This window comes from Bubalus kerabau, chromosome 5 (genome assembly GCF_029407905.1).
Source record: "Bubalus kerabau isolate K-KA32 ecotype Philippines breed swamp buffalo chromosome 5, PCC_UOA_SB_1v2, whole genome shotgun sequence".
NCBI lineage: Eukaryota > Metazoa > Chordata > Mammalia > Artiodactyla > Bovidae > Bubalus > Bubalus kerabau.
Window position 1 is genome coordinate 61,338,704 of NC_073628.1, and position 72,089 is coordinate 61,410,792.

The 72,089-nt window shown below is 39.2% G+C and overlaps 1 pseudogene; it reads right to left on the minus strand.

Moving 5' to 3' along the window:
- Nucleotides 1-44,357: 44,357 nt before the first annotated feature.
- On the minus strand, nucleotides 44,358-45,068 carry LOC129653903 (securin-like; annotated as a pseudogene).
- Nucleotides 45,069-72,089: the final 27,021 nt, after the last annotated feature.

Genomic DNA, 72,089 nt, shown 5'->3' on the forward strand with positions numbered 1-72,089 from the left:
CTCATCCTTTGTCATCCCCTTCTCCTCCTGCATTCAATCTTTCACAACATCAGGGTCTTTTCAAATGAGTAGGCGCTTTGCATTGGATGGCCAAAATATTGGAGTTTCAAATTCAACATCTGTTCTTCTAATGAACACCCAGGACTGATTTCCTTTAGGATGGACTGGTTGGAATTCCTTTCAGTCCAAGGGACTCTCAAGAGTCTTCTCCAACACCACAGTTCAAAAGCATCCATTCTTCTGCACTCAGCTTTTTAGAGTCCAAATCTCATATGCATAGATGACTAATGGGAAAATCATAGCCTTGATTAGATGGACCTTTGTTGACAAAGTAATGTCTCTGCTTTTTAATATGCTGTCTAGGATGGTCATAACTTTCCTTTCAAGGAGTAAGTGTCTTTTAATTTCATGGCTGTGATCACCATCTGCAGTGATTTTGGAGTCCCCCAAAATAAAGTCAGCCACTGTTTCCATTGTTTCCCCATCTATTTGCCATGAAGAATTAAAAGACGCTTACTCCTTGCAAGGAAAGTTATGACCAACCTAGATAGGATAGTCAAAAGCAGAGACATTACTTTGCCAACAAAGGTCTGTCTAGTCACGGCTATGGTTTTTCCAGTGGTCATGTATGGATGTGAGATTTGAACTGTGAAGAAAGCTGAGCGCCGAATAATGGATGCTTTTGAACTGTGGTGTTGGAGAAGACTCTTGAGAGTCCCTTGGACTGCAAGGAGATCCAACCAGTCCATTCTGAAGGAGATCAGTCCTGGGTGTTCTTTTGAAGGAATGATGCTAAAGCTGAAACTCCAGTACTTTGGCCACTTCATGTGAAGAGTTGACTCATTGGAAAAGACTCTGATGCTGGGATGGATTGGGGGCAGGAGGAAAAGTGAACGACAGAGGATGAGATGGCTGGATGGCATCATGGACTCGATGGACGTGAATTTGAGTAAAGTCTGGGAGTTGGTGATGGACAGGGAGGCCTGGCGTGCTGTGATTCATGGGGTTGCAAACAGTCGGACACTACTGAGCATCTGAAGTGAAGTGAACTGAACTGATGGGACTGTATTCCATGATCTTAGTTTTCTGAAGGCTGAGCTTTAAGCCTATGTTTTCACTCTCTTTCACTTTCATCATGAGGCTCTTTAGTTCTTCAATTTCTGCCATAAGTGTGGTGTTATTTGCATATCTGAGGTTATTGATAATTTTCCTGGCAATCTTGATTCCTGCTTGTGATTCATCCAGCCCAACACTTGTCATGATGTACTCTGCATATAATTTAAATAAGCAGGGTGACAATATACAGCCTTGACGTACTCCTTTCCTTAATTGGAACCAGTCTGTTGTCCCATGTCCAGTTCTACCTGTTGCTTCCTCACCTGCATACAGGTTTCTCAAGAACCATGTCAGGTGGTCTGGGATTCCCATTTCTTTCAGAAGTTTCCACAGTTTACTGTGATTTACACAGTCAAAGGCCTTGGCATAGTCAATAAAGCAGAAACAGATGTTTTTCTGAAACACTCTTGCTTTCTCAATGATCCAGAAAATGTTGGCTATTTAATCTCTGGTTCCTCTGCCTTTGCCAAAACCAGCTTGAACATCTGGAAGTTCATGGTTCACGTATTGCTGAAGCCTGGCTTGGAGAATTTTGAGCATTATTTTGGTAGTGTGTGAGACGAGTACAATTGTGCGGTAGTTTGAGCATTCTTTGGCATTGCCTTTCTTTGGGCTTGGAATGAAAACTGACCTTTTCCAGTCCTGTGACCACTGCTGAGTTTTCCTAATTTGCTGACACATTGAGTGCAACATTTTCACAGCATCATCTTTTAGAATTTGAAATAGCTCAACTGGAATTTCATCACCTCCACTAGCTTTGTTCATAGTGATGCTTCCTAAGGCCCACTTGACTTCACATTCCAGGATGTCTGGCTCTAGGTGAGTGATCACACCTTTGTGTTTATCTGTAGTAAATTATAAATCCTCTTTTTGAATGTACAAGTGTTAGGTCACACCAGAAACAAACTATAACTTACTACATTATTTGAGGACTTAGAAAGCTTTGGAAAGGAATAAATATCTCTGGAGAAATGTCCTGACAAAGCAGTAATGAAAAAGTCACACCACTTTTCATGTAGCATTTGTCTTGTTTAATGAGTTTTGTCCAAAAATTTGTTTTAACTGCTGATAATTAGAAGCTTTATAGTTAAAGAGGGAATCAAGGCTATCTTAATACTAGGTTAAGCACATTGGTATAAATTTTTTTTATCAAAATGGCAGCCCTTTGATAGTGGCATTCAGATTTATTCTCAAAACTTATTAAATGTTCTTAAGATCAAGGGCAGAGTATTTTTCAACTTCTGTTTTTATTATAATTTGAGATCAGTTTTCAACAATTATTAGTTTAAGAATCATGGCTTAGCTCTGAAGGTTGAAATAAGAATAGATCATAAGCATACCAAAGCATAAATTTAAATGGATATATGGAGAATATAAGAAGCACAGAACTTACCATAAAATCAGTGGCATATTAAAATACTTTATCATGTTTCTTTCAAGAATAAAATATTTAAATTTTAAGTAGTATAAAAGAGAAAAAGAGAAGAGAAAATCTTTCATGTGCTTTTCATTGAATTTTCTTGCAAAAGTTCATTTAAATACCATCACATGCAGCTGAAAGACTGCTGATGTGGCAAGGACATTCTTATTCCTGCTGAGAACTTACTTTGAGTAATATTCCCATCAGTTTAAAACAACTTTAAGGTATAAATTTGATACAGCAGCAAACTCAGAAAAGAAAAGTGTTAGTCACTCAGTTGTGTCTGACTCTTTGCAACACATGGACCATAGTCCACCAGGCTCCTCTGTCCATGGGATTATCCAGGCAATAATATAGGAGTGGGTTGCCATTCTTTTCTTTAGGGGATCTTCCTGACTCAGGGATCGAAACCAGGTCTCCTGCATTAAAGGCAGATTCTTTACCTTTTCAGCTCAGTTCAGTTCAGTGGCTCAGTCGTGACCGACTCTTTGCGACCCCATGAATCACAGCACTCTAGGCCTCCCTGTCCATCACCAACTCCCGGAGTTCACTCAAATTCACGTCCATCAAGTCGGTGATGCCATTCAGCTATCTCATCCTCTGTCGTCCCCTTTTCCTCCTGCCCCAATCCCTCCCAGCATCACAGTCTTTTCCAATGAGTCAACTCATGGCATGAGGTGGCCAAAGTACTGGTTTTTCAGCTGTAGCATCATTCCTTCAAAAGAACACCCAGGACTGATTTCCTTCAGAATGGACTGGTTGAATCTCCTTGCAGTCCAAGGGACTCTCAAGAGTCTTCTCCAAAACCACAGTTCAAAAGCATCAATTCTTCAGTGCTCAGCCTTCCTCACAGTCCAACTCTCACATCCATACATGAATACTGGAAAAAACATAGCCTTGTCTAGATGGACCTTTTTTGGCAAAGTAATGTCTCTGCTTTTGAATATCCTGTCTAGGTTGGTCATAACTTTCCTTCCAAGGAGTAAGCGTCTTTTAATTTCATGGCTGCAATCACCATCTGCAGTGATTTTGGAGCCCAGAAAAATAAAGTCTGACACTGTTTCCACTGTTTCTCCATCTATTTCCCATGAAGTGATGGGACCAGATGCCATGATCTTCATTTTCTGAATGTTGAGCTTTAAGCCAACGTTTTCACTCTCCTTCTTCACTTTCATCAAGAGGCTTTTGAGTTCCTCTTCACTTTCTGCCAAAAGGGTGGTGTCATCTGCATATCTGAGGTTATTGATATTTCTCTCAGCAATCTTGATTCTAGCTTGTGCTTCTTCCAGCCCAGCGTTTCTCATGATGTACTCTGCATATAAGTTAGATAAGCAGGGTGACAATATATAGCCTTGATGTACTCCTTTTCCTATTTAGAACCAGTCTGTTGTTCCATGTCCAGTTCTAACTGTTGCTTCCTGACCTGAATATAGGCTTCCCAAGAGGCAGGTCAGGTTTCCGGTATTCCCATCTCTTTCAGAATTTTCCACAGTTTATTGTGATCCACACAGTCAAAGGCTTTGGCATAGTCAATAAAGCAGAAATAGATGTTTTTCTGGAACTTTCTTGCTGTTTCGATGATCCAGTGGATGTTGGCAATTTGATCTTTGGTTCCTCTGCATTTTCTAAAACCTAAGCCAATTCAAATATACAGCTGGATAAAAATCTCAGTGGTGCAACAGAAGCATAGGATCTCGCTGTAATATTCAGGTTCACAGTCTTCAACTGGGGCTGTAGAATTTAACTTGTTATCCAGTAAGAGTAAAATGGACTAACCACATACCCTGAGACCAATTTAAGACCTAGTTTACAATTTCCCATAAAAATCCACATGTTACAATTGGGGAGATTCAGAAATGCAAACAATATTTAGCCATATCAGAGTACAAACAATATGATTTCATATCATGAAGTTCTTTTGGCTTTTGTGGAAGCATTTTGATGTTATGAAGTGTGAAGTGGAAACATGTTTGTAAAACATCTCTTAACAGAACTTGGAAAGATGTGCCTGATAACAATGTAAGGTAATTTCTATATAATATATATAGTATCATACATTCGATATCATGCATATATGATGTGTGTGTGTTGTGCTCAGTCATGTCTGACTCTTTGCAGCCCCATGGACTGCATTGCTCCAGTTTCCTCTGTCTGTGGGATTCTCCAGGCAGGAATACCAGAATGGGTTGTCATCTCCTTCTCCAGGGTATCTTCCCAACCCATGGATCGAACCCACATCTCTTGCATCTCCTGCAATGACAGGTGGATTCTTTACCAGTGAGCCACATGGGAAGCCCAGTATGTGATAGTGTATTTCTAAGAACTGAATTTTTAAAAATCTGAGCATCATTTCCCAGTATTTTCCTTCCAATAATATTGGTCTCAATGTTCCTTTTCAAACAACAAAAAAGAGTAGTTAGTTTTCATATGAGTAGCGTAATGAGTAAATGGTTCATCTAACTGTATGCTGCTGCTGATGCTAAGTCGCTTCAGTCATGTCCAAATCTGTGTGACCCCATAGACAGCAGCTCACCAGGCTTCCCATCCATGGGATTCTCCAGGCAAGAAGACTGGAGTGGGTTGCCATTTCCTTCTCCAATGCATGAAAGTGAAAAGTGAAAGCGAAGTCACACAGTCCTGTCCGACTCTTCATGACCCCATGGACTGCAGCCTACCAGGCTCCTCCATCCATGGGATTTTCCAGGAAAGAGTACTGGAGTGGGGTGCCATTGCCTTCTCCACACCTCACTGCACAACTCTCATCAAAGTCAACATATCTTTTCTTGGCTAAAAATATCTCAGTTTCAGTGCCAAGCTGGTCCCTCAGAGCACAAAAAGCTATTCATAGAATAGGGAAAAAAAAAAAAAAAAAGCAATACTGAGTTACATAATGTATGCCTCAGTTCAGTTCAGTCACTCAGTCATGTCCGACTCCTTGTGACCCCATGAATCACAGCATGCCAGGCCCCACTGTCCATCAACAACTCCCAGAGTTCACTCAGATTCAGGTCTATCGAGTCAGTGATGCCATCCAGCCATCTCATCCTCTGTCTTCCCCTTCTCCTCCTGCCCCCAATCCCTCCCAGCATCAGAGTCTTTTCCAATGAGTCAACTCTTCGCATAAGGTGGCCAAAGTACTAGAGTTTCAGCTTTAGCATCATTCCCTCCAAAGAAATCCCAGGGCTGATCTCCTTCAGAATGGACTGGTTGGATCTCCTTGCAGTCCAAGGGACTCTCAAGAGTCTTCTCCAACACCACAGTTCAAAAGCATCAATTCTTCAGTGCTCAGCCTAGGTTGGTCATAACTTTCCTTCCAAGGAGTAAGCGTGTTTTAATTTCATGGCTGCAGTCACCATCTGCAGTGATTTTGGAGTCCCCCAAAAATAAAGTCTGACACGGTTTCCACTGTTTCCCCATCTATTTCCCATGAAGTGATGGGACTGGATGCCATGATCTTCGTTTTCTGAATGTTGAGCTTTAAGCCAACGTTTTAACTCTCCTCTTTCACTTTCATCAAGAGGCTTTTTAGTCCTTCTTCACCTTCTGCCATAAGGGTGGTGTCATCTGCATACTTGAGGTTATTTATATTTCTCCCAGCAATCTTGATTGCAGCATGTGCTTCTTCCATTCCAGCATTTCTCATGATGTACTCTGCATATAAGTTAAATAAGCAGGGTGATAATATACAGCCTTAACGTACTCCTTTTCCTATTTGGAACCAGTCTGTTGTTCTATGTCCAGTTCTAACTGTTGCTTCCTGACCTGCATACAGATTTCTCAAGAGGCAGGTCAGGTGATCTTGTATTCCCATCTCTTGAAGAATTTTCCACAGTTTACTGTGATCCACACAGTCAAAGGCTTTGGCATAGTCAATAAAGCAGAAATAGATGTTTTTCTGGAACTATCTTGCTTTTTCCATGATCCAGCAGATGTTGGCAATTTGATCTCTGGTTCCTCTGCCTTTTCTAAAACCAGCTTGAACATTTGGAAGTTCACGGTTCACATATTGCCGAAGCCTGGTTGGAGAATCTTGAGCATTACTTTACTAACATGTGAGATGAGTGCAATTGTGGGGTAGTTTGAGCATTCTTTGGCATTGTCTTTCTTTGGGATTGAAATGAAAACTGACCTTTTCTAGTCCAGTTGCCACTGCTGAGTTTTCCACATTTTCTGGCTTATTGAGTGCAGCACTTTCACAGCATCATCTTTCAGGATTTGGAATAGGTCAACTGGAATTCCATCACCTCCACTAGCTTTGTTCATAGTGATGCTTTTTAAGGCCAACTTGACTTCACATTCCAGAATGTCTGACTCTAGATGAGTGATCACACCATCATGATTATCGGGGTCTTGAAGATCTTTTTTGTTCAGTTCTTTGGTGTATTCTTGCCACCTCTTCTTAATATCTTCTGCTTCTGTTAGGTCCATACCATTTCTGTCCTTTATCGAGCCCATCTTTGCATGAAATGTTCCCTTGGTATCTCTAATTTTCTTGAAGTGATCGTTAGTCTTTCCCATTCTGTTGGTTTCCTCTATTTCTTTGCATTGATCGCTGAAGAAGGCTTTCTTATCTCTTCTTGCTATTCTTTGGAACTATGCATTCAGATGCTTATATCTTTCCTTTTCTCTTTTGCTTTTCGCCTCTCTTCTTTTCACAGCTATTTGTAAGGCCTCCCCAGACAGCCATTTTTCTTTTTTGCATTTCTTTTCCATGGAGATGGTCTTGATCCCTGTCTCCTGTACAATGTCACGAACCTCAGGCCATAGTTCATCAGGCACTCTCTCAGATCTAGTCCCTTAAATCTATTTCTCACTTCCTCTGTATAATCATAAGGGATTTGATTAAGGTCATACCTGAAGGGTCTAGTGGTTTCTCCTACTTTCTTCAATTTAAGACTGAATTTGGCAATAAGGAGTTCATGATCTGAGCCACAGTCAGCTTCTGCTCTTCTTTTTGTTGACTGTATAGTGCTTCTCCATCTTTGGCTGCAAAGAATATAATCAATCTGATTTCGGTGTTGACCATCTGGTGATGTCCATGTGTAGAGTCTTCTCTTGTGTTGTTGGAAGAGGGTGTTTGCTATGACCAGTGCATTTTCTTGGCAAAACTCTATTAGTCTTTTCCCTGCTTCATTCTGTATTCCAAGGCCAATTTTGCCTGTTACTCCAGGTGTTTCTTGACTTGCTACTTTTGCATTCCAGTTCCCTATAATGAAAAGGACATCTTTTTTGGGTGTTCGTTCTAAAAGGTCTTGTAGGTCTTCATAGAACCGTTCAATTTCAGCTTCTTCAGCATTACTGGTTGGGGCATAGACTTGGATTACTGTGATATTGAATGGTTTGCCTTGGAAACTAACAGAGATCATTCTGTTGTTTTTGAGATTGCATCCAAGCACTGCATTTCGGACTCTTTTGTTGACCATGATGGCTACTCCATTTCTTCTGAGGGATTCCTGCCTGCAGTAGTAGATATAATAGTCATCTAAGTTATATTCACCCATTCCAGTCTATTTTAGTTCACTGATTCCTAGAATGTCGACAATCACTTTTGCCATCTCTTGTTTGACCACTTCCAATTTGCCTTGATTCATGGACCTGACATTCCAGGTTCCTATGCAATATTGCTCTTTACAGCATCGGACCTTGCTTCTATCACCAGTCACATCCACAGCTGGGTATTCTTTTTGCTTTAGTTCCATCCCTTCATTCTTTCTGGAGTATTTCTCCACTGATCTCTGGTAGCATATTGAGCACCTGCTGACCTGGGGAGTTCCTCTTTCAGTATCCTATCATTTTTGCCTTTTCACACTGTTCATGGGGTTCTCAAAGCCAGAATACTGAAGTGGTTTGCCATTCCCTTCTCCAGTGGACCACATTCTCTCTGATCTCTCCACCATGACCCGCCCATCTTGGGTTGCTCCACGGGCATGGCTTAGTTTCATTGAGTTAGACAAGGCTGTGGTCGTAGTGTAATTTGAGTAGTTTTCTGTGAGTTTGGTTTCAGTGTGTCTGCCCTCTGATGTCCTCTTGCAACACCTACCATCTTACTTGGGTTTCTCTTACCTTGGGCGTGGGGTATCTCTTCATGGCTGCTCCAGCAAAGCACAGCCATTGCTCCTTACCTTGGATGAGGGGTATCTCCTCACCACTGCCCTTCCTGATCTTCAACGTGGGATAGCTCCTCTAGGCCCTCCTGCGCCCGCGCAGCCACCGCTCCTTTTACCTGGGGTTGGTCCTCCCGGCCGCCACCTCTGGCCTACGGCATGGGGGTGTGGGTTAGCTCCTCCCGGCCACCACCCCTGGCCTAGGGCGTCGGGGCATGGGTTATCTCCTCTCAGCCGCCGCCCCTGACCTCGGACATGGGGTAGCTCCTCTCGGCTGCGCTTAGTGCACCAGTCGCAGCTGCCACCACCGCTTAATTAGAGGGAAAATATGGATTGATATTTTAAAACTTCAAGCTATTTTATGTGTTATTTTTAGTTAAGGGGAAAGTATTTCTTTCTTTCTTTTATTTTTTTAGTGAGAATAAACATTCCTTGTCCTTACAAGATTTCACCAAGTTCTTAGAAGTTCTAATTAGAATCTGAGCATAGAAGTGGTGTATGGTTCTTTGTGTTTTCATAGTGTTTTATATAATGTATAAATTCTTAATCCAAAGCCTTCAGGATTGATAAATGTAGATGGAAGGAGATGTCTATTAGACCTATATGTTATTAATTTAATTTAATTATTTGTTATTAATGTTATTGTTATTAATTTGTTATTATATGTTATTAATAACATACTGCTATATGTTATTAACTTAATTAAAAAAATTAGATGTTTTATAAATAAGGGGAGAGGTAATAAATTATTCTGTATCCATATGAGTTATGTTGTGGTCACTACCTTTGCAAGAGCAGCTTGATATCTATGCCAGTATAGAGGATTTTTATGGTAATCAAACATCTGATTTGATTTGCATAAAACTTTGACCCTTGGCTACTAACCCATCTCTGGGTAACTCCGAGTACTTAGTTAATCATAATATTTTTTTTATTTAATAATAAATTAAGTGTATTTTTGTGACAATCAGGCTATATCTTTCACTAAGTTTCCAAATATCAGTTCCTTGGGGGGGAAAAAAAAATTTTGGCTGGACTAGAATAATAAGCTTTGCACATTCAGGAAATTATTACCCTTCTAGTTTTCTTGTGGTGTATTTTATATTGTTCTGGCTTGTTTTGTTGTTGTAAGCACTTTTTGGCTGTCATAGCCCACCCCACCCCACCCTTACCAATCTATTGTTCTGTTGGAATGTAGAATGTGGTTTCTCTTCATCCCAGACAGAGATGGAGATGCTGCATCATACAGATGAGAAGAGATCAGATTTGGTGGAAACAGAGATCTGTCTGTCAGTACTAATGTGCTTGTGGCTTTGCCTCTATTCTGCCACTAGTAGCTAAAATAAAGATATTGTTCCATCATTGCTTCTTTACTCAGTTTTGTTAGTTTCCAGTTGCTACCAGGAATTCTATAAAATACCCCAGTTTTAGGTCCTAAAAGGCAGAGGAGCCATAGGTCAAATTGCCAACATCTGCTGGATCATGGAAAAAGGAAGAGAGTTCCAGAAAAACATCTATTTCTGTTTTATTGACTATGACAAAGCCTTTGACTGTGTGGATCACAATAAACAGTGGAAAATTCTTCAAGAGATGGGAATACCAGACCACCTGACCTGCTTCTTGAGAAACCTGTATGCAGGCCAGGAAGCAACAGTTAGAACTGATCATGGAACAACAGACTGGTTCCAAATAGGAAAAGGAGTACATCAAGGCTGTATAATGTCACCCTGCTTATCTAACTTATATGCAGAGTACATCATGAGAAACACTGGGCTGGAAGAAGTACAAGCTGGAATCAAGATTGCCAGGAGAAAAATCAATAACCTCAGATATGCAGATGACACCACCCTTATGGCAGAAAGTGAAGAGGAACTAAAAAGCCTCTTGATGAAAATGAAAGAGGAGAGTGAAAATGTTGGCTTAAAGCTCAACATTCAGAAAACTCAGATCATGCCATCTGGTCCCATCACTTCATGGGAAATAGATGGGGAAACAGTATCAGATTTTATTTGGGGGGGGGGGGGCTCCAAAATCACTGCAGATGGTGACTGCAGCCATGAAATTAAAAGATGCTTACTCCTTGGAAGGAAAGTTATGACCAACCTAGATAGCGTATTCAAAAGCAGAGACATTATTTTGCCAACAAAGGTCCATCTAGGCAAGGCTACGGTTTTTCCAGTGGTCATGTATGAATGTGAGAGTTGGACTGTGAAGAAAGCTGAGTGCTGAAGAATTGATGCTTTTGAACTGTGGTGTTGGAGAAGACTCTTGAGAGTCCCTTGGACTTCAGGGAGATCCAACCAGTCCACTCTAAAGGAGATAAGTCCTGGGTGTTCTTTGGAAGGACTGATGCTGAAGCTGAAACTCCAATACTTTGGCCACCTCACGAGAAGAATTGACTCATTGGAAAAGACTCTGATGCTGGGAGGGATTAGGGGCAGGAGGAGAAGGGGATGACAGAGGATGAGATGGCTGGATGGCATCACTGACTAGATGGACATGAGTTTGCATGAACTCCAGGAGTTGGTGATGGACAGGGAGGCCTGGTGTGCTGCAATTCATGGGGTCGCAAAGAATCAGATACTACTGAGCGACTGAACTGAACTGAACTTAAAATGACCCTGTTAATCACTGCTCTGCTCATAATTCCATTTTTACTAAACTATTAGCACAGTTATAACTTTAAATATGTTTCTACAACAATCAAGAATAACAACGTAATACTGTCTTTCACTTCAGGTTTTCTTTGTCAGTCATAAAGACTCCTGGAGGGATTGTCAGTAGAGTTTCGGGCTCCATTTATCATCCTGATCCAGCAAAGACCAACTGGGTCTTGACTGTGTCAGTCAGCTTTTGTTGCTTATCGATTAATCTATTTATAAATGTAATATCATCAGTTTTTCAAATGGCAAGTTTGGGGATTTCCACAATTACTTAATTCCTTTCTGCTGACCTTTGTCTTTGGCATGGTGAACATTTTCCTGAAATAGGTTCTTTCTTAGCTGAGCAACAGCAGATACAGTGGGGCTGCTCTTTGGAAGTGAGTATGTCTTCTGACAGTTTTTGATTGAATCAAACTGAACTTACTCTTATTTTATTCCTTGTAACTTAGTGTCTCCCCAAACTATTTGATGTATGTGTGTGTGCACGTGTGATGCATTGTTTTTTCTTCTATGGTACCTAGGACTTTAAATATTTTTTTTTAATTTTATTTTATTTTTAAACTTTACATAATTGTATTAGTTTTGCCAAATATTAAAATGAATCTGCCACAGGTATACATGTGTTCCCCATCCTGAACCCTCCTCCCTCCTCCTTCCCCATTCCATCCCTCTGGGTCGTCCCAGTGCACCAGCCCCAAGCATCCAGTATCGTGCATCGAACCTGGACTGGCAACTCGTTTCATACATGATATTTTACATGTTTCAATGCCATTCTCCCAAATCTTCCCACCCTCTCCCTCTCTCACAGAGTCCATAAGACTGTTCTATACATCAGTGTCTCTTTTCCTGTCTCGTACACAGGGTTATTGTTACCATCTTTCTAAATTCCATATATATGCGTTAGTATACTGTATTGGTGTTTTTCTTTCTGGCTTACTTCACTCTGTATAATAGGCTCCAGTTTCATCCACCTCATTAGAACTGATTCAAATGTATGACTTTAGAAATTTTTCTTTCCTTGGCCACTGAGTTAAATTGTCAGATTCATCTATATTATCCATTTGTCTAATCAATGTTTTTCAGGGACTGAGCTTTCAACCTTTAAAAAGATAAAGCTCTTCTGGTTATTTATTCATCACAAATGTTAAAGTATAAGTGGTGTTGTGACTCAATTAAGGAACAATAATCTAAGATGCAGATAATGTTATTAAGCAAAGGTGGGCCTTACTTATTAGATATATAATTTTAAATGTGGAAATAAATTTAAATGTGAACTTCTGTTGGACAAAATTTCCTTAAAAACAAACAAACAAACAAAAAAACAACAACAAACTCTGATAATATTGCCACTATGGTTGACGTTTTATCACAAATATTCCCTATTTTTAAATAAATAAAAACAAAGATGGCATGAAGCTAGTTTCCAGAGTATGAAATTATTTAAAGCAGCAGTAGACCAAGTTCTCAGATAAAGGCATCAAAATACGTGTGTCTGCAAGGCTGGGAATTTATGTGGCTGGACTCCATTGGTCAACAGCTGTTTATTATGTACACCTAATTTACCAGAGTGGTAAATACTGCAAGTGAAGAAATCAGTTCACCAAAGGTCCATGGTTCAATCGGTTTAGCACTTCATGCTGAAAATAAAATGTGGCATAAGTTAGGGAAAAACCTTTTCCACACTGCCTCAATAAGATAAGAACTCCCATGATGAAAAAAGGCACTTAATGAAGTGCCTTTGATATAATTATGTGGATGGTAATAAACTTGGCCTAGATTTGCTTTATGAAGTTATTGTAATGATAGTAATGATGTTTAACCATGTAACAATCCTTGGGCAAATGGCAAATCTATTTTTGATATCAAATCACTCATCTTTAAAAGAAAATAAATTAAGATTTAAATTACATGAATTGAAATTCAGAGTATGTAAACAAAAAATAGTTTGTAAAGGAAACACAGAATTTTGGATTAAGCTTTATGGTCCATCATTCAGGTTAACCCAAGAAATATAGCTAGTATTTGAGAATATAAGAATACAGAGTCAGTAATTTAAGAATTAGCTCCTTTCACTGTGTTAGTCATTAAGGAAAATGATTATAAAACTGCAGTCTACCCTTTAATCTTAAAAGGGTAATTAAAATATTACATATAAAACAGTATATATGTATCTCTTCTCTATCTTTTTATATAGTCATCAAAATCTAAATAAGAACAACATTACTGAGGATAACCACCAATAAATCTCAACCAGGATTAAGTAAATACTTGGATAAATTATTCTTTTTTCATGCCTGATGGCACATGACATTAATTTTATATTTCAAATCAGCTTTACTGAACTAAATTTTACATTCCATAAACTTCACTGCTTTTTTAAGGGGCATTTTCAATGGGCTCTGACAAGTGTATTCAGTTGTGGGGCTGCTACCAAAATCAACATATAGAATATGCTTATCACCAGAGAGACTTACACTGTCTATTCTATTACACATCATCCCCATCCCCCAAACTCATCACTTGGCAATGGCCGTTCCGCTCATTGTACCCATAGATTGTTTTCCCTAGACATTCTATAAATGCATTTGTGCAATATACATCCTCTCTGTTCAGCTTCTTTCACTTACCATCTAGTGTTTGAGATTAATATATTTTATGGCATGTATCAAAAGTTTGGGCTTCACTGGTGGCTCAGATGGTAAAGAATCTGCCTGCAGTGCAGGAGACCCAGGTTGGATCCCTGAGTCAGGAAGGTCCCCTGGAGAAGGGAATGGCTATCCACTCCAGGATTCTTGCCTAGAGGATTCCGTAGTCAGAGGAGATTGGTGGGCTACAGTCCATGGAGTCGCAAAGAGTCAGACATGACTGAGCGGTTAACATTTTCACTTTTCTCTTTCACCAGAAGTTTGATTCTTTTTAATTACTGTGAGAAACTATATAATTCTTTAAGGTTCACTCTAATTTGTGGATCATGATATGACTTTAGACTTGCAATTGTTCAGCTCTTTTAAAATCTTACCTATGGTCTTATGAGTGTGCTTGGTTTTCAAGGTAACAGCTTTGTAAAGCTGTTAAAGTGACTAACAGCTTTGTAAGCTGCCTTTGACAGAATACATAAAACCTTTTCCTTAATCTTACTTGCTTATTTTGTTTAGACTAGAATTTAAAACGATCCCATAAAATTTTCAAAAATTGAATACTCAATTTTTGAGCATTTTCTCAAACTAAGGAATACGTAGTATTTTATTTATAATGTTGAGAGCTTAATGGCCGCATCTCTTTCAAAGCATTTCAGAAACTGCCCTGTTTTCACCTAACACCTAACTGGTGATCTACTCTCCAGGTGAAAATATCTTTTATTATTTAATATATTTCACATTCACATATGCTTATTTTAATATTCTAATGTAGCATATTTAATTTCAAAGTTTCTAAGGTAAAATCTTATTATGACAACGACTATTTAAAGAAAAAGAAAGCAGTGATTGAAAAGAAAATATTCTTAATATAAATCTAGTGTTTTTTGTTCTTTGCTGGACATCCTAGAGCTTCTTAAGTAAGCTGAGCTATAGCTATTTGGGCAGCCATCAACCAATGCAATTGCTGGTAATTTTCTAAATGTCTCACAATAAAGTTTTTTTTTTTTTGTGTGTGTGTGTGTTTGTGTTTTTTGTTTGTTTAAATGCGTTTTTTTTTTGTTTGTAGGTATAATCACTTACAAACATGGAGATATAACTGTAACTGTTTTACTCAATTAAAGAGTGTTATTAATACTTTTTGTGCCTAGATAGACATTTTTCTTCCTTAGCTCACATTGCCTGAAAACGTTTCAGCTGTTTATAAATCTTACTTTTTTCTTCCTTCTTTTCTCCCTCTTTAACCCTCTCCCTCCTTCTCCTCACCCCATTTCCCTTTCTCTCAATCATTCTCTTTTTGAGGTCACCAACCTTTGATTTCCTCTTGTGTTTTTGGACTCTTCTCTATACATTTTCCTGGCTCCATTCTTATTACTTTGAATGTCCATGAAACCCTGAGATTTCAACTTCCTTCCACTCTTCTATTATGTTTAGATCTCCCCTAATCAATTCACCCTAAAAGATGTCCTTTTCATTATAGGGGACTGGAATGTGAAAGTAGGAAGTCAAGAAACACCTGGAGTAAGAGGCAAATATTTGGTCTTGGAGTACAAAATGAAGCAGGTCAAAGACTAGCAGAGTTTTGCCAAGAGAACACACTGGGCATAGCAAGCAACCTTCTCCAACAACACAAGAGAAGACTCTACACATAGATATCACAAGATGGTCAATACCAAAATCAAATTGATTGTATTCTTTGCACTCAAAGGTGGAGAATCTCTATACAGTCAGCAAAAACAAGACTGGGAACTGACCGTGGCTCAGATCATGAACTCCTTATCGCAAAATTAAGACTTAAATTGAAGAAAGTAGGGAAAACCACTAGACCATTCAGGTATGACCTAAATCAAATCCCTTAATGATTATATAGTGGAAGTGACAAATAGATTCAAGGTATTAGATCTGATAGAATGCATGAAGAACTATGGATGAAGATTCATGACATTGTAAAGGAGGCAGTGATCAAGAACATCCCCTAAAAAAAGAATTTCAAAAAGGCAAAGTGGTTGTCTGAGGAGGCCTTACAAATAGCTGAGGGGGGAAAAATAAAATAAAAAAAACCCTAAAGGCAAGGGAGAAAAGGAAAGAAACAAACGTATGAATGCAGAGTTCCAAAAAATAGCAACGAGAGATAAGAAAATCTTCCTCAGTGATCAGTGCAAAGATATAAAGGAAAACAACAGAATAGGAACAACTAGAGATCTCTGGAAGAAAATTACAAATACCAAGGGAACATTTCATGCAAAGATGGGCTCAATAAAGGACAGAAATGGTATGGACCTAAGAGAAGCAGAAGATATTAAGAAGAGGTGGCAAGAATACACAGAACAACTATACAAAAAAGATCTCCATGACCCAGATAAACACGACACTGTGAGCAGTCACCTAGAGCCAAACATCCTGGAATGCAAAGTCAAGTGGGACTTAGGAAGCATCTCTATGAACAAAGCTAGTGGAGGTGATGGAATTCCAGTTTAGCTATTCTAAATCCTAAAAGATGATGCTGTGAAAGTGCTGCATTCAATATGCCAGCAAATTTGGAAAACTCAGCAGTGGCCACAGGACTGGAAAAGGTCAATTTGCATTCCAAACCCAAAGAAAGGCTGTGCAAAAGAATGTTCAAACTACCACACATTTGCACTCTTCTCACACACTAGCAAAGTAATGCTCAAAATTCTCCAAGCCAAGCTTCAACAGAACTTGAAGTGTAACATTCCAGATGTTCAAGCTGGATTTAGAAAAGCCAGAGGAACCAGAGATCAAAGTGCCAACATCCGTTGTATTATCAAAAAAGCAAGAGATTTCCAGAAAAACATTTACTTCTGCTTAATTGATTAAGCCAAAATCTTGACTGTGTGGATCACAATAAACTGTGGAAAATTCTGAAAGATATGGGAATACCAGACCACCTAACCTGCCTCTTGAAAAGCCTATATGCAGGTCAGGAAGCAACAGTTAGAACTGGACATGGAACAACAGACTGGTTCCAAATAGGAAAAGGAATACATCAAGGCTGTATATTGTCACCCTGCTTATTTAACTTATAGGCATAGTACATCATATGAAACCAGGCTGGATGAAGCACAAGCTGGAATCAAGATTGCTGGGAGACATATCTATAACCTCAGATACACAGATGACACCACCCTTATGGCAGAAAGTGAAGAAGAACTAAAGAGCCTCTTGATGAAACTGAAAGAGGAGAGTTGAAAAAGTTGGCTTTAAACTCAACATTCAGAATACTAAGATCATGTCATCCAATCCCATCACTTCATGGCAAATAGATGGAGAAACAATTGAAACAGTGAGAGACTTTATTTTGGGGGGCTCCAAAATCACTGCAGATGGTGACTGCAGCCATGAAATTAAGATGCTTGCTCCTTGGAAGAAAAGCTATGAGCAACCTAGATAGCTTATTAAAAAGCAAAGACATTACTTTACCAACAAAGGCCCATCTAGTCAAGGCTATGGTTTTTCCAGTAGTCATGTATGGATGTGGGAGTTGGACTATAATGAAAGCTGAGAGCCGAAAAATTGATGCTTTTGAACTGTGATGTTGAAGAAGACTCTTGAGAGTCCCTTGGAGTGTAAGGAGATCCAACCTGTCAATCCTCAAGGAATCAGTCCTGAATATTGGAATGACTGATGCTGAAACTCAAACTCCAATACTTAGGCCAGCTTTTGTGAAGAATCCACTCATTGGAAAATACTATGATTCTGGGAAAGATTGAAGTTGGGAGGAGAAGGGGACAACACAGAATGAGATGGTTGAAAGGCATAAGCAACACCATGGACATGATTTTCAGTAGCATCTGGGAGTTGGTGATGGACAGGGAAACCTGGCGTGCTGAAGTGCATGGGTTCACAAAGAGTCATACATAGCTGAGCAACTGAACTGAACTGAGGGAATTTCTCACAAGAGAAAAATGGATGAAGCATGTCAGAAAGATAAGAAAGTCAGTGTGGAAATCTTCCAGCTGTGAATGCTGAAATATTTTGAACAACAAAATAAAGAATTATAATATTGAGTTATATAGCAAAGAAAGAAATAGTTCCACTTTTGTAATTGTCTAAAACATTGCCTCTATATATATGTAGAGTATCAGACAGTGTTAAATGTTTTTTCTTTATCCATAGAAATTAATTTGATAAGACTCAGAAAGAGAAAGGATATCTACTGTGTTAAACACATTTTAAAAATTTTTGACCCATCAGTTATTTATACAGTTTTTAAAATAAATTTATTTATTTTAATTGGAGGCTAATTACTTTACAATATTGTATTGGTTTTGCCATACATCGACATGAATCTGCTACGGTATACACGTGTTTGAATCCACATAAGTACTATTAAACAATGTTTGTTTTTCTGAGATGTTTCTTTTAGTATAATACCCTTAAGTTTTATCCAAATTGTCACATATGGCAGGATTTCCTTCTTCTTCATGACTGTATAATGTTCTATAGTACATATAACATCCATGTCATCCATTCATCTGTTGACAGACATTTGAGTGTTTCCATCATTTGACCATTATAAATAATGCTGCCATGAATATGGGGGTAAATAATGCCTCAATGAACATGGAGGTGCAGATATCTGATTTTGATTCCTTTGGATATATACCCAGAAATGGGACTTAGTTTTATTTTTAAATTCTTTGAGGAACCTGGATATTGTTTTCCATAGTGGTTGTACTGATTTACATTTCTATCAATAGTGCCCAAGGGTTTACTTTCTCCGCATCTTCATCATCACTATATCTCATATCTTTTCTGATGACAGCCATTCTAACAAATATGAGTTGATATTTCATTGTATTTTTGATGATTAGTGGCATAGAAAACTGTTTCATGTAACTGTTGACCATTTGTATGTCTTCATTGGAAAACTCAGTGTCTTGGGTTTCATTGTGTTGCTAACACTTCCTAAGTGGATTCTTGGGGTCTTCCTCAGAGCTGTTTTTGCTCATGTACAGCTGTCCAATCACTGATCTTCATGGGAGAAGGAGAAATGAGGATGCTGTGTTCTCCAATTTTCCCACCTTTCCTCTGTTATTTATTCCTGAGTTCACTCTGTTGTGTTTAGAGAACACACTTGTTTCATTTAATTCCTTTTCAATGCATTAAAACTTTTTAATGATCTGTTTTGAAATATGTTTCATATGACTTCCCCGGTGGCTCAGATGGTAAAGCATCTGCCTACAGTGTGGAAGACCTGGGTTTGATTCCTAGGTCAGGAAGATCCCCTGGAGAAGGAAATAGCAATCCACTCTAGTACTCTTGCCTGGAAAATCCCATGGACAGAGGAGCCTGGTAGACTGCAGTCCATGGGGTCGCAAAGAGTCAGGTATGACTGAGCAACTTCACTTTTCTTTCTATTTTTTCATATGTGCATGAGAAGTATGTGAATTCTGCTATGGTTGTACCAAATGTTCTGTAGATAAAGATTAAGTCTAGTTGGTTTATAGTGTTTCCAAGTTTCCTGTATCTTGTTGATCTTACACCCGATTGTGCTATTCATTGTGAAAGATGGGGTACAGAAATCTCTAAATAATTGTTGAATTATTTATTTCTCTTATCAATTCTATCAGTTTTGCTTCATGTATTTTGAGTCATTGAATATAGATGTATAGTTATAACACCCTGCTTAATTTACACTTTTATTATTATAAAATGTCTACAGTCAAGCAACTTTATGTCTTGTTTTATTTTTAGTAATTTTCTTTTTCTATTTTTAGCTACGCTGGGTCTGCATTGCCATGTTCGGGCTTTCTCTAGTGGCAGTGAGTGGGGGCTACTCTTCCTTAAGATGTGTGGGCTTCTCACTGCAGTGGCTTCTCTTATTGCACAGCACAGGCTCTATGAGCATGGATTTCAATAGTTGTGGTGTGTTGGCTCAGTAGTTGTGACTCAGGGGCTCTAGAGTACTATCTCAGTAGTTGTGGCACATGGGCTTATTTGTCTCATGGCATAGAGGATCTTCCCAAACCAGGGATTGAACCTGTGTCCCATGCATTGGCAGGCGGTTTCTTAAACACTTCACCACTAGGGAAGTCTGACTTTATATCTATTTTAGTATCAGTACAACCATCTCATTTCTTATGGTTTCTGTGTGCATGGCTCATTCCTTTTACATTCAGTCTATTTGTAATTTTGGATCTGAAATGTGTCTCTAGTAAACTATGATAACCTGGAATAGTTTCTGCAACATAGAGTTGACTGTGATAAAAGAGGCAGGTTCCTTCTTCTCTACTGGAGTGTATATGCAGCTTTAGATGGGGAGCCTGGGGGCAAGAAAGCCCGGGGTTCTTAGCTCTGTCCTCCTGGAATAGAGCTCTGCCATGCTAACCTGGGTGTGAAGGGTAAGCAGGGAGAATGTCATGGCTCTTACTACTGTAACTGAAATTTAATCAATTTTTCTAAATGTATGTTCCTTTCTTTTCTGTATGCTCTTAGGGTAATTTGCAGAGACTCCAATCATATGTATGTATGTATACATATGTGTGTGTGTGTGTGTGTGTGTGTGTGTGTGTGTGTGTGATTTTCATCCATTAAACATCCATTTCACTAGGGAGAGGATCTGTCAAGCACCCCACACTGCCGTTCTAGTAATATTTCTAATTTTCACTGTAACACTGATCTGTGGCAATGTGTCCCATTCTACCCGAAAACGGAAACTTTGCTTATCTTTTAGACCTTCACTATCACATTTTGCTTTGTTTATTAGACTCTTTACAAGCAAAAGTTGGAAAAAATGATGGAAAGCTTAACATACAACATCAGACTCACCTTTCAGAGGCTCCATTTTCTCTAGTATCTTGACCCCTGAAGTCCAAGGCACCTTCAGATCTCTGCTCTCCAGAGTTCCTCCAGCTACACGAGACACTCTCATTCTGATCCTCTTTTTCCTGACCTCTAAGCTGCATACAAATTAAGAACCAGCAAATGTCTCAAGGGAAATAGCAGCAGAAAATATCAGGATCACTTCACTACATTTTCTTTGTGCTATGCTGACCCTTAAATCTCAGTTGCCTTGGATGCTTTCTAGGGCTTTCAAATGTCAGCATGTGTGTATGCCACCTGACTTTTACAGTTGTTCTCATTGTGATGTCTCTGTGCTACTCAGTCATAACCAGCATGCTCTTAACTGTCTAAAGAGTGCACCTTGGAGCAGGCCTAGAAAGAAGCATCTGAAATAGGTCATGACATCTCTCTTAATGTACCTATTATGTTTAGAACAGAGATTACCTCCCCCCCGCCCCCAAAACATGTAATTTTATAATCAATATGTGATGCTTGTGGAGATTTGTTTCAATGATCACTTTCTGTTTCTGTTAATTTTTTTAGATGTGTTTCTATGGTGCTATGATTATCTCAGATGTTGGGAGAATATTGGAATTTGGGAAACAAATGGAGGAGGAAACAAAATTTTGTGTGTACTTTAGTTTTATTTTGTATTTGGAAATCATGTGTCCCTTGTGTGAATTTGACCTTAAGTCTTAGCATCATTCTCACTTCAGTTAAATGATGTGAGCTGTTGTCAATCAATGTGTTAAATTGAATTGACATCTAGGTGTTCAAAGAAAGTGGACATTCAGCATTATCATGAAAAGATATTGCATTAAGCCTCAGGAAAACAAAGTGAAAAAGCATAACGCTATAACTGAAGCTAACATATGGATGGATATGCTTAAAAAAATAACTTGAATTCCCTACATTATTTTAAAAAACAAGAGCTTTATGTTGATGAAGAAAGAAGTACAGTCACAGGTGCATAAAGATGGGTTATGTTTTATTACTAAGTTACATGCAGAAAGATGGCCCATCACATGTTAAACAATGCAAAAGAATATGAATTTAAAAAGCAATGGAATGAGTGAAAAAATTCATAACAATGAAAGATAAGAGAAATTTCTTAGTTGTGCAGGGTTCATTTTAAAGTATTGTATCACACTTTAATTGCAGGATTTTTCTTTCTTAAGTTGTATAAAAAGCAATGGTACATCTTAATAACTGATGATATTATCTAATACATAAAATGTGGTGTTAATCAATATTTTATTCTGTGTGCTTAGTACACAGTGCCTTGTATATAGCATATACAAAATGAATGTGCATATTTAAATTGTAGGTTTTCCTGCTTATACACTCAAATTCTGACTTAGTTGATATAATTTATAATTGTGTAGTAACTTGAAAAGTTTAAATGGTTAAATTTTACATGTGAAATTTTATGTGAAATTTATATTTCCATCTTATATTCTGAAATCCATTAAGGGTTTAGGATAAATTCAAAAATATATCACATTTGAGGTTTTCTGAAAAAAAAAAAAAAAAAAAAGTTTTCATTATTTATTTACAAAAAGGCTCTACTTTTGACAGTTTTCCCAGCAGAGATATACCACTAGAATTTTAATCCCAACTGATAAAATGTTGAAATGGAAACTATCAATTAGCTAGAATCTGTTGGCTTTGGAATCTACATTTTACAAAACAATGAATTTTCTCTTCCTATTGATTTTAAATATAATCTTTTTCCTGATGTTTTTTCATATCTTATTTGGAAAACCTCAGAAAATATAATGTAGTTTTTCTCAGGTTATCATTTGGAACACATGACTCTGTGAAGAAATCATACCACATAGTCATATAGTTATGAAACTGCTCCAAAAATAAAGAGTCAGTTTTTACCATTACACTATCCAATCATCAGTGAGGTATTTTGCATAAAAGCAGCCTCTTTGGGACTTTTGTGCGCTCATCTTAAAACTAAGTGTTCTCAATAAATCAGGTATATGCATTGCTCTTCAGTTATAATCTGACTGCAAATATTAGGCTTCTTCTTATTTTACACATTAACAAAAACATTGACTTTTTCCAGTAATTATAATGTTTTGGGGAAATGTGTCCCAAATGAAGGCAGTGGCACCCCAGTCCAGCACTCTTGCCTGGAAAATTCCATGGACGGAGGAGCCTGGTGGGCCACAGGCCATGGTGTTGCTAAGAGTCGGACAGGACTGAGCGACTCCAATTTCACTTTGACTTTCACGCATTGGAGAAGGAAATGGCAACCCATTCCAGTGTTCTTGCCTGGAGAATCCCAGGGACCGGGGAGCCTGGTGGGCTGCAGTGTATGGGGTCGCACAGAGTTGGACATGACTGAAGCAACTTAGCAGCAGCAGCAGCAGCCCCAAATGAAAAGAAGTTGTTTTTAGTAATCTACTTGGACAACTATCTGTGATTTGTGAATGTGATGACAGAAATTAATTTTTAAAACAAAAATAAGTTCATTGTAAAATTAGGTGATATTTCTACTTTTAAAAATGTGAGAATATTTAAAAATCAAAGGATATTTCATCAGCAATGAACTATACAGACAGATGCTTATATTGACTCTCAGTATAAACACAGGTAGTGTTTGATCAAAATTTGTAATAAAATCCATTTTAATATTTCTTATTCCCTTTGACTATCTTAAACTTTTATCAAATTAGCAAACTGATTAAAAACAGTCTTCAGTCTACCTTAAGATATACTTCACAATTATCAGCATCTGCTCTTAATGTGACATATAGAACAATAATAATAATGAATTATATTGAAATGATGCATATGAATCATTTGGGTCATTATTGACCTAAATGGATTATTCTGCAAAGTTGAGACTATCTTTCCTGAAATCTGTTATGCAGAGTTTTCCTCAGTTCAGTTCAGTTGCACAGTCATATCCCACTCTTTGTGACCCCATGGACTGCAGCACGCCAGTCCTCCCTGTCTATTACCAAGTCCTGGATCTTGCTCAAACTCATGTCCATTGAGTCGGTGATGCCATCCAACCATCTCATCCTCTGTCATCCCCTTCTCCCCCTGCCTTCAATCTTGCCCAGGATCGGGATCTTTTCCAATGAGTCAGTTCTTCACATCAAGTGGCCAAAGTCTTGGACCTTCAGCTTTAGCATCAGTCCTTCCAATGAATATTCAGGATTGATTTACTTTAGGATTGGCTAGTTTGATCTCCTTGCAGTCTGAGGGACTCTCAAGAGTCTTCTCCAACACCACAGTTCAAAACCATCAATTCTTCGGTACTCAGCTTTCTTTGTAGTTCAACTCTCACATCTATACATGACTACTCAGTAGAGTTTACCTACTGACAATAGATTAACCAAATCATTTCAAGAATTGTTTGCCTACAAATTATTAAATGCCTTGCATATCATACCCTTATTTCATTTCATCTCTGTAGGATGCAAATAAAGCCTACCATCCCCATTCTCTCTGTCTTTGTCTGTGACTAATATACTTTGGATCCAGAAGACCTAATTCAAATAATTTGCCCCTCTCTCAGTCTAACCCAAATTACTACTGTATAAAATAAGAACATAACTCTTTAATCAATACTGCATGTAGTTGAACATGCAACAATGATTCTCAAACACCTGATTATGTTACAGTGCATTGATCCAGCTGATTGAAATAAAATACACACATATCAGAATGCTTTGGAAATTAGACGTGTGCTACTCTATTTTTTCTTTGTTTGAGTAATGTGGTGCGTTTATTAGCTTAGTGAAACACATTTGTAATCTGCCATACATACATATTTCCATGCCAGGATTGCCTAATGGGGTATCCAACAGATCTTCCTAAGCTGCATAGTTTAAAGTTAGAAATTGGGATCAATCATGATCAGGTGTCTTTCCCTCTCAGGAAGGAAAGTGGCAGGATTTAAGTTTCCACAAACTTTATGCTTAGTTATTGGTTCTCCTAACAATAAGGACTGATATTTTAAAAGCCTGTCTGTCCTCCAAATATTAACTTTAGAGTGTAAAATTTCACTCACATCATGAGAAGTCAGTACAATAACATTTCACCCACTAATAAGTTTAAGAACTTCAGGCACTAGTAAAGCAATTTCAGAATTACTCTTAGACAGTGTGGCCATCCACAAGCCACTATGTCTAATTCTCTGCTCAGGTATCCTATAGGCTGCTGGTGAGACCCTGGGATTGTGTCAAAATTCCCAAGGCCATTCCTTTTCTTTCAGTGACAAAAAAACTCTGACCCTGTGGGCAAGCTCAAAGTGATTGCTTGCAGGAGAGCAGTTTGAAGAGCATTAAAATCCTTTTGAGTGTCTAGAGACCAAACCAGTTTGTCAGTTTGGGCTTGTTGAGTTTCAGTTACAAGTTTATATAAAGCCCAGGCTAGTTCCCCATAACCCAGAATCCAAATGTGGCAGTAGCTTGTGATATGCCCAAATCCTCTTAATTGTCTCAAAGTCATAGGTAGGGGATGATTTAGTATAGATTTAATTCTCTTGGGGCCTATGGCCCTAGTCCTTTCTGATATGATCAGGCCCAGATACTTAACAGATTGTTGAGAAAGCTGAGTCTTTTCTTTTGGTGCTTTATAACTGCCAACAGCCAAAAAGTTTAGGAAGTTTTCTGAGGCTTGTGAGCAAGATTCCTCTGTCTCAGAACAGAGCAGAATATCATCTACATATTGTAGCACCACTGCCTCAGAGCTATTGAAGTTTTGTAGATACTGTGACAAACTTTGCCTGAATACCTGGGGGCTCTCACAAAATCCCTGGGGCAAAACTGTCCAGGTTAACTGAGAAGCTGGCTGGGTAGGGTCTTCAAAGGCAAATAAAAATTGGCTTTCTTACACCAATGGTGTAGAATAAAAGACAGCTTTTAAATCAATTATTGAAAAACATTTGGCTCACTCAGGAATTTCAGACAAGAGTATAAGGATTAGGTACCATGTGATGTAAAGGAACTACAGACTCATTTATTATTTGTAAATCTTGAACTAGTCTCCATTTATCATTTGACTTCTTTACAACTAAAGTAGAAGTGTTGCAAGGACTGTTACAGGGAATTAATAGCCCCTGCTCCTTTAAATTCTCAGTGATGGGTTTTAACCCTTCCTTAACCTCGGGTTTCAGTGGATGCTGCATTTGATGTGGAAATAGGTATGTATCTTTGAGTTTGACAGTGACAGGAATAGCAATTTGTGCTCGACCCACAAATTTTCCATAAGCCTACACTCTAGGATTTACATTTTGTTCCATTAATGGGAGAGAAAGGGAGGGCTTTATATTCATGAAAACAGAGGCATGGACCTTGCCTAGTATATTCCTCCCCAAAAGGGGTGAGGGAGACTCTGGCACAATCAGAAACACGTGTGCAAATAGCACAGAGTCCCAGTTACAGCATAGAGGACAACTGAAATCGTAACTTTTGCTTGTCCAGACAGTCCCATTATGGAAACGGATCAGGAAGAAAGTGGGCCAGGGGCTTCAGTAAGCATAATGTTGAACCTTTGTTCAAAAGAAAATCAGCGGATTCCCCCCTCCCCCCCCTCCCCCACACACAGTTATTAATACCTGGGGTTCCTCAGGTGTAATTAGGATGGGAGCATTTTGGGGGACCCCTGGGCACCTTCAGGCCTGATTGTCTTGAGTGTCTGACCCCTGGGAGCTATGCCTCTGGGCAGTCTCTTTTCTGGTGTGGTTCTTTGCAGACTGAACATGGAGCCAGGGGCGCCTTAGTTGCCTGAGGACAATCCTGCTTAAGATGCCCCTCCTTCCCACAGTAATAGCAAGTGCATCCTGTTTCACCTGGGTCCCACTGGGCATTTTTCCTGGCTGTTTAAGAATAGTTCTGAGAGCCATTACAAGTGCTTTTGCCTGTTTCTTGGTCTTTCTCTGCCTTTCTTTCTTCTCCTTATATTCCCTGCTGTAATAGACTGTCTAGGTTTCCCACATCTGCAAGTTTAGAAAAACTGACCTTGCCACACTTTTGCCAGCAGCTATCTCTGCTCTGTAATTTAATCTCATTTTCAATTATCCTATTCTTTTTTTCCTACAAAGAATATAATCAATCAGATTTTAGTATTGTCCATCTGGTGATGTCCATGTATAGAGTCATCTCTTGTGTTGTTGGAAGAGGGTGTTTGCTATGACCAGTGCGTTCTCTTGGCAAAACTCTGTTAGCCTCTTCCCTGCTTCATTTTATACTCTAGGCCCAAACTAGCCTGTAACTCCAGGTATACCTTGACTTCTTACTTTCACATTCAGTTCAGTTCAGTTCAGTTCAGTCGCTCAGTCATGTCCAACTCTCTGTGACCCCATGAATGCCAGGCCTCCCTGTCCATCACCAACTCCTGGAGTTCACTCAGAATCACGTCCATTGAGTCAGTGATGCCATCCAGCCATCTCATCCTCTGTCGTCCCCTTCTCCTCCTGCCCCCAATCCCTCCCAGCATCAGAGTCTTTTCCAGTGAGTCAACTCTTTGCGTGAGGTGGCCAAAGTACTGGAGCTTCAGCTTAACATCATTCCCTCCAAAGAAATCCCAGGGCTGATCTCCTTTAGAATGGACTGGTTGGATCTCCTTGCAGTCCAAGGGACTCTCAAGAGTCTTCTCCAACACCACAGTTCAAAAGCATCAATTCTTCAGTGCTCAGCTTTCTTCATAGTCCAACTCTCACATCCATACATGACCACTGGAAAAACCATGGCCTTGACTAGACGGACCTTTGTTGGCAAAGTAATGTCTCTGCTTTTGAATATGCTATCTAGGTTGGTCATAACTTTTCTTCCAAGGAGTAAGCACCTTTTAATTTCATGGCTGCAGTCACCATCTTCAGTGATTTTGGAGCCAAAAAAATAAAGTCTGACACTGTTTCCACTGTTTCCCCATCTATTTCCCATGAAGTGATGGGACCAGATGCCATGGTCTTCATTTTCTTAATGTTGAGTTTCAAGCCAACTTTTTTACTCTCCTCTTTCACCTTCATCAAGAGGCTTTTTAGTTACTCTTCACTTTCTGCCATAAGGGTTACAATCCCCTGTGATGAAAAAAAAAAAAAACATATTTTCTTTTTATGATAGTTCTAGAAGCTCTTGTAGGTCTTCCTAGAACCATTCAATGTCAGCTTCTTCAGCATTTGTGGTTGGGACATAGACTTAAATTACTGTGATATTGACTAGTTGCATTGGAAACCAACCAAGGTCATCCTGTCGTTTATGAGATTGCACCCAAGTACTACATTTCAGACTCTCTTGTTGGCTATGAGGGCTATTCCATTGCTTCTAAGGGATTCCTGCCCGCAACAGTAGATATAATGAACATCATAATTAAATTCACACATTCCCATCCATTTTAGTTCACTGATTCCTAAAACATCGATATTCATTCTTAACATCTCCTGTTTGACCACGTCCAATTGGATAACATCACTGACTCGATGGACAAGGGTTTGGGTGAACTCCAGGAGTTGGTGATGAACAGGGAGGTCTGGAGTGCTGCAATTAATGGGGTCGCAAAGAGTTGGACACAACTGAGCAACTGAACTGAACTGAACTGAATTTACCTTGATTTATAGACCTAACATCCAGGTTCCTATGCAATATTGTTCTTTACAGCACTGGACTTTACTACTTTCACCACCAGACACATCCACAGCTGAGCAATGTTTCCACTTTGACCCAGCCTCTTCATTCTTTCTAGAGTTGTTTCTTCACTCTCCCCAGTAGCATTTTGGAGTCAGACATGATTTAGTGATTGAACAACAACAGCAACCATCTTGCTGTAACTTTTATATTTCCTTTTCACTGTTTGTAGTACCACAGATATGAAAACTTCAAAATTCCACTGGGATCAAAATCCATTGATAATTGCAGTTTAAAAAAGACATTCATTCTGCATATCCTCGCCACATCCCTGCCTAGCTTAGGTTGCATCTTCAACGTGATATTTACTCCCTTGAAGACACCATCAACTTTGGTGCATTATACCTCAGATTCTAAAAAATAAAAATAATGAATTAACTTAAAATAGGTGTGTTACTGATACTGTACACAATGCCAATTGTCTTGTTATTTACACTGTCCACACTGTGCAAGGTGTGGTTACCCTTGCACCAGCGAAGGCAAGGTGCAAGCTAAGAGTCTGGAAGAATATTCAAGGAGCTATAGAAACTGCAGAGACATTTATTCTCTCCTAGCTGACACAACAGCCATACCACAATTCTCTCCTCTCATGGCTGACCCAATGGACACAAGCATGACACAGCAGTGATTACCATTGTTTTCAAGGTGAGGCTCACATATCCCTACAGCACAAAGAAGCTCATGACCAAGCAAGTACCACGTGATGCACATATGCAGTGCTATAAATGATCTCAGCTGTTATATTGTCATTATTTGACATGGGACAAGAGAGCTTGAACACAACTTCTTGGCTAATTTGCTGTCTCCCTACAATAGGTAATAAAGTTAAATACATGATTTAAAACACTAAAATTTTTATATTTAAAATATTATAGAAAATCTTAATAAGTTTCATCTTGGCAAGTGTTTCTTTTTTTTTTTTTTTTATTTTATTTTTTTTTTAATTTTATTTTATTTTTAAACTTTACATAACTGTATTAGATTTGCCAAATATCAAAATGAATCCGCCACAGGTTTACATGTGTTCCCCATCCTGAACCCTCCTCCCTCCTCCCTCCCCATTCCATCCCTCTGGGTCGTCCCAGTGCACCAGCCCCAAGCATCCAGTATCGTGCATCGAACCTGGACTGGCAACTCATTTCATACATGATATTTTACATGTTTCAATGCCATTCTCCCAAATCTTCCCACCCTCTCCCTCTCCCACAGAGTCCATAAGACTGTTCTATACATCAGTGTCTCTTTTGCTGTCTCGTACACAGGGTTATTGTTACCATCTTTCTAAATTCCATATATATGCGTTAGTATACTGTATTGGTGTTTTTCTTTCTGGCTTACTTCACTCTGTATAATAGGCTCCAGTTTCATCCACCTCATTAGAACGGATTCAAATGTATTCTTTTTAATGGCTGAATAATACTCCATTGTGTATATGTACCACAGCTTTCTTATCCATTCATCTGCTGATGGACATCTAGGTTGCTTCCATGTCCTGGCTATTATAAACAGTGCTGCGATGAACATTGGGGTACTCGTGTCTCTTTCCCTTCTGGTTTTCTCAGTGTGTATGCCCAGCAGTGGGATTGCTGGATCATAAGGCATGTCTATTTCCAGTTTTTTAAGGAATCTCCACACTGTTCTCCATAGTGGCTGTACTAGTTTGCATTCCCACCAACAGTGTAAGAGGGTTCCCTTTTCTCCACACCCTCTCCAGCATTTATTACTTGTAGACTTTTGGATTGCAGCCATTCTGACTGGTGTGAAATGGTACCTCATAGTGGTTTTGATTTGCATTTCTCTGATAATGAGCGATGTTGAGCATCTTTTCATGTGTTTGTTAGCCATCTGTGTGTCTTCTTTGGAGAAATGTCTATTTAGTTCTTTGGCCCAACATCCATTTATGATCAAAACTCTCCAGAAAGCAGGAATAGAAGGAACATACCTCAACATAATCAAAGCTATATATGACAAACCCACAGCAAACATTATCCTCAACGGTGAAAAATTGAAAGCATTTCCTCTAAAGTCAGGAACAAGACAAGGGTGCCCACTTTCACCATTACTATTCAACATAGTTTTGGAAGTTTTGGCCACAGCAATCAGAACAGAAAAAGAAATAAAAGGAATACAAATTGGAAAAGAAGAAGTAAAGCTCTCACTGTTTGCAGATGACATGATCCTCTACATAGAAAACCCTAAAGACTCCACCAGAAAATTACTAGAACTAATCAATGACTATAGTAAAGTTGCAGGATATAAAATCAACACACAGAAATCCCTTGCATTCCTATACACTAATAATGAGAAAACAGAAAGAGAAATTAAGGAAACAATTCCATTCACCATTGCAACGGAAAGAATAAAATACTTAGGAATATATCTACCTAAAGAATCTAAAGACCTATATATAGAAAACTATAAAACACTGGTGAAAGAAATCAAAGAGGACACTAACAGACGGAGAAATATACCATGTCCATGGATTGGAAGAATCAATGTAGTAAAAATGAGTATATTACCCAAAGCAATCTATAGATTCAAGGCAAGTGTTTCTTAATACACCACACAAAGAGTGAAGTATATAATAAAATCAACAAATTGTATTAATCAAAATTTTGAAAAGACATTTGCTTTTAATAAACTCTGTCAAAAAAAAACCAGAATAAATCATAGATTGGGAAGACATATTTATAAACATATTTGAAATATGCTTCTGTTTCTAAGTCATATCTGACTCTTTGTAACCCCATGGAGTGCAGCATGCAAGGCTCTTCTAGCCTCTACTATTTCCCTGTGCATACATATTCCATGCTCATTTCTGTCTGACTCATTATGATCCTATGGACTATAACCCACCAGACTCCTCTGTCCATGGGATTTTCCAGGCAATAATACTGGACTGCTGAGTCATCAGGGCAAACTATCTCCTGGAATTTGTTGAAATTCATGTCCATTGAGTCAGTGATGCTATCTAACCATCTCATCCTCGGCTGCCCTCCTCTCCTTTTGCCTTCAATCTTTCCCACCATTAGGGTCTTTTCTAATGAGTTGATTCTTCACATCAGGTGGCTGAAGTATTGATGCTTCAGCTTCAGCAATAGTACTACTAAAATAATAATACAACTTGTGACTTCTTGATGCTACTGTTATTCCAATATATACTCACAAAAATAACATAATCAGTTCACTTACACCCTTAATTTCATGGTGGACAAATTAAGGAGCCATTACAATAAAAGAGATCTACAGTCCAGAAGGGGAGAAAATTAACATTTTCATCCCTGCCTCCAGGCAAACACATTGAATTCATATAATTTTAAAATTTCAAAGCCCAGCACTTGCCAGAATTCATTTGGGGAATTAGTAGGCAAGAAGAAAATCATCAGCAACAAACAGTTTTAAATGAAGGCAAGTATATCAGTGGCAGCAATAGCATACCTAAATCATAGTAGCAGAAATATAATATACAGTAGCTCAAAATTTATTGACTCTAGTAACCCACATTTTTGTCATAGAATACATTATCTTTAAAGGGAGAACATGTGGCTAGAATTTTCAGATTCCTTGAGTAAACCAGAATCTTCATAATTTGAAGGAAAAGAATAAACCTTCACTGTTCCAAGGAATTATCACAGTATGTTTATGTTACAGGTTATATATATATGAAAAATAAAGCCAATATTGTTCCCTTTCTGTTTAGATGCTAGCATCAGAAATCTATTTATTATTAAGTTTTATCTCATAATCTTTAGGGATTAAAGTTCAGGGGTGCTGAGAACAATCACCATAGAGATGTGTATCATCTCTTATTGCCTGACTGAGCACAGAAGACTTAGAAATAATCCTCAGGGTGAATCCACTCACTGTGTACTTAAAACATCATTTATGCTTCCTGGGTTCAGTACTCAAGCAGGCCATGCTGACAGAGCAATGTATTAACCTTTCCTATAAATTAAATGTGCTCATGTTCAATGTAGCACTTGCTTACAATAATTTACCATCATTTGCAGAATGTGGTAGAAAAATAATTTTCTACCAGTGGTTAGGTGGTTTGAAGGTCAATTACAAATTTAAGTTTTTTAGCAAGCTACCTGTTTTCAAGGGAAAGAGAATAGCAATGTGTGTGTATATGTCTGTGTGAGTGTAACCATTTACTCCATTACGTTTCAAAAAGCACACATTCTTCTCAAGAAAATGAAACTGAAAAATACATCTTTTAGAATATATTCATGTTTCTAATGATAGTTAAATTAATGTCATTTTCAAAGTAATTTGTCTCTATTAAGTCTGTACATATTTACTGAGCACTTCTTTTTATTACATTATTATAGTAAGGACACAACATGAGATCTACCCTCTAAGCACATTTTTAAGTGTATAATAAAGTATTGGTAGCTACAAGCACAGTGGTGTTCAACTGAGCTGTAGAATGTATTCATCTTGCCCAGTTGAAACTTGATGTTATTTGATGTGCATCCCCCCTCCCTCCATCCCCTGGTAACCACCACTCTGCTCTCTGCTCCAATGGATTTGATTATTTTAGCTACCCTCACTGAAGTGAAATTATGCAGTGCGACTGGCTTATTTTGCTTAGTGTATATTTCAAGTTTCACTCATGGAATAACATATTGCAGAATTTCCCTCATTTTAAAAGCTGAATAATATTCTGTTGTGTATATTTGCCATATTTTCTTATTCCATTTAAATTGTTTCAACATCTTAGCTATTGTGAGTAGTGCTGCAATGAACACAAGAGTACTAATATATCTTTGAGATCCTGATCTCAATACTTCTCAATAAATACCCAAAAGTGGAATTACTGAATTACTGGTGAGTATATTTTAAAATTTTTAAGGAACATCTGCACTGCTTTCTATTGCTTCTGAGGCATGTTACATCCCCACCAATAGTGGGCAAGAGTTATAATTTCTTCACAGTCTCACCAATACTTATCTTTTGCTTCCTTGAGAACAACTGTGCTAACAGTGAGGTGATATCTCATTGTAGTTTTATTTACATTCCTCTGATGAGTGCTCAACAATGAAATCAGTTTGATTATATTATTTGCAGTTGAAGATGGAGAGGATCTATACACTCAGCAAAAACAAGACCAGGAGCTGACTGTGGTACAGATAATAAACTCCTTAATCACAAATTAAGATTTACACTGAAGAAACCACTAGACCATTCAAGTATGACCTAAATCAAAGTCTTTACGATTATACAGTGGAAGTGACAAATAGAGACAAAGGATAAGATCTGATAGACATAGTGCCAGAAGAACTATGGACAGAGGTTTGTGACATTGTCCAGGAGGGAGTGATAAAGACCACTCCTAAAAAAAAGAAATTCAAAAAGGCAAAATGGTTGTCTGACGAGGCCTTACAAAGGGCTGAGAAAAGAAGAGAAGCTAAAGGCAAAGGAGACAAGGAGAGATATATCTATCTAAATGCAGAGTTCCAAACAGTAGCAAGGAGAAGAAAAAAAAAAGCCTTACTCGGTGGTCAATGCAAGGAAATAGTGGAAAACAATAGAACTGGAAAGACTAGAGATCACTTGAAGAAGATCAGAAATAACAAAGGAACATTTCATGCAAAGATGGGCACAATAAAGGACAGAAATGGTATGGACCTAACAGAAGCAGAGACATTAACAAGTAGTGACAAGAATACAGAGGAGAACTATACAAAAAAGATCTTAATGACCCAGATAGCCACAATGGTGTGATCAATCACCTAGAGCCAGACATCCTGGAATGCAAAGTCAAGTGGGCCTTAGGAAACATCACCATGAACAAAGCTAGTGGAGGTGATGGAACTCCAGGCGAACTATTTCAGGTCCTAAAAGATGATGCTGTGAAAGTGCTGCACTCAATATGCCAGCAAATTTGGAAAACTCAGCAGTGGCCACGGGACTGGAAAAACTCAGCTTTCAGTCCAATCCCAAAGAAAATCAATGCCAAAGAATATTCAAACTACTGCACATCTGCACTCACTTCACAAGCTAGCAATATTGCTCAAAATTCTCCACACAAGGCTTCAACAGTACATGAACTGCAAACTTCCAGAAGTTCAAGCTGGATTTAGAAAAGGCAGAGCAATCAGAAATCAAATTGCCAACATCTGTTGGATCATTGAAAAAGCAAGAGAGTTCCAGAAAAAAAACATCTATTTTGGCTTTACTGACTGCACAAAAGCCTTTGACTGCATAGATCACAACAAACTGGAAAATTCATCAAGAGATGGAAATACTGACCACCTTACCTGCCTACAGAGAAATCTGTATGCAGGTCAAGAAGCAACAGTTAGAACTGGACATAGAACAACAGACTGGTTCCAAATTGGGAAAGGAGTATGTCAAGGCTGTATATTGTCATCCTGCTTATTTAATTTATAGGCATGGTACATCATGTGAAATTCTGGGCTGGATCAAGCACCAGCTAGAATCAAGATTGCTGGGAGAAATATCTATAACCTAAGTTATGCAGATGACACCAGCCTTATGGCAGAAAGTGAAGAAGAACTAAAGATCCCCTTCATGAAAGTGAAAGAGGAGAATGAAAAAACTGGCTTAAAACTCAACATTCAAAAAACTAAGATCATGGCATCCAGTTCCATTACTTCGTGGCAAATATATGGGGAAACAATGCAAATAGTGAGAGGCTTTATTTTCTTTCACTCCAAAATCACTGCAGATGGTGACTGAAACCATGAAATTAAAAGATGCTTGCTCCTTGAAAGAAAAGCTATGACCAACCTAGACAGCATATATAAAAAAAAAAACAAAAAACAAAAAACAACAACAACAACAAAAAACAAAGATATTACTTTGCCAACAAACTCCATTTATACAAAGCTATGGTTTTTCCAGTAGTCATGTGTGGCTATGAGAGCTGGATTATAATGAAAGCTGAGCCCCCCCCAAATTAATGGTTTTGAACTGTGGTGTTGGATATGACAATTGAGAGTTCCTTTAACTATAGGCTTCCCTGGTGGTTCAGACGGTAAAGTGTCTGCCTACAATGCGGGAGACCCGGGTTTGACCCCTGGGTCAGGAAGATCCTCTGGAGAAGGAAATGGCAACCCACTCCAGTACTCTTGCCTGGAAAATCCCATGGATGGAGAAGCCTGGTAGGCTACAGTCTATGAGGTCACAAAGAGTTGGACATGACTGAATAACTTCACTTGGACTATAAGGAGATTAAACAAGTTAATCCTAAAGAAAAGCAGTCCTGAATATGTGTTGGAAGGACTGATGCTGATACTGAAACTACGATACTTGGGCCACCTGATGGGAAGAACTGACTCATTTAAAAAGACTCTGATGCTGAGAAAGATTGAAGGCAGGAGGACAAGAAGACGGCAGAGGATGAAATGGATGGAGGGTATCACCAGCTCAATGGCCATGAGTTTGAGCAATCTTTGGGAGTTGGTCATGGATAGGGAAACCTGGTGTGCTGCAGTCCATGGGGTCACATAGAGTCGGACATGACTGATCGACTGAACTGAACTGATGATTAGTGGCAATCTCTTATTTTACAGAACAGAACAATAATATGATTCTGAAAGAAAGAGAGACTTTGAAAGTGAAAATGGTTCTCTTCAAGAAGTTGAATTATGTATAGAACAGTTTTTTGGACTCTGTGGGAGAGGGCGAGGGTGGGATGATTTGGGAGAATGGCATTGAAACATGTATATTATCATATATGAAACGAATCACCAGTCCAGGTTTGATGCATGATACAGGATGCTTGGGGCTGGTGCACTGGGATGACCCAGAGGGATGGTATGGGGAGGGAGGTGGAAGGGGGGTTCAGGATGGGGAACACGTGTACACCCATGGCAGATTCATGTTGATGTATGGCAAAACCAATACAATATTGTAAAGTAATTAGTATCCAATTAAAATAAATAAATCTATAAAAAATAAATAAATAAAAAAGAATTTGAATTGTTTGTGGAAAACCAGGGCAAGGGATTTTATTATTATGCAGCATTTTGACTTTTATTTATAAAATTTAAGTTGTTTGCTCTGGCTTGTATTTCAATAATCTAACACTGTACTATTTTTATGTATGCATTTTATAATTTGTTAATTTTTATTTATTTATTTTTTTTGTTACATTTGCTTTTTATACTCTCCTCCCTAGAACATACCCTCCATCCACTATGGATTTATTTCAACACTGTTGTATTAATATTATAACTGCTCTGTCAGATAATGCATTATAATATGATTACTATTCCTTTGTTAGCTTTTTTTTTTCCTATAAGCTTTACAGTTTTTCTTTTGCTTGTGTGCATCTCTCATTTTGGGGGGCTAGTTTTGAACATATAGGCATTCCTCAGAGATATTTATGGTTTGATTTTAGACAACCACGATAAAACAAATATTGCAATAATGCTAGTCACACAAATTTTGGGATTTCTTAATGTATATAAAAGTTACGTTTATACTATCTTGTAGTATATTAAATCTGGAGTAGCATTAGGTCTTCAAAAACAATGTAAATATCTTATTTAAAATAACATTATTTTAAAACTACACTTTATTAGTAAAAAATGCTGAACACCATCTGAATCTTCAAAGAGTCACAACCTTTCTGCTGGTGGAGGTTTTGCCTGAATGTCTGGCTCACTAGTCAGGGTATTCGTTGTTGAAAGTTGAGAGAGCTGTGGCAATTTTCTTAAAATAGGACAGTAAACTTGGCCACATAAATTGATTCTTCCTTTCATGAACCATTTCTCTGTAGCCTGCAGTGCCTTTTGATAGTATTTTACCCACAGTAGAATTTTTCAAAAATTGGAGTCAATCCTCTCAAACCCTCCTGCTGTTTTATCAAATAAATATATGTGATATTTTATATTTTTTTACTGCCATTTCAACAGCCTTCGTAGCATCTTCACCAGGAGTAGATTCTGTCTCAAAAATCTAATTTCTTTGCTCATTTATAAGAAACACCTCCCCAACCTTTAAGATTTTATAATTGAGAATGCAGCAATTCAATTTCATCTTCAGGATATAATTCTATTAATAGTTCTGCTGCTAATTACAACACATATGCAGCTACTTCCTCCAAGGAAAATTTTAACCCCTCAAAGTAATTCGGGAGTGTTGGAATCAGCTTCTTTCAAACTCCTGTTAATGTTGACATTTTGAACTCTTCCCCTGAATCATGAATGTTCTTGATGACATCTACAGTGGTGAATCCTTTCTAGAAGGTTTTCAACTTACTTTGCCCAGATTCATAAGAGGAATCACTATGTATGGCAGCAGTATCCTTAGGAAATAGATTTCTTACTATATTCAGTTATGGAAACCAGTGTGTGGAAATGATTCTGCTACATCTTTAGAGTTCAAATTTTTAAAATAAAATAGTTCAAAATGAAATATTCTGGTTTCCTTTAAAGTGCTTAGTGATATCCATATGATCCCCAATAAAGGGTTCCTTGTTGATTTTCTTGTTGTAAATTTTGAATTTACACAGATATTTTTTTTGACTCGAGTTATTTTATATTGGTGAATAGTTTCATTAAAATATAAATACTCAGACAGTAAGAAATGAAGTGAAAAGTGAAAATGTTAGTCACTCAGCCATGTCTGACTCTTTGTGACTACATGTACTATTAGGCCCCTCTGTCCATGGTATTCTCCAGGCAAGAATACTGAAGGTTTCCATTCCCTTCTCTAAGGATCTTCCCGACCTAGTGATTGAATCCACATCCCCTGTGTATCCTGCATTGCAGATGGATTCCTTACCCACTGAGCTGCATCTGGGAAGCCCAAGACTTAGAAATCACAATTACTACAATCAATCATATTCATGTGAGGACCACATATTTGAAACAAAACAATGAAAGAAATAACTCTCTAAACACTATATGAAACTGTAGAGCAAGAAATATTTTTGAGAGTTTATTCAGTATTGTGATGACTACTACATTTGCTACTACTGTTAACTACTAGCTGGCTCAGATACATTGAATCTCTAATACAAACCACACATATAGATAGCATTTGAAAGGTTGCAGCTATGAGCTGTGAGCCACGCTGGGTTTCTTGGCTTCCCGAGGAGAGGAATTTAATCCAGGGCCAATGAGGAGGCTTGATTGCTCAGAGCTTTTGGGTAATAAAGTTTTATTAAAGTATAAAAGAGATAGAGATAGCTTCTGACATAGACATCAGAAAGGGGCAGAAAGAGTGCCCCGTTGCTAGTTTATAGCAAGAAGTTTTAGATCTATTTAGCAAGTTGCTAATTAGAAAAAGGAAATGCCTCTCAACTGAGAGAGTTGCAGCAGGACCTTCAAGCACAGCATGCATTTTGAGATAGCACTGGCACATGTGAGTCATCCAGGGCCATAAAACAATGGACATGAATCTCGAAGAAAGGCAGGTTTTCAAGCAAATACATAGTTTCATTAACATAGCTTAAGAGAACATTTCCACAAGTAAAACATACTGGTTTGTTGAGCCAGTATCCATTCTGATATAAGGCTATAGTTTTTTCCAGTAGTCATGTATGGATGTGAGAGTTGGACTGTGAAGAAAGCTGAGCGCTGGAGAATTGATGCTTTTGAACTGTGGTGTTGGAGAAGACTCTTGAGAGTCCCTTGGACTGCAGGAAGATCCAACCAGTCCATTCTGAAAGAGATCAGTCCTGGGTGTTCTTTGGAAGGAATGATGCTAAAGCTGAAACTCCAGTACTTTGGCTATCTCATGTGAAGAGTTGACTCATTGGAAAAGACTCTGATGCTGGGAGGGATTGGGGGCAGGAGGAAAAGGGGATGACAGAGGATGAGATGGCTGGATGACATCAATGACTCAGTGGACGTGAATTTGAGTGAACTCCGGGAGTTGGTGACGGACAGGGAGGCCTGGCATGCTGCAATTCATGGGGTCGAAAAGCGTCAGACACAACTGAGCGACTGAACTGCACTGAACTATCCATTCTGAATCTTAGGCTGAACCAACATGAAGAAAGGCAGAATCTAAGGTAAATACATAGTTCATTAATATAGCTTAAGAAAAACATTTCCATTAAAAAAAAATGCATTGCTTAGCTCAAGATTTGAGAAAAGTTTCAGTTTTTCCATGGACATGAGTTTGATCAAGCTCCAGGAGTTGGTGATGGACAGGGAAGCCTAACATTCTGCAGTCCATGTGGTTGCAAAGAGTCGGACACAAATGAGCAACTGAACTGAACTGAACTGAGGTTCAGGTGGAACCAGGTGTCATCCTGGCAACACAGAATTTTAGAAAAAGCCTCTTATATTTGTATAGAGAAGGAGGGGAAAAAAAGAAGTCTGATACTTATAGTTTGTTTCCTCTTGCTACTTAAGAGAGAGAGAGAGAGAAAGAAAAAATAAAAAAAAACACGCCTGACACTTGCAGTCTATTTCCTCTACTTGGGGACCCCCCAGCCTTCCTGTCTCTTGCCCTCTCACATTGATACAGTATATCAGGTAATACTCAGAATATTTATGAAAGCAGATGACATGGTTAATTCAATTTTATGTATAAAATAATCATGCATAAAAACAGTAAATAGTTTATGCAGTGTCACATTGTGTAACACACTAGGAAAATTTCAGTCTTCATTCCAATTCCAAAGAAGGGCTATGCCAAAATCTGTTTATTCTATAGTACCATACTGTAAAACCTCTCATTTCACATGCTAGTAAGGTTTTATTCAAAATCCTTCAAGCTGGGCCTCAGCAGTACATGAACCAAGAACTTCCAGATATACTAACTGTGTTTGGAAAAGGCAGAAGAACCAGATATCAAATTTTCAACACTCCTTGGATCATAGAGAAAGCAAGGGAACTCAGGAAAAAACAAAACAAAACAAAACAAAAAGCACATCTACTTCTGTTTCATTGACCATGCTAAAACCTTTAACTGTATGGATCACAACAAACTGTGGAAAATTCTTAAAGAGATGGAAAGAGCAGACCATCTTACCTGTCTCCTAAGAAACCTGTATGCAGATCAAGTAGCAAGTTAGAACCTTACATGGAACAATAAATTGGCTCAAAATTGAGAAAGGAGTACATCAAGGCTGTATGTTGTCATTCTGTTTATTTAACTGTTATGCAAAGCACATCATATGAAATGTTGGACTGGAAGAGTCACAAGTTGAAATCAAGAATGCCAGGAGAAATATCAACAGTTTCAGATATTCAGATGATACCACCCTAATGGCAGAAACTGAAGATGAACTAAAGAGCCTCTTGATAAGGGTGAAGAGGAGAGTGGGAAAGCTGGCTTAAAACTCAACATTCAAAAATCAAATATCATGGCATCTGGTCCCATCACTTCATGGCATATAATAGATCAGGGAAAAGTGGAAACAGTGGCAGGTTTTATTTTCTTGGGCTTCAAGATGACTGGGGATGGTGACTGCAGTCATGAAATTAAAAGACACTTGACCTTTCAAAGGAGAAAGCTATGACAAAGCCAGACAGCATATTAAAAAATAGAGATACCACTTTGCTGACAAAGGTCCCTATAGTCAAAGCTATTGGCTTTTCTAGTAGTCCTACGAATGTAAGAGTTGGATCATAAAGAAGGCTGAGCACCAAAGAATTGATGCTTTCTAATTGTGGTGCTGGAGAAGACACTTGAGAGCTCCTTAAGACTGCAAGGGGATTAAGCCAGTCAATTGTAAAGGAAATTAACATTGAATACTCATTGGAAGGACTAAAGCTGAAGTTCCAAAATGTTATCCACCTGATGTGAAGATCAGACTCTTTGGAAAAGACCCTGATGCTGGGAAAGATTGAAGGCAAAAGCAGAAGACGGCAGCAAAGGATGAGGTGATTAGATAGCATCACCGACTCAGTGAACATGAATATGAGCAAACTCTGGGAGATAGTGAATGACAGGGAAGCCTGGCATGATGCAGTCCATGATGTCACAAAGAATCAGACACGACTTAGAGACTAAACAACAACAGTGTCATACCACAACTAATTTGTTTTAGATTTAAAACTAAGACCAAGACATATTTGATTACACTGTCACAGCCAGGAAAGTGTATTATATAGGAAATATGTTCAATGAGAAATAAGTGAAGCCAGGTACTCACTAATGGATTTAATTATAATCCTAATACCATAATCAGTGAAGGACTAGCAAGCCTGGCATGCTGAAGTCCATGGACTCACAGAGAGTCAGACCTGACTTATTTACTGAACAAGAACAACAAACTATATTTTAATAAGCTTTCTTCAACTTTACCCTGACTAATATGCTTACAGGTAGGAATAAGTACATATCTGTATGTGTACAGGGGTCTGGTTGTCCCACTGGGATCCCAAGCTAATAGAGGAAGTCTAACATGACTCAATATTATATCTAGCTCCTCACACTGTTACCATCACAAGAATAGTCATTATAATATATACTCTAATTATCATATAACAAAGCATCCAGAAGCTATGATTTGTTGTCATTATTGTACTTGCTCCTCATTAAAATGTAAAATTGTAAAGCATTAATAAATGTACTAATAATATGTATTAATACATTAATAAAAAGATATTATGGCAAATGATGAAGGATTATTTTTGCTACTTCATTAATTCAAAGGTTCCTCATGAATAAACCACAAAGTAAAATTATCAGCAGTCTATCTCTTATCAACTCAATAGATTTTCTTTTGTTTATTTTACCCTTTCTCTCAAGTATTTATAAGTAAGAACAAAGAATTTACCAAAAGGGCCTTAACAGTACTCTCAGCTTGACTAAACTTCAGATGTTTTTTTAAAACTAATTTGTATTGGAGTATAGTTGCTTATAATGTTATGTTAGTTTCTACTGCATAGCAAAGTGAATCAGTTATATATATATATATATATACATACGCACACACACAGTCTTTTTTAGACTCTTTTCCAATATAGTTCATTATAGAGTATTGAATAGAGGTTCCTGTGCTAAACAGTAGATCCTTATTATTTGTCTACTTTATATATAATAGTGTGTATATATCAATCCCAATCCCCCAATTTATCCCAGACATTTTTTTCTTGATCTTCTATTTATTTGAGCATCTACTTTCAAAAATGCATAAGTTCCTCCTCTACCATTATGATATGTGAATGTTTTACACCCAAGACTGTCTTTCTTGAGAACCTGGTTGCCCTCCTTCCTAAAAGGAATAATTAAGAAAAACGGGATCCCTTTATTCAAGTCTGTGTGGCAAGGTAGGAAACTCACTTCCATAAGTGCTGATAACAAAGCACAGATGGCAGACTTTGATGCTGAGGACCTGTAGTACATTCTAATTAGCTTACTCAGTGTTTACAAATCACCCCAATCACTTGTTTCAGGGGAGTTAGTTTCAGTCTCTCTCCTTGCCATAATCTTGATCTTTATCACAATGTCTTGAATAAAGTTTTCCTTGCTTATTTCTGTCCAGTGCAATGTTTTTTTTTTTTTTTGGGTGATCTGTGGCACCTTTCTATAACTAAATATCAAAAGAAAAAATCTTACTCTCAAAATCTATAATGATAGTTGCTTCAGTCAGTTTGGGGTACAGTAGCAAAAAACCATGGATGAGGTGGCTTAAACAATTATTATTTGTTTCTCATAGTTCTAAAGGTTGAGCATTCAAGGTCAGGATGCATCTAAATCAGGTTCTGGTGAATGCCTTTTTACTTACATATTGCCACCTTCTCATTTATCTTCCTGTGGCAGAAAGAGAGAAAGGACTAGCTCTATTCCTCTTTTTATAAAGAGGGTAATATCATGGGGACTCCACCCTCATGATCCAATTACCTCCCAAAGGCCCCACCCCCTGGGACCATCCCAATGAATGTTAGGGTTTCAATGTATGAATTTATACATTGTGGGGACACAAGATGCGGTCCATAGCAATAATAGCTCATGCTATGTGAGAAATTTGTATGCAGGTCAGGAAGCAACAGTTAGAACAGGACACAGAACAACAGACTGGTTCCAAATAGGAAAAGGAGTACGTTGAGGCTGTATATTGTCACCCTGCTTATTTAACTTATATGCAGAGTACATCATGAGAAATGCTGGATGGAAGAAGCACAAGCTGGAATCAAGATTTCTGGGAGAAATATCAATAACCTCAGATATGCAGATGACACCACCCTTATGGCAGAAAGTGAAGAAGAACTAAAAAGCCTCTTGATGAAGGTGAAAGAGGAGAGTGAAAAAGTTGGCTTAAAACTCAACATTCAGAAAATGAAGATCATGGCATCCAGTCCCATCACTTCATGGGAAATAGATGGGGAAACAGTGGAAACAGTGTAAGACTTTATTTTTTGGGGCTCCAAAATCACTGCAGATGGTGACTGCAGCCATGAAATTAAAAGACACTTACTCCTTGGAAGAAAAGTTATGACCAACCTAGATAGCATATTAAAAAGCAGAGACATTACTTTGCCAAAAAAGGTCCATCTAGTCAAGGCTATGGTTTTTCCAGTGGTCATGTATGGATGTGAGAGTTGGACTGTGAAGAAAGCTTAGTGCCAAAGAATTGATGTTTTTGAACTGTGGTGTTGGAGAAGACTCTTGAGAGTCCCTTGGACTGCAAGGAGATCCAACCAGTCCATTCTGAAGGAGATCAGCCCTGGGTGTTCTTTGGAAGGAGTGATGCTAAAGGTGAAACTCCAATACTTTGGGCACCTCATGCGAAGAGTTGACTCATTGGAAAAGACTCTGATGCTGGGAGGGATTGGGGGCAGAAGGAGAAGGGGAGGACAGAGGATGAGATGGCTGGATGGCATCACTGACTCGATGGACATGAGTCTGAGTGAACTCCGGGTGTTGGTGATGGACAGGGAGGCCTGGGGTGCTGCGATTCATGGGGTCACAAAGAGTTGGCCAGGACTGAGCGACTGAACTGAACTGAACTGATTAATGATTTCAATGGTGAAGAATTAACTGAGTTTTAATATAGCTCCAATTTGCCAAGTAGATTAACATTTCTTTTTTTTTTACACAAATAATTGCTTTATTAATACAAACCGTTAATACATACCCAAACTATAAAGTGCTAAGAAATTTAAATATCTAAGTCACAGCAAACAGGTGGCAATTCAACATCCAGAGTTGACAGAATGCTTGAAGGAGACTGCAACAGATTGGACTCCTACAGGGAGGAGGCATCTTCAGAGGTGAAGGGGGGGCCTACCTGTAATAGCTGCTCAAGCTCTCTCTCCTCATCAAGAATTATAAGAAGCACTCCAATCAAGGGGAGGTGGGTGATCTGGTGCTCCTCAGGCAGGTCAAAACTCTTAAAATCTAATGGATTGAAGGGAAATAATTTTTCTATTTCTGGATAGGTATCATCTGAGGCAGGAACCGAACTTTCTGCTTTAAGTCTTCTCAGTAATCTTTTTCATAGAGAAAGTTGTCTGTTTCTGTTTGAGTGGTCCATTCATTTTAACTGATTTTTCTGTAGCTCTGTTGACAGTTACCAAAGCCTTTCTGGCAGTTTTTGGTAAAGCTGGTGGAGCATCAAATATTTTGCCAACACGCGGTGTTGAAACATGAGATCTCCCATCTAAAGCTTTGAAAGGCACAGACCCCAGCTTCAGCCCATCCTTAGGAGCCACATGGATTCCTGGTTCTCTATTTTCCTTATCAACATAGATCAGAGTAACCATTCTGGATCAAGTTTGGAGTAACAGCCAAACTCTAGCAAGACTCTTCTAGATTAACATTTCTTTGACCGATCAACATATTGGATTTTTTTAAAAAAATTCTTATAGTTGATTTAACAACTATCTACAAAAGCTGGTGAATATTTGTAATAATTAAACAGAATAAGAGGGAGAGGGTGGGATGATTTGGGAGAATGGCATTGAAATATGTATAATATCATATATGAAATGAGTCGCCAGTCCAGGTTCGATGTACGATACTGGATGCTTGGGGCTGGTGCACTGGGACGACCCAGAGGGATGGTATGGGGAGGGAGGAGGGAGGAGGGCTCAGGATGGGGAACACATGTATACCTGTGGCAGATTCATTTTGATATATGGCAAAACCAATACAATATTGTAAATTTAAATAAAATAAAATTAAGAGAAAAAAAAGAATAAATTATGTAAGAACAATGAAACAGGACCACCTTAGAGAATGTATAGTACTTTGAACATCCTAAGTAAATTCTGTTAACTATAAATAGCATGAGCTATTATTGTTATGGACTGAATCTCTGTGTCCCCACATAAATTTACACATTGAAACCCTCACCTCCAGTGGGATGGTTGCAAGAGGTGGAGCCTTTGGGAGGTAATTAGGCTATGAGGGTGGAGTCCCCATGACATTACCATGTTTATAAAAAGAGGAATAGAGCTCGTCCTTTCTCTATTTCTGTCACTTGAAGATAAATGAGAAGGTGGTAAAATGCAGTCACTAAAACCTGATCTTGCTGCATCCTGACCTTGAACTCTCAATCTTTAGAACTACGAGAAACAAATAAGTATTGTATAAGCACCCTCATCCAAGGTATTCTGTTACTGTACCCGAAACTGACTGAAGCAACTGTCATTGTGTATTTTGAGTGCAAGATTTTTCTTTAGTTAGTTAGTTAATAGAAAAGAGCCACAGATCTTCCCCAAAACATTACACTGGATAGACTTAAATAGGCAAGGAAAACTTTATTCAAGACATTGTGATAAAGGTCAAGACTATTGCAAGGAGAAAGACTGAAACCAACTCCCCTGAAACAACTGACTGGGGGGGCAGGATTTGTAAACACTGAATGAGCTAATGAGAAGATAACACAGGTCCTCAGCCTCAAGGTTCCCATCTGTGCTGAGTCATTGGCACTTGTTGAAATTTTCCACACAGACTGGGATAAAGGGACACATTTTTTTGATTATTACTTTTAGTAAGGCAGGCTCACAAGTTCTTGAGAAAGACACTCCTGGGTTATAAAACGTTCACATATCATCATGGTAGAGAAGGAATTGACACACTTGCTAAAGTAGATGCTCAAAGAATAAGCAGATTGAGAAAAAAATGTCTGGTATAAATTCAGAGATTGGGATTGAGGTTTACACACTATCATATACAAAGTAGATAACTAATACGGATCTACTATAAAACACAGGGAACTCTAGTCAATACTCTATGTACGGTGCTTAGTCACTCAGTCATGTCCAACTCTTTGCAACTCCATTGACTGTAGTACATCAGCCTCCTCTATCAGTACTCTATAATGACCTATACTGGAAAAGAGTCACTAAGTCATTTCTGACTCTTTGTGACTCCATGGACCACAGCATGCCAGGTTTCCTAGTCCTTCATTGATTCTGGTATTAGGATCATGATTAAATCTATTAGTGAGCACCTGGCAGGACTTATTTCTCACTGAAAATATTTCCTATATAATACAATTTGCTGGATATTAGAGAGCAATTGGAAAAGTCTTGGTCTTATTTTTAAATCTAAAACAGTGTTAGTTAGTGTATGACACTGTTGTTTTTCAGTCTCTGTCATGTCCAGCTCTTTGGAACCCCGTGAACTGAAGCACACCCAGCTTCCCTGTCCTTCACTATCTCCCAGAGTTTGCTCAACTTAATGTCCATTTAGTCAGTGATGCTATCTAACTACCTCATCCTTTGATTCCCTCTTGTCCTTTTGCCTTCAATCTTTCCCAGCATCAGGGACTTTTCCAATGAATCTGATCTTCACAACAGGAGGCTAAAATATTGCAACTCCATCTTCAGTCATTTCAATGAATATTCAGTGCAGATTTCCTTTAGGATTTACTGGCTTGATCCACTTCCAGTCAAACAGACTCTCAAGAGTATTCTCCAGCCCCACAATTCAAAAGTATCAATTTTTTGGCATTCAGCCTTCTTTATGGTCCAACTCTTACATTTGTACAACTACTGGAAAAACCATAGCTTTGACTAGATGGACCTTTGTCAAGTGATGTCTTTTTAAAGTGCTGTCTGGGTTTGTCATAGCTTTCCTTCTAGGCAGCAAGCATCTTTTATTTTCATGACTGCTGTCACCATCCTCAGTCATTTTGGAGTCCAAGAGAGTAAATCAGCCATAGAAATGTGAAGCTTAACCTTAATAAAGGAGGCATTTATTAAAGTGTATATATTGAAGAAAACTGCATATAACCAAGTGATCAATATCTGATCAAACTTTATTAATAAATGATGGTCTCTCTAACAGCTATTCAATGAAAAAGAGATAAGATCAGCAGAACATGTACCTGAGCTTTAGATATTACAGTTGCATAAAAAAATAATAAAATGCCTAGGAGTAAATTTAGTAAAGAAAAGTGAGAGCTTTTGACACTGCAAACTCTAAGACATTGACAAATTAAATTGAGAAAGGCAAAAGAAGCAAATCGGTATTCTATGCTCATGGATTAAAAGAATCATTATTGCTAAAATCACCATATTGCCCAAAGCAATCCACAGATTCAATGAAACCTCTAACAGAATTATCAGTGGCCTTATTCACAGTAGTGAAACAATCCTGCTATGTGTACAGAAACATAAAAGGTCCAAATAGCAAAAATAACCTTCAGAAAACCAAACAAAGCTGGATGTCTCATGCTCTTTGATTTAAAATTACATTACAAAGCTATAGTAGTAAAAACAATATGGCATTGATATAAAAATAGACATAAATCAGTGGAACAGAGAACCCAGTAATAAAACCACACATCAGCGATCAATTAATTTAGAATACAATGTGAATAGAATAGTTACTTCAATGAATATATTGGGGGAAATGGACAGTCACATCCAAAAATGAAACCCAATCTTTATCTTACATCATAAACAAAACTCAACTCAAAATGGACCAAAAATATCCCAGTTGCCATTTTTGATGGTCTTTCCTTGGAAACATTTTGATGATCTAGTCTGTTTCATTCTTATGTGCTAAGTCACTTCAGTCTTGTCTGACTCTTTATGACCCCATGGACTATAGCCTCCAGGCTCCTCTGTCCATGGGATTTAATTCATAGTTATCCATATGATTTCATTCATAGTTGTGTGAGGAAACCACTGCCTACTTTGGGTGCTTCAGGCAAATATCTATCTATCTATCTATCTATCTATCTATCTATATATATAGATATAGATGACTGGTACTTACAAAAGTATCACATCACTTAGCTGATAAAGGCCCATCTTGTCAAAGCTATGCTTTTTTCAGAAGTCATGTATGGATGTGAGAGTTGGACCATAAAGAAGGCTGTATGACAAAGAATTGATGCTTTCAAATTGTAGTGCAGGAGAAGACTCTTGAGTGTCCCTTGGACTGCAAGGAGCTCAAACAAGTCTATCCAACAGGAAATCAACCCTGAATATACACTGGAAGGATTGATGCTGAAGCTCTAATACTTTGGCCACTTGACGTGAAGAGCTGATTTATTGGAAAAGACCCTGATGCTGGGAAAGATTCAGGGCAGGAGCAAAGGAGGGCAACAGAGGATGAGATGGTTGAGTGGCATCATCAACTCAATGGACATGAAATTGAATAAGCTGCAGGAAATAGTGAAGGACAGAGGAGCCTGGACTGGTGCAGTGCATGCGTTAGCAAAGAGTTGGATATGACTGAGTGACTGAACAACAACAGCAAGCATGGATGAGTGAAAGCCATTAGATTCTTGAGTGGTATTTTATTAGTGGTGCTCTAAATAATCAGAAATTTTCTGTTATGAGACAGGTCATAAACTGATTGGAAACCCCCACCAATTATTGAGACTTTCCTAACTATTATTACAGTTAAGAAAGAATAACGTGCAGCCCCTGTAATGTGTGATTATAGGAATCAACAGAAAGGGAGAAACAATTCCACTGAAATAAAGAGAAGAAACGAAAGTAAAAAACCTCCACAGAGACTCGGAGGTGTCCATCTCAGGGTTATGATGTAAAGTAACATGGAAAATATGATAAAGGTTCTTGTATTTTGATTTCAGTTCAGTTCAGTTTAGTCGCTCAGTCACGTCTGACTCCTTGTGACCCTATGAATCGCAGCACGCCAGGCCTCCCTGTTCATCACCAACTCCCAGAGTTCACTCAGACTCACGTCCATCGAGTCAGTGATGCCATCCAGCCATCTCATCCTCTGTCGTCCCCTTCTCCCCATGCCCCCAAACCCTCCCAGCATCAGAGTCTTTTCCAATGACTCAACCCTTCGCATCAGGTGGCCAAAGTACTGGAGTTTCAGCTTTAGCATCATTCCCTGCAAAGGAATCCCAGGGCTGATCTCCTTCAGAATGGACTGGTTGGATCTCCTTGCAGTCCAAGGGACTCTCAAGAGTCTTCTCCAACACCACAGTTCAAAAGCATCGATTCTTCAGTGCTCAGCTTTCTTCACAGTCCGACTCTCACATCCACACATGACCACTGGAAAAACCATAGCCTTGACTAGACGGACCTCTGCTGGCAAAGTAATGTCTCTGCTTTTCAATGTGCTATCTAGGTTGGTCATAACTTTTCTTCCAAGGAGTAAGCGTGTTTTAATTTCATGGCTGCAGTCACCATCTGCAGTGATTTTGGAGCCCCCCAAAATAAAGTCTGACACTGTTTCCACTGTTTCCCCATCTATTTCCCATGAAGTGATGGGACCAGATGACATGATCTTCATTTTCTGTATGTTGAGCTTTGTAAATATTTTCCCAATGATCAAAGGTAATAGATACAACAGTGAACTCTGGGAATGGTACAGCCAACAAGCAACAATCTCTTTCTCTCACTATATTTTAGAGTCTGAGTACGTGCTCAGTCACTCAGTTGTATCCGACTCTTTGCAACCCCACAGACTTTAGCCCACTAGTCTAGGGAGAAATTGGTAGTAGGCAGAGTTACAAACTAATGTCTTATGTGTTTTGTTAGTGAATATGTGGGAGAGCAGTATTAGTTAGCAAGTTTAATTTTAAATTGAGTTTTAAAACCCAGTACATGGGTGTGGAGAAAAGGGAACCCTCTTACACTGTTGGTGGGAATGCAAACTAGTACAGCCACTATGGAGAACAGTGTGGAGATTCCTTAAAAACCTGGAAATAGAACTGCCTTATGACCCAGCAATCCCACTACTGGGCATACACACTGAGGAAACCAGAAAGGAAAGAGACACGTGTACCCCAATGTTCATCGCAGCACTGTTTATAATAGCCAGGACATGGAAGCAACCTAGATGTCCATCAGCAGATGAATGGATAAGAAAGCTGTGGTACATATACACAATGCAGTATTGCTCAGCCATTAAAAAGAATACATTTGAATCAGTTCTAATGAGGTGGATGAAACTGGAGCCTATTATACAGAGTGAAGTAAGCCAGAAAGAAAAACACCAATACAGTATACTAACGCATATATATGGAATTTAGAAAGACGGTAACAATAACCCTGTGTACGAGACAGCAAAAGAGACACTGATGTATAGAACAGTCTTATGGACTCTGTAGGAGAGGGAGAGGGTGGGAAGATTTGGGAGAATGGCATTGAAACATGTAAAATATCATGTATGAAACGAGTTACCAGTCCAGGTTCGATGCACGATACTGGATGCTTGGGGCTGGTGCACTGGGACGACCCAGAGGGATGGAATGGGGAGGGAGGAGGGAGGAGGGAGGAGGGCTCAGGATGGGGAACACATGTATACCTGTGGCGGATTCATTTTGATATTTGGCAAAACTAATACAATTCTGTAAAGTTTAAAAATAAAATTGAAGAACAAAAAAAAAAAGAAAAAAAAAAAACAGACATTCTGAAGGCTGACTGGCTTCAGGAAAAGCTGGGCTAACAGACTAATCACTGTTGTCAGCACTCTCTCACTTGCTCTCCATCTTTTCATTCAATTTCCTATTATTGGTTCTTTTTATAAGATTTTTCTTTATCACATTGTAAGTATGTCACAAGCTATTTTTGACTGCCTGTTCATAGACCTTGCACCTTTTCTTGGAACAATCACTGACTTCAGGGGTATAAGGAGCTCTTTAAATTTAGCCTGGCAAATATGCTTACCCTGGCAGAGATTGTTGTTTAGTGGCTAAGTCGTGTACAACTCTTTGCAAACCCATGGACTGCTGCACTCCAGGCTTCCCTGTCCTTCACTATCCCCTGGAGTTCGCTCAAATTCATATCCACTGAGTTGGGGATCCCATCCAACCATTTCATCCTCTGCTGTCCCCTTCTCCTTTTGGTGGAGAGAAATCACTTTATTAAAACTCTACCAGCATCAAGAGGGTAAGGGAGAAACATTTCACCAATGGGAAGCAGGTATTTAGGCACAAGGAGGGAATGGGAAAAGGAATTGGGCAGACAAAATCTAAATGTGTCAGTTGGAATTATTTCAGTGTTAAGGATGACTTTACAAAGAATTAAAATGCTCAGATGTTTGAGGTTTGAAGAGATGCTAGTAGTTAATCTTTGAAATATAAGGGGCAAGACAGATGGATAAAGTAGTTCAGACAGAGGGAACTCTAGAAGTTGTGGTGCAAAGTTAAAAGACAAAATTTTGTGAAAATCATGGGTGTGCCTTATGAAGGGAGGAGGGATGAATATTTAAATGTGCTTCAAGTGGGTGATAATGGGGCATTAGTCTGGAGGAATATCGATGGAATTGAGAGAGATTTATTGGAAGATGATTTCTTCTCTAAGCAACCTAGATACTAACCACAATCACTCCATCCTCCCCTCACCATGACCCGTGCATTTAGACTCTTTTACATTTATGCATACTACATCATCCATAAAAGTGTTATTTATGGGGCTAACATAACTGCCTTATCTAATGTAGTAATTCCAATCACATTCCCCCCCCCCTTTCTGTGGTTTATTATTTTTTCATAGTCCTTGTGAAGAATTCAGTCACTTTACAACACATGTTCATTTACTTATCTGTTTGTCAGTATTTCCTGCAATTCTTTTGAAAGCAAGATTTGACTGCTTTGTTCACTGCTAGATCCCTGCTATAACAGTGCTGCTAAACATGGCTTAAATAAAAGTATCTCAAGTGGTGCAATTTCAGGCTGCTTCTCAAAAGATGGGTATTAAAGATTCATTGAGGGATGATAACTCATCACCACCAGTGGCTGGTGAGATGAAGCTGCACTGCCTACAAGGCTTCACTCCATCTCCTGCCTGGAAGACCTCTTCAAGGTCATCAGTGCTGGTGGAAGCTGACTCTGACTTTCTGATCACTTGTGTTGTGCCCTTACCTCTTGCCACAATGGTATCATTTTGGTTCACTGGAAACTCTGGTAACAAAAGCACATGAAACCCATTCACTGAAATTGCTTTTAGTCCCAATATTCTGTAGGTAGAGCATGCATCTGGAAGGAACCTGGGGATGGCTTGTGAGCAGGTCCTCTCTGCTCAGAGCACCAGTTCTTCCCTGGGAAGGAGGCAGATGCAGGGACACCCAGCAGCCCTTCACCACAGCCCAGAGACTGCAATCATGCTACTTTAAAATGTTCATATTCCTAACTGAAGAAACAGTTCCAGTTTACTTAGAAATTCATACAAAAACTTCATTTTTTTTCTGCATACAGTTGTTAATCATAGAAATGCATCATGTTATTGTAGATAGATCTATGATAACTAATGTGTGTGTGTGTGTGTGTGTGTGTTAGTCACTTAGTTATGTCCAACTCTTTGTGACCCCATGGACAGTAGCCTGCCAGACTCCTCTATCCATGGAATTCTCCAGGCAAGAATACTGGAATGGGTTGCCATTCCCTTCTCCAGGGGATCATCCAGACCCAGGGATATATTCCAGGTCTCCTGAATTGCAAGTGGATTCTTTGCCATCTGAGTCACTAGGGAAGCCCCAAAAATATATTCATTTATTCAAACATCAAGCCTCTGAAAAGACCATAAAGACAATAATCAAATAGAAGTAAATTATGTTTGTTTTTTTTTTTAGTAAATTATGTTTTAAAAATTAATTTGTGGAATAGGATCTCTTAAGTATCAATAAACTAATGTGTGAAAGTGCTGCACTCAATATGCCAGCAAATTTGGAAAACTCAGCAGTGGCCACAGGACTGGAAAACGTCAGCTTTCATTCCAGTCGCAAAGAAAGGCAATGCCAAAGAATGCTCAAACTACCACACAATTGCACTCATCTCACATGCTAGTAAAGTAATGCTCAAAATTCTCCAAGCCAGGCTTCAGCAATACGTGAACCATGAACTTCCAGATGCTCAAGCTGGTTTTAGAAAAGGCAGAGGAACCTAGAGACCAAATTGCCAACATCCGCTGGATCATGGAAAAAGCAAGAAAATTCTAGAAAAACATCTATTTCTGCTTTATTGACTATGCCAAAACCTTTGATGGTGTGGATCACAATAAACTGTGGAAAATTCTTCAAGAGATGAGAATACCAGACCACCTGTCCTGCCTCTTGAGAAATTTGTATGCAGGTCAGGAAGCAACAGTTAGAACTGGGCATGGAACAACGGACTGCTTCCAAATAGGAAAAGGAGTACGTCAAGGCTGTATATTGTCACCCTGCTTATTTAACTTATATGCAGAGTACATCATGAGAAACGCTGGGCTGGAAGAAGCACAAACTGGAATCAGGATTGCTGGGAGAAATATCAGTAACCTCAGATATGCAGATGACACCACCCCTATGGCAGAAAGTGAAGAGGAACTAAAAAGCCTCTTGATGAAAGTGAAAGAGGAGAGTGAAAAAGTTGGCTTGAAGCTCAACATTCAGAAAACAAAGATCATGGCATCTGGTCCCATCACTTCATGGGAAATAGATGGGGAAACAGTGGATACAGTGTCAGACTTTATTTGGGGGGGCTCCAAAATCACTACAGACGGTGACTGCAGCCATGAAATTAAAAGACACTTGCTCCTTGGAAGAAAAGTTATGACCAACCTAGATAGCATATTCAAAAGCAGAGACATTACTTTGCCAACAAAGGTCTGTCTAGTCAAGGCTATGGTTTTTCCTGTGGTCATGTATGGATGTGAGAGTTGAACTGTGAAGAAAGCTTAGCGCCGAAGAATTGATGCTTTTGAACTGTAGTGTTGGAGAAGACTCTTGCGAGTCCCTTGGACTGCAAGGAGATCCAACCAGTCCATTCTGAAGGAGCTCAGCCCTGGGATTTCTTTGGAAGGAATGATGCTAAAGCTGAAACTCCAGTACTTTGGCCACATCATACGAAGAATTGACTCATTAAAAGACTCTGATGCTGGGAGGGATTGGGGCAGGAGGAGAAGGGGACAACAGAGGATGAGATGGCTGGATGGCATCACTGACTCTGTGGACATGAGTCTGAGTGAACTCTGGGAGTTGGTGATGGACAGGGAGACCTGGTGTGCTGTGATTCATGGGTCACAAAGAGTCGGACATGACTGAGCAACTGAACTGAACTGAACTGAAGATATAACTCCATTTGCCTTTTGGAAAAAAAGTTAATATTTAGTAGAATCTCAGTTTTATTTAGATATAAATGACATAATGACAATTTGAATTATTAGATATTTGATAAATGAAATGATACAGAAATGAATTATTGAAAAAGCGATAAGCTATAAGGGAATATTGCATATAAAAGTCTTAGTTGTATTTAAGATTTGTTAAATGCTTTTGATAGTAATTTTAAGTATATGTACATATTTTAAATTTTAAACTTGAGAAAGAAGGGTTATTTTACTTGTTTAATATCTAACAGTTTGATATTTCTTGATACTTGACAATTTTCATGATTCAAACAGAAAATTTGATTTGTTACCTTTAGGAGTCAGGAGAAAGCAAGGGCAAACTATGTGAGTTGAGTGCTCCCTGTTTTCCCCCAGCATATTCCTTCAGGACAGAAGTTAGGCTGAGTAATGAGGACAAGAAGGTCAATATTGAAGACATTTAGGATTGTGGGTGTCACAGGGCAGAACGAGTATAACCAACCATGAGACAAAAACAACAACAACAAAAAAACAGCAGGAGGCATTTCTGCAGTTGATGAGAGCAAGTGCCAGGCCATGCAGGATACTCACACCTGATGCCCTCTGAGAAGTGTAAAAGTGCCCACAAGATGCCAAACACCAGTTATGAAGATGTGCATTAACAGAGATATGACTAGCAACTTGTTCAAAATAAAACGTCAGCAAAAAGGCCTTAGATCACAGTCTATACAAGCCAAGAAAACCTTTCAAACAAAGTTTCTTCATGAATTAGCACAACCCCACGTCAGATATTGCTTCTTTACATTCAAGTGTATGTATCCTGCACCAAAGAACTTTTTGTGATTTTACAGTGATGACGTACTCATTGCAGTCAGTACCAAAACCAGCAGGAATTCAGATTTCACTGGGGTTATTGGGGCTTCCTGGGGGGCTCAGTGGTAAGGAATCTGCTTGCAGTGCAAGGAAACAAAGGCTCAGTCCTTGAGAATGTCCCCTGGAGGATGAAATGGAAACCCACTCTAATATTATTGCCTGGGAAATCCCATGGACACAAGAGCCTGATGAGCTACAATCCATAGGGTGGCAAAGAGTCAAATGGGACAAGCACACACACACATACACACGCAAGTTAACACTAACATTTTTTTTTTTTTTTTCTACCAAGAAGTAAAACAAAGACTGAAAACAAATTTTATTATGTTGGAATTAAATCTTTTCCTTGGGAAAGTTCACTTTCCACCGCAGCTACAGAATTATATTTTCTATCTTTGGACAAGTAAATGTTACTTTTTCTGCCCTTGCAGAGAAGTCTGCCCTTTTATGCATCCCCACACTTTCTGCATCTCCTTTCTCCATAATTCTGCATTCCAGCCTGTATCCTATCAATCAGTCCATTAATATAGAAACAAACATGTTTTGTAATCAAAGTTATTTTTATTAAATTTGCTTTTACAGGTTTTTATGTATTCCATTCAGTGGCACCCTTAATAATTCATGGTTGTAGAAAATATCAACTTTATTTACAGGAATTTAAAAAAACCTTCAAAATATGAGGAAAAAATTCATGAACTCTTTTCTAGTTACTGCAAACTATGTTTAAGGATCAGGGGAAGAAAGGTGTGCTCTAAGAATTTCTGTCTTTAAAGAATCAATATCTAGTAAAGAAAACAGAAAGGAATATTTGTTGGTATGTAAAGCATGAGACAAAGTGTACTAAGATGCATTATTAGGTGGTATCTTAAGTAATATATCTTAAGTATGGGAATCTCCTCAAAAAAGTGAAAATTTGAGATACCATAGGGCCCAGCTATTCCAATTCTAGGTATTTTTCCTAAGAAAATAAGAACAGTAATTTAAAAAGACATAGATACCTCTATATTCCCTGCAGCATCACTTAAAAGGCCAAACCAAGATATAGAGAGCCTTAAATGTCCATCAACAGATGAATGGATGACGAAGATGTAGTACATATATTCAGGGCAATACTACTCAGCCATAAAAAAGGAATAAATCTTGCCATTTGTGACATGAAAGTACACAGAGCATATTAAACTAAGTAAGTCAGAATGAGAAGGACAAACACAGTAAAATTTCACTTGTATGTGGAATCATAAAAACAAAACAATTCAACATACATAAGAAGACAGAAAAAGAGTCATAGATACAGAGGACAAACATGATTGCCAGGGAAGAAAGGTGATAAAAGAAATTGGAAATGGAGATTAAGCCTTACAAGCTTTCAGTTACAAATAAATGAGTAAGGAGTTGAACTATGCAGTATGGAGACTATAGTCAAGAATATTATAAGAAGCTTGTTTGGTTGCAGATGTAACTAGAATTATTGTGGGGATCATTTGTAATCTATAGAAATATTAAATCACTATGCTGTGCATCTGGAATGGTCATTGTTATAAGCCAATTATACTTCAATTAAAAAAACTGAAAAATAAAAAAGTCCTACACAAATCTCTAGCAAATTCTCTATGGGTGCAATGATTCTTTTGTCATGAATAATGACATGTTTAATAATAAAGACTGAATTTTTTAAAAAAAAGATTCAAAATAGGAAAGATCAGGATTAAAGAACTCATAAACAAATGCACATTGCTCAGGAGATTAAGAAAATATTGAAAATATCACTGTAGATAAAACTTAAGTTAGGAGAAATATGATGAAAAAATGCATTGTAAGAAAGTAGAGGGAAAGAAGGAAACTCTTAAAATCTATGGAATAAATATCCCTGGAATATAAATATAGCAAAAAAAAATTGCAACCTGTTTGTCAAAAGTGTGAAAAGTGGAAGATAGATCTGATATATGAATGACTGGAATATCTGAAAAAAAAAAAAAATCAAAGCCAAGATGGAAAGCACATACTAAATATTATCATGCAAATTATTCTTAAACTAAAAAAAGTTTGAAGCTGTTTATTAAAGAAACTATGATAATTAACTTGCAGTGATTAATAGAAAGTGATGTTCTGGAAATATTATTGGGATTTAAAGAGAAACAAAAGTCCTTTGGGTATCTAGAATAAAAGAGCAAGTGACATATAAGGAAAAAAAAATTAGAATTTTGTCAACCTTTATGGATAGAAATACCCTGTGCCTGTAGAAATAAGGCCACACTGTTAAGATACTCAAGGAGAAACATGATGATTCATGAATTCTTTCCCAACCAAACTGCTTGAATATCAAAAGTCCTGACATCCAAGCCATCATGAAAGATCTAGGGCAATAATGTTACTATGAGTAATGGAAAAAACAGACTTCAGAAAACAGAATCCTTTGAAAGACAGTGACACAAGGAAAGATGGTAAATACTAAATTTGCAATTCCTCACTCAACTGAGACTGAATGAGCATTACATGAGAGAGGGAGCAAGCTTGGTGGTAGACACTAAGGTGTCTGCATTACAATATCCACTGAGTTCTACCTCTTTTGAGAGTGCTTTCTTATGTGTGTTTAATTTTATAGAGAATTATTTTAAAGGCAACAAGATGGATAAATAAAATTTAATATAAAAACTTTAAATATAGAACAAGCATACATAACTGAACATATAGAACATAAATACACATAACAGAAAAAAAAAACTATACATAAAACTCATACTAAATCTATACAACAAAACAACTGAGCTTGTACTAAACATAAGCTTCAGGAGATGAGCAGTGAGGCCTCTTTCAATCTTGGTCCAGATAAGACTCTTGATGGTGTGTGGACTCCATCCTTTCAGAGGCCCAGGCTGGGGTCCAGGATTCAGACCAGAACCTGCAACACCAACACAGGTGAAGGAGTCCCTGGGGAGGTGCAGAGCCAGACAGAAGAGGGCTCTCTGGGGATGGTGTGCAGGACCCGAGCATACCCTCAGGATCTGGCCTTGACCTTGGGCCCTGACATCCCTGGGGGTCAGACCACAGGGCCCTGGGTCTGTTTGCCTCTGTTTGCTGAGGATGTTGTCTGTTAGTGAGGAGTGTCTAGAAATGTCCCACAGGAGCAAGTATACCTGGGCGTCTGGTTGGCAGCCTTCAACTGACAGGTCCCCTGGATGGTGAGACTCAGGCAGAGGAAATGGAGGCTCTGGGATCTTGGACTAAAGGGCTGAGTCCCCTCACCCCTGGGGTCCTGGGAGGATCAGGAGGTCAGATGCCACAGGGAGTGTGGGAACCTGCCCCTCATCCTACACACAGTACAAATGCTGCTGAGACCTGCATGGCCAAAATGGACAGACACATGAAGTCTCTACTTTCCCTAATAATCCTTTCTGCTGCTGCTACTGCTGCTAAGTCGCTTCAGTTGTGTCTGACTCTGTGTGACCCCATAGACGGCAGCCCACCAGGCTCCCTCGTCCCTGTGATTCTCCAGGCCAGAACACTGGAGTGGGTTGCCATTTCCTTCCCCAATGCATGAAAGTGAAAAGTGAAAGTGAGTTGCTCAGTCGTGTCCAACTCCTAGCTACCCCATAGACTGCAGCCTTCCAGGCTCGTCCGTCCATGGGATTTTCCAGGCAAGAGTAGTGGAGTGGGTTGCCATTGCCTTCTCCAATAATCCTTTCTAACCCCAGCCAAACTCTCCTGAGATTTATGATTCTAAAATATTAATTGCTATTTTAATAAAAATATACCTTGTAAATGTTTAGCATATTGCAACATTAAAGTTTACAGAAGACACTGATTTTTAACCTGTACTAAAACAAGTAATATGCTATTAATGACAGAATGGAAATAAAAAATAAAGGAAGATGAGTAACTTGAATCCTGCCACACATCCCAAGTGCACACAGCACTGAATTGTGTTCTGGTATTTCTTTAGTTGGAGTTGGCCACAGATACAGAAGACTCTATGGAACTTCCAATCCCAGTTGAGAAATAGTGTCCCCACAGTGCCCCCCAGACACCCTGCAAATGTATTAGCTGCCGGAGGAGCCAGCCCAGCAACCTTGGGGTCATCTGTGGACAGGACCTGTGCCCTGGGGAGACGTGCTCAGGGCATCCTCCACTCATCTGCATGGATTGTTATCACCCTCTTGCCTCCAGTTTTGTGGTTACACTCAGCAGCAGATCCCACTGTTTTTGCTGGTGATTCTTCAGCACCAATAAGTGAGTTGGGGTCATGATAGAAACACGTTCCTCACTTGTCTGCCTCACCTTTTCACCCCAGGCCCCATGTTCACCCTTGCTCTTCCTGGTCTTTGTCATCACCAATAACATCCCCAAAAGCATTCCTTGAGAAAACAAGCAGAGAGTTTTCTGACATCTGGAAGGAAGAGATCAGTCAGGCAAGTCCAAGCCCTCCTAGGGCAGGAAAGCAACCATATAGTGTAGTCCAGGACAGTGAAAACTTCATGGGGAAGATTTAGAGTCAGGATGTGACCTGGGGGCTGTAGGTTGCAGCTGTGAGACTTGTACTACACAAGGATTCATGACCTCTGAAGGAGAAGATGTCAATCCATAGCCAGAGACCAGGCTTGACCACGTGGAGTGTTTTGTATAATGGAGTTACATTAAAGTATAAAAGAGAGAGAAAGCTTCTGACATAGACATCTGAAGGGGGCAGAAGGAATGCCTGCTTGTTAGTTTTCAGTAAGGAGTTATATAAGCTTTCAATTGGTTATTAACAATAAATCAAAAGAATATCTCAAGGTTGTGAAGATATTACAAGACCCACTACCACAATATACAGTCTAAGATAACAGGGTTAGTCAGAAGGTTCTTAAGAAGGAGAAACATGTACTCCTCATTGGACACATTGTTGCTATATAATCGTTGGTACAAAGTTTAAGGAAAATCATACCCTTCAGCAAGATGAGTTGTTTTGCTGTGTGATGATTAGCACTGGGCTTCAAGAAAAAAAAAATGTAATGAAGAGGAAGGAACATAGGAAAAATAATAGAAAAAAAGGTTGCCCTTTTCTCCTTCTCCTCTAGGTATCTGGACTGCTTTCTCCTCCTAGAGGGTCCTGGACTCTTTATCAACCTACGTTAAGAATTAATTCTCTCATTCCCCTCTTTGAGGCTGCCAATGGAAAAGGGGTGTGGCTCTCATTCTATAGCTACTTGTATGACTAAATGTATGAATTCTGTGAGTGTGGACAGCCACTGACTCAGTAGACATGCAAACATTCTTTGGAAAATGAAGACTGGGAAAAAAAAAATCATATGATTGATAATAGCTATTTGGGAAGGTAGGATTGAATTCAGTCATGGGTCTCTGTCATGGAAAGCTGGCATGCAATTTAGTGTTTCCTTTTTCCCCTTGGTTAAATTATCATTAGTTAAAATTCAGAAGCTCTGTATCATTTCTTTCCTGGTCCTCTTCTTTGCTCTCCTTCATCCAGCAAAGAGGATGATTCACTGGCAGTTCAGTCCATAGTTGCTAACCTCCCACATGCATACACTCTATCCCATGTCCCCATCAAGAAAAACCCCCTGAGGTATTTGTGAGCAGCCTCACCAGTGTCCTGACAGCCACTCTGTGTCCCTCTAGCTGTCCAGGAAAACATGGTGGAGGAACTGTACCAGGGCTGGACTGAGGAACAGCCTCTGAGCACTCTGAAGGGAAGCTCACCTGTTTTTATCTGGGATAAGACTTACTTCACTTCTTTTTTATTCAGTTGAATGCAGTTATAGTAATCTGAAAATGTACATTATTCCTGATATATACAATTCTTTGGCAGGGGAGATATTGAGAATAAATTTATTATCAATGCAGGTTGATTCAAAAGAACATTTAAAAAAATTATCAGTTACTACTGTTAAAGAGTAGGTTCTTTGCTCGACAGAAGGTTTTCTTCCTTGGAAACCAATTTTGTAATTGTTGGTCAAATTGAAACTGAGATCTTATGTGAAATAATCCAGCATTATCAACAAGGGTTCCTCTCTGTTTTCTTTTGGGGCCATTGACTTAAAGAGTTTTAGTTTTCTGAGGACAGAAAATCAGATAACAGATGATTTAGTTCAGAGAATACAAATTACTAATACCCTCACACTGTTTTATTCTATCTAATTACAGGTGCATGGTTCAGCCAAAGAGAATTCTAAATATTGACGGATCATCACTCTGCTCACCAACAATCTAACTGATGATGGTGGGGCTCTTTGCCAACTCTGGTTGGAGAGGAGTCCTGAATTTGGGTTCCTCTAGGTGGTGAGGGATGCGGGGTACAGAGAAAGAGATTACTCTCCCAGGAAAAACTGATTTCTACATTCTAGTGCCTCCTGAAGCAGTTGTATCATTTAGATGGTGTAGGATTGTGTGAAAGAGGGTGTTTGGAAGTGAGCATGTGTTGAACCCACACAGTGTGATGGTGAATCTGCCTGTCTATTTCCTCAGGAGATATTTACTCTTAGACAATAAAGCTGTCAATTTTCTTTGTAAAAAGATTCATCACCACTGCACACTCTCTGTTCATTCCCTCTCGTGCCTTCAACATAGCTCTTCCCCAGGTTTGGTTCATGTTCCCATTAGTCAGCTTGAGATGGTGCAGAGATCTATGTTCTCAGCTCTTGATCTCCTGATTGGAAAAACCAAGCTAAAAACCCAGAGATGGGTCTGAGTCGGGGTGTGCTGGGCCCCTGACCTGCCCATACCAGTCAAGAATCCTCAGCCATGGATCACGGGGACCCTGCTCCCTGTTCATGTCTGGAAGTACTGTCAAATGCAGAGTTGCAGATCCCACCTATCATTATAAGGTGGCCTCTGTGGTCACAGAACCCAGGGCAGCTATTGTGGGCACTAACAGCCGACTTTAGCACAATCATTGGTGTGAAAGTCACCTTGGGACCCTCATCCTCCTGTCAGCTCATAGAGAGTTCTGTAGCTTCATGTAGACAATACAGGTCACATCCGTCAGTGCAGGTGTCAGAGCTTAAACTAGGCACAAACAGATAAGAATCAGAAAGACGTGTCATTGTATTGTGTAACATTACCATAAGCCTTTCAATTAATAAATCCCTGAGGCATGTACACAAGGGATAGTGGCAACTAAGAACTCAAAGTAAAACTTGATTATTAGCCTGGTGACCATGACTCATGCTCAAAATCTCTTATCTGGCTGGTTTAGAGACAGTCAATGCATACTCTATGCTATCTATAATCAACTGTCCCACTGATTGCATGGCCCCTGTGAAATAGACAGCCACTGACTCAGTGAACATGAACACACTGTATAGAAAACAAATATTTATAGAAAAATAAGATGTTATTCATAGTGGCTGTATCTAAATGATAGAAATTCAGTGTTATCAAATCTTGTATATTTTATTTTCAGTCTTCTAACAGAGTTTATTTTTAACCAAGTACAAAGTCTCATAGAAAACAAGATGAGTAGAGTAGCAGCAACTGTGGATTCTGGAGGAAGAGTGATCTGTGAAAAATAAAGGCATTCAAAATAAGCAGGTGAAGTCATGGGTCTCTTTCACTGAACAGTGCACACATTTTAGAGTTTTCCCATTTTAGACTGAATATTTCCTTTTTATTAGGTTCTTCTTAGCTAGAAAACCAAAGCTGTGTTTTAATTTCCTTCCATCTGTCCTTTAATTTCCTTCCTCCCCCAAAGAGCATGGATGAACACAAGTTCAGTCTATGCTTCTTAACCTCCCTTATCCATATGCACCACCCCATGTCCACACAAAGAAAACCTCCTGGATGAATCCTGAGAAGCCTCACCAGTGTTCTAACAGTTACTCTGTGTCTGTCTAAATTTCACCAAGGACCTGTCAGTCAACCCACCTCATGACAAGACTCCATGTGTCTCCAAGGCAAGTTTATTTATTTTTTTTTTTTCTGGTCTGAGACAGAAATATTGTTTCCTTTCTTTTTTAGTAGAATTAAGTTATGAATCTTTGAAGGTGTTCGTTTCAGATAGAGATGATTTCCTTGGCTAAGACAAAGTGGAGTGAGAGACTTATTACCAACTCATGATGCCTCAATCCACAGGATATTGAAATTGTTAACATCTATTACACCCTGTAGAGTACAGAATTCTCTCTCCTGCGGCAAGATTCCCTCTAAGAAAATTCTGCAATTTCCAACCCAAGTGGTCTTGGGAGTTCCATCCTCCAGGCAAAGGTCTTGCCTGTCATCCTGAGAATGTGTGTGCTGATCTTGCTGGGTTCCCTGGACTCCACCACTGCTCCTCATTAGGTTCTCTACTGTCACCAAATGAACCAAAGATTGTGCATCTATGTGATCTTATCCTCATAGCATCTTCTCTTCTGTACTTGTAGGTGGCTCTTTCAGAATATGAAATTGGTGTGTGTTCTAGAATCATTCTCTTTGGGAGAAAAACTTTGTAGATGAGAAAGTTGGAGCTTTCTCTCTGGTTTTAGTGTAGAGACCAAACCAATTCCAAATTCCTGCTGGGAATGAGTATAGGGGCCCCGGTGATAGAAAATAAATTATAAGTAAAATAATGTGGCCGATTACTGTAGTTCCAGGAAGAAGCTATATTATGGTTAACAGTGTAGGTTTGTGTCCATGGGACTGGGTTTATCTCTATGTATAATGAATAGTGTGATTCTTTGTGTGTGTGTGAATTTTTTGTGTTTTGTTTTCTTCGGTATTTGTCACCCTAAACATCATTGTTACTGGTGTCAACTTCCCCCGCAAAATTCCCATCACCACGCACCATGAATGAGTGTATATATAAAATTGATGTATACACATTCACAGTATGCATTGATTTTATACCAAGTGAACATCCTTTAACTTGGAAGACAAATCTCATCACTAACCAGGAAAATGTTTACAAGATCCTTTTTAATTTTTCTTAACTTTTTAATTGGCTCTGCTGGGTCTTCACTGATGCACGGCCTTTTCTCTACTCATGAAGAGCGAGGCCATCTCTGAGTTGTGGTGCCCAGGCTTCTCACTGTGGTGGATTCTTTGTTGCACAGCACAGGTTTTAAGGCTCTCAGGCTTCCCTAGTTTTGGCATCACTCTGCCAAGTCCCTCATTCAAACTCTTTTCTATTAGAGCCTCAGAATGAATTCTCCCCTCTCACCCAAGGCCCCCAGTGCTGGGGAGTTTCTTTCCTTCTGCAGGGAGCCCCCAATGGTACCCACATGCCATACCCAGTTCTAGAGGAGTCTGAGAAAGGAGTAGCCTCCAGGCATGGATGGGGAAAGTTCACTCCAGCTTTCCCTCTTAAGCTTTGAAATGTCCAGTCTGTCCTATTTATTTCATGTACTCTGTTGTTCAGCACATCTCTAAAACTTTTCCATTCTGAAACTAAGATTTTATAATAACTGAATAGACATTCCCTGTGTCAACCTCCTCCCAGCTCTTGAGACCACCCTTCTACTCTCTGTGACTTTTCCTTTAGATACTTCAGGTAAATGGAACTGTGCAGTATTTGTCTTCCGTTGACTAGCTTATTTCACTCTTATCAGTGTACTCCAGCTTCATCCGTATTGCTGCAGATGACAGGATTTCCTTCTTTTTAAAACACTGAATTACATCCCAGTGTATGTATACACCACATTTTCTTCATTGATTTATCTGCCCATGGACACTAGGCAGTTTTTCTATCTTGGTTGTGTAAAATGCAGCAATGAATATGAGATTGTAGATATTTCCTGGACATTCTAATTTATTTCCTCTGGACATTAACTCAAACGAGTGATTCCTGGTTTTTATGATAGTTCTCTTTATAATTTTTTGAGGGACTTCCCTCATTCCTACCAACGGGCACAAAAATTCCATTTCTCTACTTTGTTGCTGTTATTTTCTTTTTATTGTATACATCCTGAAAGGTGATATTTCCTTTTGACTTGGTTTCCACTTCATTGATACTTAGTGATGTTGAGTACCATTTCTATATATAATGATCACTTCTCTGTCTTCTATGAAGAAATGTCTATTGAAGCTTTTTACACATTTTTTAAAGTCATTTATTTGCATGTTGTTCTTTCAAAGTTGAGTTGCAGTAGTTGCTTATATATTCTGGATATTGGACCCTATTCAGATAAAAAGTTTGCAGATATTCTCATTCTACAGGTTGCCTTTTTATTATGTTGATTGATGAGAAGACCATCCTTTAATCATTTAGTAATTTTAGAATTTTGGCAAAGATCATTTGGCCACACATATGTCAATTTATTTGAGATTCCCTTCTTACTGTTCATTGGTCTCTGCTTGTTTTGTTGCCTGTAGAATACTGTTTTGATTGATGTAGCATTCTTATGTGTTTTGCATTCAGGAAGCATGAAGTCACCATTGTTGCTCTTTGCTCTCAAGATTGTTTTTTCTTTTGAGTTTCTTTTGGGTTCCATAAGTATTTTTTTTTTAATTTTATTTTATTTTTAAACTTTACATAATTGTATTAGTTTTGCCAAATATCAAAATGAATCCGCCACAGGTATACATGTGTTCCCCATCCTGAGCCCTCCTCCCTCCTCCCTCCCCATTCCATCCCTCTGGGTCGTCCCAGTGCACCAGCCACAAGCATCCAGTATGGTGCATCGAACCTGGACTGGCAACTCATTTCATACATGATATTTTACATGTTTCAATGCCATTCTCCCAAATCTTCCCACCCTCTCCCTCTCTCTCTGAGTCCATAAGACTGTTCTATACATCAGTGTCTCTTTTGCTGTCTCGTACACAGGGTTATTGTTACCATCTTTCTAAATTCCAGGTTCCATAAGTATTAATATTTTTTATTGTTTTTCCATTTCTATAAAAATGACATGGGACTTTGTGAGTGGTTACAATATTTATGTGCATCTCGTTTAGGAATATAGTAAGGTCAATAACACTAAATATTCCAGTCTATGAGTATGGTATGTCATAGCAATTACTTGTCTCTTCTTTCTTTCAACAGTGTCCTGTGGTTTTCCGTGCAAAAATCTTTCACTTCCTAAGGAGCCTTTTGTGCTGCCTTGCTTGGGTCCTCTAGAGTCAGGGATGGGAAAGATGGGCTCATGAAGAGAGTGACTGTCCTTCCCTCCTCTCTGTACCTGCTTTCTGGTTACTTGTAGTACAGGAACCCTGGGCCATGCCCTTCACCTCTGCCTACAAATGAGCTGCCTACTGGGAATTTTCTTTGAATCTGAGTGTACACCTTACTATTGGAGTGTACACAAGCACATTCTAATGCCTGGCTGGGGTTGAAGAGCTCCAGGTATGCCTACATAAATATGATTATATAGGCCATCAAATCTTCTGCAATAAATTAAAAAAAAATAGGCAGCTTGTCGTCTTTTTCTTATCTTTGGAGCTCTTAGAGCTGAACTTTCCAGGGTAGTAGCCACTAGATAGATCTGCCTATCTATAGTTAAAATATTTCAAACAATAATTAGCTTGCTATACTAAAAAAATCACAAAAATCATATAATTTCTTGGTCACACTAGACATATTTCAAGTGTGCCCATAAGGCTGGAATTTCAGCTTTGTAAACCTGAATGTAAGAGCTATATTGGGCCTGTAGAAGTGTAAGATTGAATGGTGATTCTCTCGGCATCTCTCCAATATGTGAATTTTGCAACTGTGCTCAACATCTTGTTGACAGGCTCTGACTCCACAAAGCACAGGGGAGGTCTGTGAACCTTGAGGGAAGACGAGGGAGATGCTCTGTGAGCCAGGTGGAGGAGGAGAGATGAATGGATCAACTTGTACAATAACTGCATTATTGCTCATGGTTGTCTTTCTACAGAATGTATCCTAGAGAGCATTAATGGCAGTGATGTGGACGAGAACACAGGGAGAGGACAACTCTCAAGTGGCATTTAGAGGGAGAATGTTCCTGGACCTCTTGGGCTATAGTTTCTTCTTTGGAGATTAAGGAAGTTTAAGAAAAGGAAATATGTATAGAACTGTGATGTGTTCTTTTCATATTTTAATGATAGAACTATGTGTCCATGTGCTTTATAGTGCTGTACTTTTTCTTGCTTTTCCATTTAGATATGTCCTTTCTCACAAGACTATTCTTTCCTTCTCCTTTCTCTGCCAAATATGAAACTTTGGATTCTGAGTAGTTCCTGAGAGTATTATTCACAAGGGACTTTGGCTTCATCTTTAAATTCCCCTCTGACAGCTATATCCTGTGGGCACAAAAGTCTCATAGTCACTTGACACTGGAGACCAAGTTCTTGCAGGGAGTGTCGTGAGAAATTATCTCTCACTGTTCATTTTCAGGACTTGTGGTGTCCCCTAATGCTTATCCTCACTGTTTTATCATGCAAAGGGTGCTCTCAGCATTGGAGGAGTCAAATCATATGTGCTCTGCTGTCCCTACTTGGGCTCAGCCCCTTGAAAGAAACTCATCTCAGCCTCTGCACAGCCCCAAAGGTGATGTGCTGAAGGTGCTTCCGTATGAGAGGTCCATGTCCAATTGCCCCTAGACCTTCCATGGCTGCAGTTTCTAGAGTCTGTGAAGGGCTGCTGGGCTTTTTCACACATTTTCTCTCACAGCCCTGCTCGCCTGGTCTACTGGAACCGACCAGGCTCAAGGCAGCAGGTCCTGGGGTCACTGTTCCTCTCAGAACGCACTGCTCCATCCAAGCAGTCCTGCCCCTTCTCCCCACACCTCAGGCCTGCCCCAACTGTGTCCTTTCCTTACATCTTCCCAGGCCTCATCCCTCCTAATTTTCCAATCTCAGAGCAAACTGGGCAGCTACCAGGTTCTTATGGAGGATCCTTTCCACATCATTCTGGTTAAATGAAATTGAACGTTTTTGCCTCTGTCCTCTCTAAGGGTCTGGGAAACTTAAAATGTTTCTGTGAGCATTAAGCATCTCCCAGGTAACTAAGGTCACCCTAGGCAATGGGAGAGTCTCTGTTATGGAGAATTTTAAATCTTTCTGTCTCCCAGGGCTCAACACACTCTCAGATCCATGCCAGGTCCTTCCTGGGAGGGATGGATTGGTTAATTAGATAATGGACTGATTGGAGATTGTGACCATACACCCATGGTCCTTCTTCCAATGTGACCATGTTGGAAAACTCTAGGGTTGGTGGAGGTTCAAGGAGGAAGGAAAGGAACAATGACTAGAAGAGAGAAATGAGGAAGGAAATGGAAAATAAGCAGCAGGAGAAGGAGCAAGAAAGGTCATGGGCAGAGATGCATGGAGACAGTGACCACCTGGAGGAGGAACAGGTTGTCACAGCCTCATTCCTGGTCACATGCTGACAAGTTGAGGGTGGCAACAGGATGTTGGAGGTCAGAGACCCATTTTTTTCATTGCAGAGTTGAAACACTGAGGCCCTGGAAGGTCCTGAAGACAAGGACACCAGGGGTCCCAAGGCCCTGCTCCAAGGAATACAAGGGTCCCCAGGTCACATCCTGACTTTAAATCTCCCCTTTACTTTCCCACAGCCACTCCACATGGCCACTGCTCTCGGACACCAGAAAACTGTATTGCAGATAATGAAGATTCAGAGAAGGAGAACACAAATACGGAGGTCATTTATTTATTCTTTCATACCTTTTAAATTTTTTGTCACTTTTTCTGATCCATACACTATTACAACAGTTCCCCATCTTCTCTTTTAATTTTTTTTGTGATTATCTTTCTGGAGGACGAGGTCTCTCGTAGACACTTGGGGTCCTGGGAGCTTATATAAAATCTATGCAATCTGTTTGTAGCCCTCTTACCCCACTTTCTGAGCATCACCCAATCTCCTGACTCCAGGTCTGCACCCCTGAACCTGTCACTGTCACCATGATTGATCTGAGCAGGAACTGAGGCTGAAATCAGCATGTCTGGACTCATGCAACTAAAGGGTCCCAATGAGGTTTGAACTGCCCTGAGCTACCCTATATAGCTACTTTATTGCCCTGGGACTAGCCTGACTGATCTCTTCCTTCCAGATGTCAAAAATCTCCCTGCTAGTTTTCGCAGGGAAAGTTTTTGTGGATGACATCAGTGATGATGAAGAAAAAGGCCAGGAAGACCAAGTGTGAACGTGAGACCTGGGGTGAAAAGGTGAGGCAGACGAGGGCCCATGTCTCCATCATGACCCCCATTCACATGTTGGTGCTTCAGAATCACCAGCAAAAACCCTGGGGTTTGCTGTTCAGTGTGACCACAAAAGTGGAGATAAGAGGGTGGTAACAATCCATGCAGATGAGTGGAGGATGCCCTGAGCACGTCTCCCCAGGGCACAGGTCCCATCCACAGATGCCCCCCAGGTTTCTGGGCTGGCTCCTCTGGCAGCTCTTACATTTGCAGGGAGGCTGGGGGTACTGTGGGGCCACAGTCTGCAGGAGTCCAGGAGCTGCTGTTCCAGCGTGTTCTGTTTGAAGGTCCCACTGGGAGCTTCCTCATCTCCCTCTGCAGGACCCAGCTCTGCCCTCCCAACCCCCCAAAGGCAGCAGGCAGCATCCCTAGTCCATCACCAGCTACAGAGAGAGGTTGGGGCAGCTCCACCCTCTCCAGTCCTGGGCTCCTGGGAACAGAGTGAAGGAGACACAGGAGCCCTGAGCTTGTGCAGGCAGGGGGTCACCTGGAAGCTCTGCATCCCTGTGGGTGCTTGTTGGGACCTGCATTAGGCATTACTGACAAAATGGAGGAACGGCCCCAGCCCCCCCACCCACCCACACCCCCATTCCACAGGCACAGACCCGGGATGAAGGAGTTAGGCCTTGTAATTCTGACTTGTTTTTTCCTTTCCTTGGCTGAGTTGACTGAAAAGAAATATTAAGGTGCTTATTGTTCTTGAGAGGAACATGAAAAGACACAAAGCCTTCTGCAGCTGTGCTGAGAAAATAATTCATAAAGTTAATTATGACATTTGTTTAAGAACTTTTACAAAAGAGTGTTCTAGGATGAGCACATAGGCTGCAGCTTGAGACCATGGGAGGGATTGCTACCTGAAGCCTATTTGTGAGGAAAGTGTTTATGGCAAAAGAGTTTGCTAAATTTAGGGCTTAGGAATAAGTAAAATAGTTAGAAGCTAAAGATTTAAGGAATGTTGTAATGTTAGCATATTCTACTATAGCTTACAGAGATTAGGGACTTTAGAGATACTATTAGCTAGAAGCCCTTTCTAAGAAATAGTGAGCTTAGGATTCTAGGGGCAAACAGGACTTAAAAATATAAGAAATAAACTGAGGAATGTGGTATGCAGCCCAGACATTAGCATGAGTTACAGTGTATTCACAAGGACACATGAGAAAAAGTAGATAAGAGAATTGCTGAGGAAGGAACTCCTTTTGAGGGGCAACAATAATTTATGGAGACAATAAATCTGGGTCACTGGGAACTGAAAATATCAAACCTCTGACCTAATGCTTTTGTAAAAGTATAAAAGAAAATCTTAAGCTGGAAGTAAACAGGCAGTCCAAAAAAACTGAAAGGCTGCCTCATCGCCAACACCGTTCATCTCTTCAGGTTGAATCCCTGGGTGCTGGGGCTGGACTCTGTCAAGTGGCGCCTGAACAGGGACATTGAAGTGTAAGTAATTTGAGATTGTAATGTGGGATGGTTAGTATTGTACCTGTGGGTGGCCAGCACCCCTCTGCAGTTTAGGCAGGGTGAGGAGGGTACAGAATGAATAAGAATATTCTCTAGAAGGATGGGGTTCTCTGCATCTAAGAATAGACAAATGTCTATTGAAATATTACTTCATGTGTTAGCCCATAGAGGCATTAAAATAAACACAGGAAGACTGTCTAAATTTCTATGTTTGTTTTATACTTGGCATGGGCCAGAAAAGGTTCCTGTAGATGCTTTTGCTCTGTGGAATATGATTAGAAATGTCCTGGACCCCCATCATGGGGCTGTTAAATAGCCTATGGGGGAGGCTACAGCGGTGGGTGGTGGGTCTCCACCTTCTGCCCAGATCATGTTTTCTGCCATTGACGAAGAAATGGAGGGAGACTGTTCTCTACCCTCCAAGGAAGGAGAGGACTTACAGGACTCTGTGGCCGGGCACCCTGGCAAGCTCCCTCCTCCTCTACACAAACCTTTAAAAGTTTATCCACTGCTTTCTGATTTAAGGCGACCACTGCCACCTCCGCTTGTGCTTCTCAGGGCCCAGGAGTTCCCCACTTTGTCTCCAAAGCCTCCCAGAGCATTGCCTAAGGCTGAGAAAGATAAAGAGTTTTTTTTGAAACAAAGGAGCTTTTAAAGCAGACTCATGCACAATATACAGTGCATACTCCTTGGAAAAAAACCGCTCAGGGGGGCCTCACCCAGGCCAAAATAATAATAATAATAATAAATAAATAAAAATAAAAAAGATTAATCCTAATGGAAACGATTCTACAAATAAAAAATGTTTCTCTTGTGGCCAAATGGGGCATTTTTTTCCTGGCAATGTCCTGCCAAGCAGGTACAACAAGCCGTGCCAATACAGACTAA